This window comes from Silene latifolia, chromosome 4 (assembly GCF_048544455.1).
Source record: "Silene latifolia isolate original U9 population chromosome 4, ASM4854445v1, whole genome shotgun sequence".
Lineage (NCBI taxonomy): Eukaryota > Viridiplantae > Streptophyta > Magnoliopsida > Caryophyllales > Caryophyllaceae > Silene > Silene latifolia.
The window spans coordinates 1,009,866-1,079,771 of NC_133529.1; the positions used below are offsets into that span (position 1 = coordinate 1,009,866).

Here is a 69,906-nt window from a genome sequence, read left to right on the forward strand (position 1 = left end):
CTATTCGATTTCAGCCTCGGATAACGAGTGTTAATACATTTTTCACGATTATACGAGGTTCGACGAATGCTGGTTTATGGCATAACGACGCCCCCAAATGTCTTCCGTTGCTACTCAAATTTTGCGTGGCCGCTTTATCTGACCTGAGGAACTTTCTGCGCGATTTCCGGAGAATTTTGTTCCGGTACCCTGGAATTCCGAAAAACCGTGTATTATACACTTGAATTTGAGCCGTTCGGGAGGTCGTAACGGACCCTGTTTCTTTTTTCTCTTTTTTTTTTTTTTTTTTTTATCACGCGTCCGAGGACATTTAAGGAGTTAAACTATTCGATTTCAGCCTCGGATAACGAGTACTAATACATTTTTCACGATTATCCGAGGTTCGACGAATGCTAGTTTATGGCATACCGGCACCCCCCAAATATCTTCCGTTGCTACTCAAATTTTGCGTGGCGGCTTTATCTGACCCGTGAAACTTTCTTCGCGATTTCCGGAGAATTTTGTTCCGGTACCCTGGAATCTCGATAAACCATGTATTATACACTTCAATTTGAGCCGTTCGGGAGGTCGTCAGGACCCCGTTTCTTTTTCTCCCGGTTTTTTTATCACGTGTCCGAGGTCATTTCGAAGTTAACCAAATCGATTTCAGCCTCGGATAACGAGTATTAATACATTTTTCACGATTATCAAAGGTTCCACGAATCTTTGGTTTATGGCATAACGGCAACCCAAATGTCTTCCTTTGCTACTCAAATTTTGCGTGGCCGCTTTATCTGACCCGGGGAACTTTTTGCGCTATTTATGGAGAATTTTGTTCCGGTACCCTAGAATCCCGAAAAACCGTGTATTATACACTTCAATTTGAGCCGTTCGGGAGGTCATACCGGACCCGTTTATTTTTCTCCGGTTTTTTTATCACGCGTCCGAGGTCATTTCAGGAGTTAACCTATTCGATTTCATCCTCGGATAACGAGTATTAATACATTTTTTTACGATTATCCGAGGTTCCACGAATCTTTGGTTTATGGCATAGAGGCACCCCTAAATGTCTTCCGTTGCTACTCAAATTTTGTGTGGCCGCTTTATCTGACCCGAGGAACTTTCTGCGCGATTTCCGGAGAATTTTGTTCCGGTACCCTGTAATCCCGAAAAACCGTGTATTATACACTTCAATTTGAGCCGTTTGGGAGGTCGTACCGGACCCTGTTTCTTTTTCTCCTTGTTTTTTTATCACGCGTCCGAGGCCATTTCAAGAGTTAACCTATTCGATTTCAGCCTCGGATAACGAGTATTAATACATTTTTTACGATTATCTAATGTTCCACGAATGCTGGTTTATGGCATACCGGCACTCTCAAATGTCTTCCGTTGCTACTCAAATTTTGCGTGGCCGCTTATATCGACTCCGAGGAACTTTTTTGCGCAATTTAGGAGAATTTTGTTCCGGTACTCGGAATCCCGAAAAACCGTGTATTATACACTTCAATTTGAGCCGTTCGGGAGGTCTTATCGGACCCTGTTCTTTTTCTCCCGGTTTTTCAATCACGCGTCCGAGGTCATTTTAGGAGTTAACCTATTCGATTTCAGCCTCGGATAACGAGTATTAATACATTTTTCACGATTATCCGAGGTTCGACGAATGCTGGTTTATGGCATACCGGCACCCCCAAATGTCTTCTGTTACTACTCAAATTTTGCGTGGCCGCTTTATCTGACCTGAGGAACTTTCTGCGTGATTTCCGGAGAATTTTGTTCCGGTACCCTGGAATCCCGAAAAACCATGTATTATACACTTCAATTTGAGCCGTTCGGGAGGTCGTACCGGACCCTGTTTCTTTTTCTCCCGGTTTTTTTTATCACGCGTCCGAGGTCATTTCAGGAGTTAACCTATTCGATTTCAGCCTCGGATAACGAGTGTTAATACATTTTTCACGATTATACGAGGTTCGACGAATGCTGGTTTATGGCATAACGACGCCCCCAAATGTCTTCCGTTGCTACTCAAATTTTGCGTGGCCGCTTTATCCGACCGAGGAACTTTCGCGCGATTTCGGAGAATTTTGTTCGGTACCACTGAATTCGAAAAACCGTGTATTATACACTTGAATTTGAGCCGTTCGGGAGGTCGTACCGGACCCTGTTTTTTTTTCTCCCTGTTTTTTTTTATCACGCGTCCGAGGTCATTTCAGGAGTTAACCTATTCGATTTCAGCCTTGGATAACGAGTACTAATACATTTTTCACGATTATCCGAGGTTCGACGAATGCTGGTTTATGGCATACCGGCACCCCCAAATGTCTTCCGTTGCTACTCAAATTTTGCCTGGCCGCTTTATCTTACCCGAGGAACTTTCTGCGCTATTTCCGGAGAATTTTGTTCCGGTACCCTCAAATCGCGAAAAACCGTATATTATACCCTCAAGAAGTCATGTCAGTTTTACTCGTACACTTGTTGCAAATTCGAATCCTCTATATGATTTACCTCTAATAAAAAGAATGACGAACTATCATACGTAATACGTAATTTATAGAATCCAAACACAATGATTCAATCGCTTTAGTATAGAAGTTACCTGGCCAGTGAGTCGAGAATACTGATTCAGATTCAATCGCTTTAGTATAGAAGTTACCCGGCCAGCGAGTCGAGAATACTGATTCAGTGTAACATTGTCACCAAGAGCAACCCGGAAACGAGAAATTTTTGGGAGTATTCCAGAGCCTTCAGTCATCTGACACCGATTTGGGAGTAAAGACTCCCAAAGATGTCAAGATAGAGGGAATCTGGTATGCACAAAACTTTAGAAATCTCATCCCTGAAACATGAATCCAAAAATCATACAGTATAATTCAAGAAAGGCGACAAAGTTTGAAGACAATATATATGCAATCGTGCAGAAACTACAATTTGCAGAACATTTATCAGTAAACTAGAATACTAGATTGTCTACAAAAGGCAAATAAATATTCAGCCTGTAAACCACAGTTGAAAATGTTCTTAAAGATATGATACAAAACTTTAGAAATCTCGTCCTTGGAAATGGGTTATGCAGTTGTCTATTTTCTCTTCCTCCTTTTTCTACGCTTATCTTCATCACTATCGCTCTCATCAGAACTGCTGTCGGATTCTGATTCAGAGCTTGACGAGTCGGAACTTGAAGAGCTTGAGCCAGAATCAGATTCATCCTCTGATTCTGGTTTTTGTTGTTGCATTATCATTCTTGGCATGTTCTTGAGGTATTCTCTCAAATTCTCTGTTAATCCACCGAGCCCAATGGACGTGAAGAAGTTGATAGCAAAGCGTGTGTTCCGCGGGTTATCTTTAGGGAAAATTGACTCAAATGTATCATTCATCGATGGATCATTTAGCCGTTCATTGAGTAAACGGATACCCAGGTGCTCAGACAATTCCTGCATTAAGAGTTCGAACAATCAATGAACAACGAAAAAAATTACAAACATATGGTACTCCGTGGTTAATAGACATAAACTGCTACGCAAGTTAGAAGTCTCCCAAGTAATCACCGCAAACTAAGAAAAAAAAAACTTGAAAGAAAGAATATAACTGACGCTCTCCAAATACCTGGAAAAGGATCTTGATGAAGATACGGGATGAGGAAGTCGTATCCTCCTCAGTCAGCCGGATGTACGATAAGACATGCCATGGGAGAGCATTAGTGCCCAACAAATGCGCAAAGAATTTGGCCACATTACGTAACTTATTCGTCTCAAGGCGATGGATCATGGAGTACTGCTGGACAAAACATGTCTCAAAATTCTCCTGGTGCACTTTATTTATCATACAGAATCTTTGACCCAAAAGGCCATAATACCTAAGATATGTCCTTTCTTGGCTGCAACATTCCAACAACATTATACACAGCTCCATCTGCATAGACATACAAAAACACATCACAAGTCTGATATAGGAATATCTTGTAACCCAGATAAAAAATTAAAGCAGGCAACGGTTCACACATCCCGAAAACCACTTGAAACACTCAAACAAGTTTGATCAGGGCAAATCAAGCACAATAAAATTCTGCAACCATCTTCCCCGAACCAGGAGAAAATAACTTGCATAAACAAAAAGGGGTACAGAGAAACATATGCAAAGGTAGCTGTGCAATTCTATTTAGATCGTAACTTTTGGCAGAAGATACTAAACAATTCTAGTCTAGGAGTGAGAAGGAATTTGCTATTCCAGAGAAGGAATTTGCTATTTCAGAGAATTACATTTTGGTCCACTAGATAAAATGTAGACACACTGACATCAAAATTATAAGCCGTAAAACTGCAGATCCCCAGAAAATATAGACTAAAGAGTGATACTTAGCCCTCAGTTAGAATAACAAAATAGAAATTATTCACTTATCAGGGCTTATGGTAACTTTCTCAGACTATACCTTGGAACACATTATTAGGTTTCAATGCCTTCAAATACCACAAAGACAGACTATATAAATACACCAGTCGCAAAAACATACCAAAGTAAGAGGCTATAATAATGTGCCATATAGTCCCACCTTTGAAGTACGTCCTAACCAATTCACGATTCGCGCTTATAGAATGTGTGTTATATGTATTTTCACTAAGCAACATGATAGAATTCGCTTTTAACAATTAGCGATTCGTAGGGTACCGAGCGAATTCGGTAACCATGGGCCATATAGTCCCACCTTTGAAGTTATGGAAAACATCATGCATAGCGAAGATTAAGTCATAAGTGAAGTACACAGCCTAAATTGTCTCCATTAACCAAGGTCAAGCAAGACAAAGTCAGGATGGTGTGCAACAAGGCCAACTGTAAAGAGAAAATTAAAGGACAGAGTAGTAACCTCTTGTCCAGGCTCAAGCTTGATTTTTAGTAACTTATGGCCAGCTTCTTCGAAATCAACACTGGACATAATTGTCAAATATATTGTTCTGCGAAGATTAACAAGATTAGTCTCTGTAGCATCTTTTATCTGCATTTGCTCCTCGTCATCCTCCTCATCTTCATCATCATCATCCTCCTCATCAGAGCCAGAATCAGCGTCTTCCTCGTCCTCTGACTCATCTCCTAATATGGACTTCTTCACCTCTTCATACTTCCTCTCATTTTCCACAAAATTAGGATCCTGCTTGAAAACATCTGCAAATAATGTACAAGTGACCAAGAATGAGTCAATTAAATCAAGGCATGGAAGCTCAGTGCACGTGTCAGACTCGGTAGATCATGGTAGAGAAGTAGATTGCATTTTTGCCGTGGTAATAGGGTCGCACTTAGTTAATGCTCACCAAAATCCACGCATGCAAGCAAAATTCAGGAAAAAACAAATAAAAAGAAACACGGAGGGACCCCCGCAATCCAATACCTATAGAAGTCTCAGGATCTATCACATCATCTTCTAGTGATATCTCGTGAGTCAGCTGATCTTCCGGCTCGACAAGATCCAGTTCAGGCCGAACAGCAGGATGCCCCTGTAAATGCAAATGGTCATAATTTTAAGTATTCAGGCACTAAGAAAATTAAGTTAGTCTACAAATACAATATTACAAGATCTCAAACCTGAAATTTGGCTTTTCTGATGGCAAATAGGCCTTCAATCAAAAACTGAACTCTCTTGTCGATTTCTCCTTCATGCAGGATTCCACGAAAGCGCTCAAAGATACCTGCAAAGTTCATCAAATCAAAGATGCAATGAGTATCCAGACTTAAATAAAATTGCAAGTGAATTTCTCAAAAAGTCCCGAGTTCAAAACATCAAAATCATATGTGATAAAACGGCTAAAAAGGAGAAGCATTTCACTAGCTCAATAATTACAAAAGCCGCCTTCATCCTACAAAGAAGTATACCACGAGAAATTATCACAATATACTAGTAATCACATGTTCAACATTTCTTATGTTGTTATCCGTAGTTACGGTTCAACAATTCCCTAGTGCCTACAACCTCCAAAGAACTAAACTCATATGGGAAAACTGGGAAAGTACATCATGGTAACCCGAAGCTATTGATCAAATCACATAAGGGGTCAAAACCTGTGTCAGAACTCACAAATTCTAAGTGAGCATGTATGCTTGAATTCAGCATGTTGGCAGACCGTACACCAATTTAAGGGGACGGCACATAAAAAGGAAATAAGGTGCTACGACATGGCCGCCACATCAATAAAATAACTAAAGGAGCCTAAGGAGGTATACTTGTAAGAGTGTAAGATGCTCATATTTCGAATTCTCAGCTACTTGAGTTATATTTGTCAAATTTGGTTAGAAGCACCCATACAGCATAGAATGTCTAACTACTGAATATGAAGAACCATCATGCCTTAACTTCAAATGGCTTCCTTTAAGAGTCATACCCAATTACCCATACACTTGTGTTTAACACAGGTATACCAACAGAGAGATGCAATAGCATTGTAGTTAGTATATGAGTATATGACTAGCAAAATCTGAGATATGACTAACAAACAAAGGATGCATTGCGATAGTAGACTCACCATGAAGACCCTTAGGACAAAGGTCTTGAAGAATGCAACCACATTCCTTGATGAAATCAACAGCGACTTCAACACTATCATCAGTAGGGTTAGCTAACAGAATGGTAGCCAGCTCCAACGCAACGATTTCATGAGCAACTTGCTGGTTCACCAGATGCGCAATGAACTTAACAGCAGCTAACAATTGAGGCTGACAATAAAATAAACCAATGAATAATTGACCCCAACAATTTTTTTTCAAAAAAAAAAGAAAGAAAAAAAGAGAGAATTAGACACGAAAGAACACATAAACACACCTTATCATTGCGCTTGAAAGATCTCTTAAGCTGCAAGACAATCCTACGCAAAAGAAGATCCCCAATTTCAGGAAACTTGGTATTGACAACAGCAACCAAAGCAGCAAAAACATCGGTGAAACCAGGGGAAGCCATTTGAGATTTCATACAAGACCGGCAAAACAAACCCCTTCCCCTAATGAGATTCTCACTAAACAGCTCCGGGATAATGTTCTTGATATTAGTTGCATTAACTTTGTTAACTAAACCATTAATACTCTTCCTGAGAGCATCCCAAGTCAAGCGTTGGTATTCGGCACTAGCTTTATCCTCAATCTCCTTCATCATCCTCGCCAACTTGAAAGGCGGAATATAAACCCCTCCTGTCCTCCCAAGTGTAGCAAGAGGACCACCCGGATTCTCATTCGGGTCCACAGCCTTTTTGGGCTCTACCTTGACATCATCTCTATCATTTTTCTTCACCTCATCGCGTTTATCTTCCCTAGTGTTCTCCCTCCTCTCCGATTTCCTTGCCCTATCCCGTCTTTCTCTCTGCCTGGTATCGCCATCAGAACTGTCGGAATCTTGACGTCTCCCATTCCTTCTACTACGATCATCCTTATCCTCCAATCTCTTATTACGATAATCCTTATCCCGTCTTTCTCTCTGCCTGGTGTCGTCATCAGAACCGTCTTTCCTTGGCCTATCCCGTCTTTCTCTCTGCCTGGTGTCGCCATCAGAACCGTCTTTCCTTGGCCCACCCCGTCTTTCTCTCTGCCTGGTATCGCCATCAGAACTGTCTTTCCTAGGCCTATCCCGTCTTTCGGAGTCTCGCTCCCGTTTCTCCCCTCTCTTCCTAACCCTATCTGCATCAGAACTATCCGAACCACTTTCCTTACCAATGCTTCGCTCACTGTACCGCTCTCGTTCTCGCTCTCGGTTTCGCTCGCGTCTCGCGCCTCTCTTCGTAACCCTATCATCATCGGAACTCTCCGAATCATCACTCCGACGACGATGTTCTCTCCGTTTAACATCATCATCCCTTCCTCTCCGACTACTCTCCTTAACTTCATACCTATCTTCCGCCATAACTGGCATCTCCAACTTCGAAAACTAATCAATACAAAAACAACTTTCCAAATCTAAAATTTATAAAAATAATTAAATGAAAAGCACCTGATTGAAATTGAAATTCGTTGCGTATCGACAGGTAGAATTGAATTGAATTTGCAGTGTGTTGGTGATCTACTGGTTTGAATCTCCGATTGATGAGTTTAGGTTTAGGTAAATTAGGGTTTTGGTGAATTGGGGGATCTCTGGATAGAGAGAGACGGGAGAAAGAAAGCGGGAGGATTGACAGAATTAGGAACGCTTATTATTTAGAGGTGGTAATGGTAAATTGGTAATTAGGTAAGTCGAGTCGGACTCGAGTCGAGTTGTTTCAGGTTCGGGTTATTGTCGGATTAATTCGAGCCATATATACGTTTGTGGGTTGGAGATGATGGGCCGTTCATGGATCCCAATTTTGATGTACATTAATTTGCATAGTAATACGGGCTACGGAATTATACTAAATACAAATGGGCCTGCACTCAAATGTCAAAATTCCATTTTTTTTTATATTTTCTTGGTTCAAATGAAAGCAAACCCCAAAAATAAAGGCTATGTTTGGCAAACGATAGAAGCAGATTAATGATAACAGATAGCGTTAGCAGAATACGGTTAGCAGATTTTAGTAGCAGGTTTGACCATCATATGAAATTAGCATAATTTAGAAAGCGTGTTTGGTAACTAGCAGATTATATGACAAATCTATTATTTCCATGTATAAACTCAATATGATATTACAATATGCTGCTATTAGCAGCATATTCAAAAATAGTAGATTTCGACCAATATGCTGTCTGAATATGCTATTAACCAAACACGTAAAATTAGTAGATTGATTGGTTAAACTATTATTTAAGCCGGAATCTACTAATTTTACCTAATATGCTGTTTACCAAACAGGGCCAAAATAGAACTTAACTAGCTATGATATGAGGAATTGTCACCCTAAGAATATCTTCGCAGAGGATGGAACGAAGTTCCAAATGAGGAATGTCTAGAAGAGTGGGAGTTGTATCAGAGTTTACTCCTCGATTAGCGAGCCAATCTACACCTTAATTATTAACCTGACGATAATTATGTTCAAGAATGATCTATCCATTGCCTTTTTGTATAATATCCTTGCATCTTTTAACAATTGCCTCCAGGCCGTTACTTATTAATTGTTTGTCCTTGATTATTTGTAGATTATTTGTATGTAAGCTTTATTATCCATATGGATTATGAGCTTGTTAAAATGGAGTTAAGTACCTCTTTTCAAACCGGTTAATAGAGCAAGGAGCTCAACACGCATTTAAGAACAATAGCCCGAGAAAAAGAAATAAGTTGAAACTTGAAATGAAATTACCCATCTCTTCCTTGAAGATACCACCACTACATGTGAGCCCTTAATTATCCTTTGACGCGCCATCCGTATATGGGCCGACATTAAATATTTTATCAAGAATTCATGTTAGTTGTACTCTTACACTTGATTGTAGTTCAAATCATCTACCTTACTACAAAGCATATCATTAACTCGAATTAAAAAACAATAAACTAATAAACGTACTTTATAAGTTATCACGAACATTTGTGACATTGATTAAGCTAGAGGTCATTTTTAACTTGGATTGAAACATCAATCTCATCAAGAATAATTCGACCCGACCAAATGGATAATTACGACTCATGATAGAAAGTAACTCCACCGTACCCTTGCTTTGCTTTCTCATAATTTCTTCCAAGTTAGCAAGCCAAAACTGAGAAGAGGTAGTTAGTGTTGGGTAGATGAAAGTGACATGAGTGTACATTATTCACTCAAGTGTTAATTTAGCTCATGAGCTATATATGTGATTCATCTACATTGTATTTGTACCCGACTTCCTATCAATATCAATGTGCGTGGGCAGTTGGGGCCTATTTAACATAAACTTCCTTAGTTTCCCCTATTATGGGAACTCTACGTTATCACCCACTTGGAGCTCGTAAACAAGGGTTCATCTATGACGTAGCCACTAACATTTACGGAGTAATATAAAAGGTAACAAATAAACGTGACTGGCGAGTAATTGTTTTTTGTAAGACGTAACCCCTTATTATTGTAATTGTAAAATAATCTAGTATGAATATATATATATATATATATATATATATATATATATATATATATATATATATTTGGTTTAAACCGGGGTGTTCACCGTCGACAACAGTGTATAATCTCCTCGTCGCGCGTGCTCTCACGAAGAGGTAAACGGCTGGCCAAAGCATTTGCTCCATTCTCATTGGCAGGGATCGAACCCCTGACCTCATGGTTAAGGGATGAGGTGAGCAACCACCACACCAAATACATTTGGTTAGTATGAATATATATAGTGTTACTGAAACCCAATATGACCACCCAATATTAATCGTACCCGTCACTAAAAATACTAAGAATGAAAATATCTAAACATCTACTTCACTTATTTTCAGGGGCGGCCATGAACCTGTCCATTCGGCTCGCCGCACCGGGGCCCAAGCCCACTAGGGCCTCCTCTTGACCAAGGCAAAGAATAAGAGATGATTGATGCGCTGAATATGCATTAAATCTTACCCTGATTTATTCGAGGAGGAGGAAGTTAAGCTTTTACAAAAATAGTTGGAAGTGTCGGGTTCGAATCCCTTGCTTGACATTTCTTTTTCTCTCTCTTTAGTAGCAACCACTATTTTAAACAGTTTAGCATTATAGGTGATTTATTGATTTAGCTTAACAATTTTCATATATTTATTTTCCATGAAACATATCATTTCGAAAACAACACTTGTTATAAATATTTTATTATTAAGTAAGTTACATTACTCCATTTTTTTCATTTTATCTTATTTATCAATTATTATTTCGTAAAAAAAATGATAATAGCCGAGCTAAATGAACTAACAGACGAAAAATATGATTTGTTTATATATCCTAAATGCATTATGATGATCGTAGACACGTGGTATACTGTTTATGGGTTTTACCTGATTCAAGACACCTAATAGATTTAATACTTGGTATTTGATAATTTAAAGGTATCAAATTGTACGCATTTGTAAGACTTGGTGATAGAGTCAAGAAGTGTCGAGTCACTAGGGCCTTCTTAGGCCAAGTATGCTTTTAATTAAGGGTCTTTTTTGTCGGAATCAAGAGTTAATCTTCCCGCCCCGATGGTTGTCATAACTAATGCGTTTTGATTCATGTGTGGAGCTTCATATGAGGATAGAACCCGGAATCCCATGAGCGAGCCTCTAGCCACACTAGTAGACAAGCAATCACGCGGAGACGACCTTACATGAACCAGTTACGGAGCCGACATTCCTTGCTAGGAAGCATGAAGGCTAAGTAGTGAAGAACTCATGTTGAGGAAGTGAAGAAGTAATTCGTTTCAGGCAATTTGGCAGACTGCCACCTTCCACAGCAGTCTGCCACGGCAGTCTGCCATTCATCCGGCAGTCTGCCACGGCAGTCTGCCATTCATCCGGCAGTCTGCCGTTGTGCTGTGCTCGTGACTTTTATTAAGCCCGTTGGCTTAAATTTAAGCCCAAATCCCGTATTACCCTAGAATTTCGTGCAGCCTTATAAATACCCCTCATGTTTGAAGACCTAGTGAGCACTTAAGCATTGAATAATCTCTAGAAATTTGTAGTATCAAGAACAATTTATTTTGGGATTCAAGTTGTAATCTTTCTTTGTTTTTGGGTTTTATGAAGACTATGGAAGGCTAATCCTTCCCTACTTGGTGTAATCCATTGCAAGCTTTCATCTTTATCATTGTATTGACTCCTTAATCTCTACTCTTTCATTTATTTCAATTTCTAAGTTTTAATGACATGATGAATGTTTTGTTGTGAGAAGTAATTACCCTTGCCTCTTTTTCATTCATCTATTGCTTGTTGTTGCAAAGTTGCTTGCTTTTGTAATAACTTGTTGAAGCATCTCATGATTGTTGTTATCTTAGTTTAAAGTATCAACCTTTGTGAGTAGAAATTGATTGTATCATAGGATTTGTTGGTTTAAACATTTCTTTGTGATATCCCATTTACTTTCCTCTTGGTTTTGTTCTTCATGCTCTTGGTTACAATTCTTACATGGTTTAATGTTAGAATTTGTAGTTGAAGTAGGATTATCATTGTTGGCTTAGATAGTGGTAATCACTTGCTTGAGGATTGTTGTTGGGTAAATGAAAACTAGAGAGAAAAGAGTCTTGCTTTGAGAAAAGTTGGAACTTGTAGGATTGCACCAAGTCCTCCTAATTATTGAACCATCTTGCTCATCAAGTGCTTGTGTTATTGCTTGTTAGAATAGAATTGCAAATTTCACTTTGTCTCATGTCACAAATCAACTCCAAAACCCCCCTTTTTATGTCTCTCTATTGTTTGCCATTGTGAATAGTCATTGTTTGTCTATAGCTTTGTCTTTAATAGTCAATAGTTTACATTTCAAGTTTTTAGCTTAAAAGACCTTCTCTTGGGTTCGACCCTTACTTGCACTATATTACTTTATCATTTAGAGTAGTCTAGAGTATAGTTTGGTTTTATAAATTGTTAATTTGTTAGGGTAATTCTAGCTTTTTACGACACCTAGTTTTGCGTTACCACTTGGAAATTATGAGATGATTATAACAAGGGTCTTCATATAATACATACTGTAAAAAATTACTTTTGTATATAACTTGAAAAATATGAGACGATTATGACAGGGGCCTTTATATAACATTTTGAACAGGGCTTCGAAATTCTAATGGCCGCCCCTGCTTATTTTATATTAAGAATGAAAATATCTTAAACCAATTTATAAACATCTATTTCACTTATTTTGTACGTCGTGGGGCTTACAATTGGGACATGTTAGTTGCGTGTTTAAAATATTATTCCAATTTATTATTGAATGTAATTTAGTATATGGGGGTCGGAATAAATTAATTTAGTTAATACTAATATGAAATGAGTAATAATAACTTATATTTAAAATGAGTATATTCGTTTTAAATTTAAAACAAGATTAGATATGACTAGTAAAAAGTCTATCCCATATAATTGAAATAGGATATTTTTGAACCTGTTTTAATCCTAAAATAGATATATCCGTCTAAAAAGAGACTAAACATACGAATAAATGAACTATCGAAATATCTAGAATGCTAATAGTAACCTAGTTGTTGGCCTCATACAAGTCAAGAAAAAACTGATCATGACTTCCCTTGAAAACATTTACTTACTTGAAAATGGACAACTAATACTCCACTTCTCTTTGTATCCTCCTCTATTTAAACCCAAAATACTTCATTTACCCCATAAAATTATAACACTAAGAACTTAATTATTAATTGGAATATAATTTAGATAATTAAAAATGGAGATGGAGAAGAGTAATAGAGGAAGGAAAATAGTAGTGGCAGTAGATGAGAGTGAAGAAAGTATGCATGCTTTATCATGGTGTATAGACAATATTGTTGTTTCTGAACAAACCTCCGACTATTCTACTACTCTTGTTCTTCTCTATGTCAAGCCCCCTCCTCCTCCTTTCTCACCTTTCGATGTCGCTGGTATGCTTCTTATCCAACCACATCCATTTATATCTATATCTATATCTATATCTGTATCTGTACATCCGAGACTCCTTTAATCCAACCTTTATGGTAATTCTATGTAGTATCAGACCTACCCTTGCTAGTAGGGTGGGACCGTCTCTTACTAATATAGAAATTATTTTGTTTCAGTTTAAATTTTACCTCTTCTGTTTCAAGTTCGCTACTTATTAGATGGACAATATATAACTCGAAACCTTAATACGAAGAGTTTACGTAAAAAAATGGGACTTTTCATGGAAGAAATACGAGTACTAATTTGATAAATTTGTTATGTGACAGATTATTTGTTAGGTAATGATGTAGTAGCATCCATGGAAGAGTACTCAAGAAAGCTTGTTGAATCAGTGATGTCTAGAGCACAAGCAATTTGTACTATGAAGTACTCCAATAACATCAATGTACACATCATTTAGCCATATTCTATATATATATATTAGTTTCTTAGTATAGTCGTAATTTAATACTCCATCTGTCTCAATCATTTGTTTAACTGACAAGTCTTTTTCATTGATATTATAGATTAAGGTGGAGAAGAAAGTAGGAAGTGGAGATGCTAAACAAGTGATATGTGGAACAGTTGATAAACTAGGAGCTGATATGTTGGTCATGGGAAGCCATGACTACGGATTCTTGAAGAGGTAATATATTAAAATATTATTATTTTCTCGATTTTACTATCAAGTTTTGATCTAAACATGTACGGAGTAATATTTATTTAATCATATATATGTATTTTAAGCTAAACTTAAAATAATCCAGGAGAATATTAGATATGAATTGTTTTATTTATGTCCGTCTTATATAAGGCTCGCTATTATTAACCGTCGATCGTAATGTGTTTATGTAATTAATGTAATGACAGGGCTCTTCTAGGAAGCGTAAGCTATGATTGTGCAAAGAGAGTTAAGTGTCCTGTGGTAGTCGTCAAGCATCAAGAAACCAATTGAAGATCCGATAGATTTCTCTTCATAAATTTTGTATAAATCATGATGTTTATTTTAAGTAATGTTAATGTTATTAAGTTTAATCGTCATTTGCTTTTTCGTTAATTAGTCGCTCTGTTTACTAATTATGTATGGCACAATATGTGCATGTAAACCACCGATATCAAGTCATATAGGTTGTAAATTATATTCCGTAGTTGTTGAGAACTAGAAAATGAGTTGAAATTTATTTTTCCTTTATAAGAGCTCAACAAATTGAAAAATGAATTGACTATACTAACGATATTAATTTTATTACTTCGTAGTGCGTATTTAAAAGATGAAATTATATATTTATTGTTAACCAATAGTGGCATATTATCAAAGGGCCTTAAGAAAACCATTTTAACCAAAAACTAATTTAATGGCAGTACTTATCGCAGTAGTACTTGTAATTTATTAAACTCAACATCATAAGATGACACCCTATGACGACAATATTCAGGACGTGTCGTTTTATCATTGGTTCAATAATGAAAGTTCAGTACACTCTTCTAGTCTTTAGCAATACCAAATTGTCATAGTGCAATGTTTTGGACTTTGGTAGCTTAATTTTCTTGTTGATAGAGACCTCTTTAGAATTTAGCATGACTAGCAAATTGATTGCAATTGATGTGCAACATAACTATATAGGCAAATTACCAGTAGTACACGGATGTAGTGTTGGCATTGGGCCGTGCTGGGCCGGCCCGTGTGCCTTCCCCAAAAAATGGCCCGACTCAGGCACGGATATTGGCTGGCCGTGCCGTGCCTGACCCACTCACCCAAACCCCTGCCACGGCCCGCTCCTGGCACGCACAATTTCGTGCTCGGGCCGTGCCTGGCCCATGGGCTAATCGTGCCTGAAACGTGGGCCGGCCCAATAGCCTTAGTATTTTTTTCTAAATACTTTTTTATTTATATAAATGATGAATATTAATGATTTAAATATATATTTTATTAAATATTAATGTACTCTATATCTTGGTTAGTTGATTACTTGTATTTTTAATATACTAGATTTAATTTAATTAAATAACTAAAAAACGATATTAAAAAAAGGAGTTTAATTAAATAATTAAGAAACGGGTCAAATCTCGGGTCGTGCCGTGCCAGGCCCGTTGTGCCTGGTTCGTGTCGGACCCTCCGTGCTTGGGCCGTGTCGTGCCTGGGCACGAGAATTCCCAAAAAACGCAGCCGCGGCCCGCCTCCAACCCGTTCGTGTCGTGTCCGTGCCGTCAGTACTATTCATCCGTGCCGTGTCGTGCCCGTGCCGGACTCGTGCTGTACCCGTGCGGCCGTGCCGCCCGCCTTAACCCGGCCCGGATTGCTATCTCTACACGGATGTATTCGTTAATTAATTATGTATATTTTTTATTTTTGGCAATAAGAAGTGGGATTAACTCAAAGTAACAACAAGACGGAAGAACAAACTAGAAAGCAAATGAAGAACAACCAATCACGGAAGAAGAACATAGACTTTTAACAAACGTACAATACTCCCTCCTATTCAAAAATAACCTTCCCCTTTCAAAATGGCACGCAAATTAAGGGTGGAATTATTTTATTGTAAAGTATTGTGGTGGTGTAAGGTAATTGGAGAGAGGGAAGATATTATTGTGGGGTAAGATGATTAAAATAAGTATTGTTGTGGGGTAAGGTGATTAAAATAAGATAAAGTATGAGTATTGTGGGGTATTGTTGTGGGGTAAGGTGATTAAAATAAGTATAAAACTTTACTAAATAAGGAAAGGGGGAAAGTTATATGAATAGATGAAAAAGGAAAGGGAGAAGGTTAAAATCAATAGGAGGGAGTAGCTTTTTGTATAATTAATTATCCATTATAAGTTTCCTAAGAAAAAATTACGGAGTATGTATTAAGATTTTTACGTGTTAAATATTGCTTCACTTAGATAGAAATGACTTCGCAAATGGAAAAAATGGGTCGCATTCAGGTGGAGTCCATTTTTTGGACATTTAGGACGACTTTAGCAGGTTAAATACTGCTTCACTTGGATAAAAAAAAAATGTAGGTCGAATCGGATTGGGTCGAGTCATTTCAGGTTCAAGTTATTTTCGAGTGAGTATCAAGTTATTCGGGAATATAATCAGTGTGCAATAAGCCAATAATAAACCTTCAGAAAGAGTTGAATATAATCGTTGAATATAATCGGATCAATTCAAACGTGTAAAGATTCAGATCCTCTTATCAGAGATACACGTAGAATTCAATCGGGTTATTTGGCCAAGTCATTCGAATCCGGTTAATTTTATCGGCTCTAGATATAACTAACTTTTTACCCACATCTTTACACACTCGTTTTCTCATCTATCATAAATTTCTAGTTAACTCTTCAATTGACAGTTAAACAAAAATCTGTGTTAAAAGGAATTTTACCCTTCAATTGACAGTCAATATACATCACTGTCAATCCCATGATCTCATACTCATCAAGTGAATCTACCCTTACCTGGCTTACCTCACCTGCATATTCTTATTTTCATCGAATTTTCAGATCATCAATCTAATTAATCATCATCAATCACTCAAATTGAATCATCATCATCATCATCATCATCATCAAATGTTTCTTTTTGATTGGTTTTATGGGATCTTAGCATCTCTTGGGCTATGGCAGAAGGAAGCAAAGATCTTGTTTTTAGGCCTTGACAATGCTGGCAAAACTACCCTTCTTCATATGCTCAAAGATGAGGTCTTTCTCCTTCTTCCTTTTTTTAATTTATCTTATTATACTCAATGTTGGTGGACTCGTATATTTTATCCGTCTCAATCATTTGCTTACTTTTTTTTCTTATTGTTGTTAGCCGTATTTTAATTTAAGGTAAAAATTGATGATCATTTGTTAACTTTTTGATTGTCTGTGAGCGGCATTTTAATTAAAGGTAAAAATAATGATCATTTGTTAACTTTTTGATTGTCTGTGAGCGGTATTTTAATTAAAGGTAAAAATAATGATTGGGACGAAGGGAGTATTGGGATTGACAAGAAAGATTGAATTTTGGGAATGCCCTTTTCATGTTTAATGGTTTTTGAGATTAGTATGCATGCTTTTTTGATTGGTATCTCACAAATTATACTAGAAGATTGTCATATGGTACGATCACTTAAAAAGTGACAATTTTGAAAGGGATATTTGAAAGAAAGATTGAATTTTTGGAATGCCCATTTCATGTTTATTGGTTTTTGTGATTAGTATGCATGTTTTTTTTTTGTTAGGGGAATGTTAATGCCAAATGGTAAATTGTTTGTCACTTGCTTTGTGAGAGTATTAATTAATCGGTTTATCTAATTCAAGCATGAAAAGGAGTGGCATGGTATGTTAAAAAAGTGTTTGAATTGAGTTTTAAAGTTTGATGAGATGATAGGAATGGTTTCTAAGAAGTGACTTAGTGTTGTGGATATTCATAATCAAGCTTGTTTTGATTGTTGTTATGGTGTTAATTTGTGAGTGTAGAGGTTAGTTCAACATCAACCGACACAACATCCAACATCCGAAGAATTGAGCATTGGGAAGATCAAGTTTAAGGCTTTCGATTTGGGAGGTCATCAGATTGCTAGGAGAGTTTGGAAGGATTACTATGCCAAGGTACATTTCATTTTGGGTGCCGATCAGCTGTTGTGCATTTTTGAAATTGTTTGCTACTTTTATTAATCTAAGCTCGTTTAGCTTTATCTGAGCTGCCTTCTTTTGTTCAATACGTATTTTTGTGTCAAGGTATCTTTGCCAAAGATGATGTTCAAGTAGCTTAGTGTCTTTCATTTGTGCCATTGCTTTTGTTTTGCTTTCTTGTGAAGAATGCATAGCATCAACATCTGAAAGTGTGGATAGTCTGCAGCTTAAACAGGAACCATCCGTGGATGATAATATAAACACTCTGTATATAGTATGGACTATGGAGTGCGGAGTACTATTCAAGGTTGATGACGAAACTGATGTATAACACATAGCACAGATAATGCCATTACAAGGATGTAAGCAAAGCGTTTACTTGTTACTACATAAGATTACAGAACAAAAAAATGATCAAATAAGCGAAACCTTACATGGTATTAGTTGGATACATTATTGTGCAACAATTTGGTGGTGAGGTTAGAGACTTTTAGTCACAACTCTTCCACAATGATTGAGGTGTAGTAAGCCTAGTAGCCGACTAGCCGCAGTACTCGTGACTAGAGCCCGAAACCAATTAACTTCAAAATTGCGCTTGTGACTCCTTGACCAAAAAACAATCATGGTTTTTGGTGTACAATGATTGTGTTTTGTAGTACTCTTATTTAGTTTGTTTTACTTGTTGGCAACTTGAATTCTGCTTCTTCCAATACCTATAAAATTCTGATTGATGCTATGCCAGACACTCCACTGATTCCCTGATGCATATCAACTTAATAGGAATTTATTATTCTCTAAAACAGTGGCTGGCGTTGTTCATGTGTAGTTATTTTGAGCCTTCTCTTTCGATAACCTTCTCGTGCCGGCCATTGTTTACGGCCCTTGTGTTGCTAGTGAAGCACAAGTTACAATTCCTCAGCAAGGCTGGTCAAAGTTGTCGAGGACTTGGGGAAATTTGTGATTCTTTTGTTATGTCACCTAGTTGACCGCATTTAGCTTTAGAGGGACTTTTATAAATAATTGGACGAATTAACTCTTCACTCGTCATGGAAACCCTTTTTGTGTTTAGTTTATAGCTTTATTGGGGGTTTTGCGGGGAGCTGAAGAGCGGTAGAATGAGGGATCCATTTTCCCTAATATAGAATAGAGGTATTACCTCAGGAAGATTTGTTTTCCCTCCCTCTTTCTCCCTTTATTAGAAGTGTCATATGATCCTTATCCTAACAAAATTTGGATATCTTTGGAGTGATACTCAGTGGTGGACCTAGAAAGTTTTGTTTCCGGTTATAATACTCCATCCTTATCCTATTCATCCTATACTTCCCCTTTCATTATAATACTCCTCACACATATTAGAGAAAGGGGAACTATAGGCTGAATACGATTGAGTAGATTCCAAGCTTATGTAGCAGAAAAAAAAAATTAGACAACTTGAACAAGAACATTATTAATGGCGTGTTTGGCTGGGGATTTGCGAAGAAAGGGAGGGAAGAGATTTGGAATTATTTTTTCTTTGTTTGGTTAGCAAAATTGAGGTAGATAGATTTGGAGGGAAGGACACCTATAGATTAATTCCCTCCAACAATGGAGAGATTTGAAGGGAAATTTCACTCAGTTGAACTACTACTTGAATCCTCCTCTCCTCCCTTTCTCTTCCCTTCTTCCTTCTCCTCTCTCTTTTCCTCTCTTTTTTGTATCCAAACACACCCTAAGGCGATGTTTGGATTGAGCAAGTTTGAGGGGGAGGGAAGGGTACAAAATCCATTGTTTGATAAGCAAATAGGGTCAGAGTTAAATGGAGGGGGATTTGGAGAGTTTTAGAGGGAAACACTCAAACCCTTTGCCCTTCCTTTTCCTCCTATTTTTGTTTCAGCTTACCTGTGTGCGGGATCCCGAGTCTCTGTATGTAGATCCAGCAGTGTAGATAATACAAGGCTATTCTTTATCTCTCCCTTTCCTTATCCTTTCTCCCTCCAAAGTCCAAACTTGTTATTGTATTGAACCTAAACCCGTTGTATACTTCTAAAAGGAAATGTCCTAGAAGGTTTGTAGCCGAGCTCTTCCAGCTACTTTGCAGTTTCACCTATATGAGCTAGAGTAGGAAATGGTCACAAACTCTGCAATATGAAGTATGTGTAAACCTTTGGAGTTTTGGTTCCTGTATACTTCATCGAAAGTTGCGTCCTTATTAAATACTCGCCTTTTCATTCCTCTCATATGATTGTTTAATTTGCAAACCTTATTTCTGCTGGCAACTCATATTGCCGTCTTCAGAACATTTCAGATCACTAGCACATTTGCAGTGCACCTGTTTTATTCCTGATGGGTTCTTTTAGCCATGGGCTGAACCAGGAGTTTACGGTGGTATCTCTTTTGATGATCCATACATTATGTTAGGGGTTCAAACCTCATTGAGTAATCTCTTTGTTTTACAGTTATGCCCCCTCCCACCCATAAAATTTACAGTTCTGCATATACGCATGTCTTATATAGTTATATGCTTATCGATTCAGGTCGACGCCGTGGTGTACCTCGTTGATGCATATGACAAAGAGAGATTTACCGAATCAAGGAACGAACTAGATGCCCTCCTATCAGATGAAGCCTTAGCCAATGTTCCATTTCTTATCCTTGGCAACAAAATTGACATTCCATATGCTGCTTCTGAAGACGAGCTTCGGTACCATCTCGGCCTGACAAGCTGCACCACCGGCAAAGGCAAAGTCAATCTCGCGGACTCTAATGTCCGCCCCCTTGAGATTTTTATGTGCAGCATAGTCCGAAAAATGGGCTATGGTGAAGGGTTTAAGTGGGTGTCCCAGTATATTTAGTAGACGGGTTCAATGAAACCGAATTCCCGTCGAACCAAACCTTTGTCAATGGGACATGTATTGCAAATTGGATGATGGATTAAAAAGATTAATAAATGGCTAATGAAGTACTGTAGCTGGGATAGAAAAATTACTGTGTTGTATGAATTTGCATGGAATGATAAGTTTTCTATGCAAGATTTGGTATCATCATCTATTGTATCACATAATTATCCTTCTAAAAAGCGGTTACCGTCTTACCGAATCAATTTATATTTCTATTTGGCGAAATAATATTTTTTTTAAACCGCCTCATAAGAGACCCTCCGATTTCTTCGAGACAACCCTCAATTACAGGAAGTTTGGATGATGTATACGTCCAATCCTCTTACCTTAACCCATAATTTAACCCTAACACGATTTAGTGATCGTATATTCGTATGTATACTCCTATGAGTCACGAATAGCCCTATATATTTCTCCGTATCACGAATAGCAACTACTTTTACTGACCGAAATTCTATTTACTGACTGAATTTATCCTTTAACGACCACTTTTATCGAACAATATGTTGTATTGTTCTTGAAAACAATCCCATCAAACCCGATTATCGGATTTACTACTAAACCATCCTCCAAATTTGAAAATGAAGAAGAATAGGTCTAAAACGAGTTAACAAATTAATCAAAATTCTTAAGTCAATTATCAAGAAATGATGAAAATTCCACTCATAGACTCATAGTCAGTCTAATCTAATACCGACGTAAAACAACCACCTCTTAATAGGAATAGTGTGTGACTAAATTGGAGTATACGATAATGGAATGTTGGTCCAAAACTACGTTTGCACCTTGTAATTTTCCTCGCATGCACTCCCCCTTACGACTTACGTAATTCAAGCAGTTATTGTGTGCGACCGTTGTATAATGCAACTGATAACAAATAATCAAAAGTACAGTGAATATTTTATGTTAAAAAGTGATCATTTCTAACAATTACTTATTTTATAATAATGGAAAATAGTCATTTTTTTAATATAAAATGATTATTTTTTAAGTGGTTGTATTATACAACGGTCTTATATTATAATTTGTGTGCGCACGCTTTTCCAACACTCAAAAATCACACGTCTTTCCCTACTAATCACAATCCAACAAATAATAATGCAACTTTGACTTTGACATTTTGACCTTATTCATTACCACATAAATTTCTTTTTAAGACCATATATATTGTAATCTCACTCACATAAACTATAACATCTCAATTCTTAAAACACATCAACACTAACAACTTTACTTGAGAGTTTCTCATAATTCATTCATTTACGATTCAAAACTCGTTTTTATCGGTGATTTTGAAATATACGGTATTTATTTCATTAACACTAACAACTTTTTCTTGTAAAGTTGTTTATAATCTTTTAAGCTTGTCTCTTCAAGAGTCCGAGTGATCACAAAAAGGTCGAGGGTTCAAAACTCGTCAGTATCATCCCGACTCCAAAAAATGGGGAACTATAGCTCATGCTTTAAAGCTCAAAGCAAAAACTCAAAGGTGGCAAAGTTAGTAGACTCACAAGGTCAAGTTAAACTAGTTAATCTTCCAACAACAGTTGTGGAGATAATGTTGGACAATCCCGGGTTCGCCCTTTCTCCGGTAGACGAACTTCAGCGAACCAAACGTATTCCGGTGATGAAGGCTGATGACATATTACTAGGCCGGAAAGTTTACCTGCTAGTGCCGGTTGACAAAGTCAACTCTAGACTGTCTGACTTACAACTTGCTGCTATTGACTCTTTAGTTTGTTCATGTAATGAAAACGTACGGAAACAGACACGGACACAGACACGAGGCGGTTCCAAAGTTTCTCCTGTTGTTGAGACCGGTGTAAGTGGTGAAAATTTAGAGGAGTTGGCTAAGAGTTTGACTGAGAAGTCTACCGGTTTAGCCGGTCAAAGGAATAATGGCTTTGGTAAAGCTTGGGCACCTGTTCTTGAGCCCATCTTGGAAGTTTGCTGACATAGTAACATTGTAAATTCCGCTGTTCCATCTGATTGTATACGTTTTTCAAAATCGTTCCCACATGTTTTTAAAAAACATGTAGATTAGAAAATACTTTGCTTATGAGCCTTATGCCTAGTTGATTTCGTAAACTATGTAACCGTTCTTACAATGCCTAGTTGCGTAGATTCAACCATTTTCCGTCATGATAGACCGAGTCAAGAGCAATAGGACATAGTTTTTTTTTTAGTTGTCAAAATGAAAAATTGCTTTAGTTGTCAAAATGAAAGTTTGCTAACTTTATACTACATCTTTCGCTATAGCATGAACAATCCTTAGTTCTTAATAGTTAAGATCCCGTGCTTAAGCACGGCATTTGTGAGAGACATTAAAAAGTTTAACAATTATTTAATTATATTTAACTTATTTTAACTCCATTTGAAATTTTAGTATAGAAAAACTTAATATTAGTAATATTTTGTATTAAGAGATAGAAAAAAAGAAGGTTCAACACTGTTACTCTATATAAAATTGCTGAAACTATTTTGTGTGTATGTGTTGTAATAAATATACTTATGTATATATTAAATAAAAAAAATAAAATTAACCAAAATTTAAATGCTCGCATTGTATAAAGTAGAAATAGATATTATTTTATAGTGTGAGAAAAATATATATTATTGGCAATTTTTTTGGTTTTAGAAGTAAAAAGAATATATGAATGCTCTTATTTTGTAGTAGGTTAGTTATTGTACGTAATTAATCAATATTGGCCCAGTTGTAGCCTGTAGGTATATAAATGTGTAAATGAAATAGAATTATATGGAATTAAGCAGTTTGACCCAATTATAAATAGAATATAATGAAACCCAAATATAGAATATTCATTTAGGCGGGAAAATATTAGAGCTTTCTTATTCTTTTAGTTTAGTAGGGATTAGACAATGACTAAGAGAAAAACAATGCACCGATGAAACTAAAGAAATCAAAAAAGCGTAAAATTGGAGTAGCATCTTGATTGAAATCACCGCAACCATACAAATCTCAACCTGAACATAAACATAGACCCAATCCGATTAGATCCATTGCTTTGAAATGAAAACAATGGTGAATCACAGAAAATTAGTACAAGTACTAATTAATCTAGCTTTAAATTCCGTCAACAGCAAAACCACCCTTGAAACACCCCTCACCGACCAAGAAACACCACTGTCTTAAAGAAAACAGGGGAAAGGACAGAACTACAAGACATACAATCTTAGGATCTTACTGCAACCATATATCCCTAATCCCGCCGTCTTGATCATCTAGGATGCCTTGAGAACAAAAAGGCGAAACACGCTTTTTTTGACATCAGTTAGTTCGAAAAGAAACACATCTCCGATCTCCAGGTTCATCTCCTGCGCCATATCACTCCAACCGTGACATAAGATGCATCTTGACCTGTTTCTATAACACTGAATAGACCATTGTCTTCCATCATCTACCTTCACTCTGACGAAACTCCCTGACCGACATCTAAGATGCGCTCGAGCAAAAGAACACGGTATAGCCTGCATCATTAGAGCACTAGCATTAAATCTTTGAAGCTATTTTAGTCTTCCTACAACTGATAGCCTACACGTCAAGGCGACTTAAACACTAGTAACTCGGAAATAGACAAACTTTGGGATTTACCATGAAATGGTTACTTTTTATTACAAAATGACTATACTTTTTCCGTCTTAATTTCAGACAGAAAAGGCCCGTATGAAATGAGCACCCAATTTTCTTTATTACTCCGTAAATCTATACCAATCTATTAATATGATTTTACAATGACCGACATGAATATGATTTTACAATGACCGACATGAATATATAGTGAAATGTCTTCAACAGAAGAGTATGACAATGACCGACATGAATATGATTTACAATACTTACCATGCTGCATCTATCAAAATTGCACTTTTGAATCGAAGTGACAAAGAAAGGATTATTAGGCACGGGAATTCTCGCATCAGCGAGAGCTCTCACTTTATCCCCACACTGGTTCAACCAAGGATATATGCCTGCAATGGTGGTTACAACTATGTTAATAAGGGCGGAGGAACAGTAACTTAAGAAATCGGTGAATTTTCACAGACAAATATCGAAAGAATCAAGAAATTTGTCTTTCAACCCTGCCTGGTAGCTGTATGGAAAAGCGTATGGAAAAGCGAATGGAGTATAAGTAAAACGAGGGAGTACTTGAATAAGTAGTCTTACTGTATGGAAAAGCATTGAACCTCACAATTATGCTACCATTACTAGACTCACTCCCACTTTCGCTATCAAGCATTTCATCCTGCAGTTCCGAGCCTGGTGAGCTGACACCGACATCAGTTTCACTCCCGAGTACTTCACAAGAAGCTTCAAGGCTTGAATCATCATGGCTTCGCTCATAAAATATCTCACAAGCAGTCAGATCATAAATATGAACTCGGAAATTTGAATCTCCTTGATAAATGAACACCAAGAAGTAACCATATTTTATAGAAAACGCGTCCATAAATTTTTCAATACCATTACCAAACCATAGTTCATCATCTTCTGCAGCCAATTCTACTCGATGGGTTACGCCTGTGGGAACCTCAAGGTAGAAATATTCACCAAATTCTTTGTAGTATTTGCTTGCAAAGACCTTCGGAATCATCTACCAAAATTTAAACCAGACAAAACAGAAAAACATCATATTTCTTCCGGAGCAAATAATTAAACTTGGTATAGATTTTACGACTACCCCCTATTAGGACAACAACATTCATGGGACAGAGAACTTCTCGTATCAAACTGCGCTGAGAATTGAATTGTTCGAGTACTGCTACTTGATATAAATACGGAATCTAAACTTAAACTTACTACTACATATGTTAAAACTCGTCCTGCAACCAAAAAAAAAAGCGTCCCTAGGATACACTCAATCTAACCCAACAATCGTCATTTAACATGCTTTGTTCTTTCAATCACAGATGAACAAGATCACATAAAAGCCGTGCCATAACCAAAATACACTTCACACTTAACAGCCACTAACTCGGACCACCCTACAAGCCAGTATCAGCCTGACCTAATAGTATCATTTGCAGCTAGACTTGTTCATTAACTGACCCATCCATTGGACTCGGCCTCTTACTCTGATTTCTCAGACCTGTTAAATAAGCTCGGCAAACTTACTCATCCAAAACACGCTAGCCTACTTATACGAATCCACAAAATCCATATTAGTTCCAGCCTCTATATAACCTAAATGTGTCTTTAATCGCCTTAAGCATTGTAATCAACTACTACAACACACCACCGAGTCACTGACCACGCCCATAAAAAGAAGATAGATCCCATTTCACAAGTCCAAAAACGTTTCACTTTAAAACCAATTGGTGACAGATTGATAGGAGTAGTAACTCCCTTCTCATTTTGTCAATATAGGACGCTCACATAGTTACATGTCGATAGCTATAATAAGGAGCTGATTCTCGACAGATCATGGATAGTAATATAAACTCTTAGACCACGATGACTACAACAACAAAAAATATCAGAGCCTTAATCCCAAAATGATTGGGGGTCGGCTAACATGAATCATCCTTTAGAAACGTCCAAACGTGAACGCAACCACGATGACTACTTCAACAATTTATTTTTACCAAGGAAAAAACACGAATTCTCATATGAGATGCCACGACAATGACGACACTCGTCACATAACAAGTACAGAGTAGTTACTTTTTTAGTCCATTTTCCTATATGTTATTCCTTACCCGCCCAGTTATTTGTTTACCTATTTCATTTATGGGTGTCTCAGTCATTTGTTTACCATTCTATATCGGGAATATTTTTAAAAGGTAATTTGATTATCCACGTAACCTATTGTCCACTTGTCATACAACAACACCCGCTCTCAAATTGTCTCCTTCCCTCTCCTTGTGGTCTTTAATCTTTATGAAGAAATAATTGAGGTGAAACCAGGCAAAGAAGTGGAAGATTAATGGGATTCTTATTGAATAATAATCAAACGTATACAACCTATGTTAATATATACTAGGAGAAAAATATCTACTTGCCTTAGGTTAAGCCTATAATTAAGGCTACAAAATATACACTCAACTAATTATGGTTATCATATATTTACATAATATTCCAATACTCCCCCTCAAGTTGGAGCACTTGGCAAACTAATGCCCAACTTGGAACATAGGTAATGAAAAGCTTCTCCGCCTAACGCCTTGGTAAAAATATCCGCTAACTGATCTTTACTCCGTAGGTAAGCAGTGGAAATAGTTTTATTCAAAATGTGATGCCGAACAAAATGGCAATCTACCTCAATGTGCTTGGTCCGATCATGAAATACAGGATTTTTAGCAATATGAAGGGCTGCCGTATTGTCACAAAATATCTTAATGGGAGTATCATGTACAATACCAAGTGAGTTTAGAAAAGACTTCAGCCAAATAACTTCACTTGTCACGGCTCCCATCGCTCGGTATTCGGCTTCTGCACTTGACTTGGCCACGGTTGTTTGCTTTTTAGCTTTCCACGAAATGGGCGAATGTCCCAATGTAACAAAATAGCCGGTTAATGATCTCCTCGTTAACGGACATCTCGCATAGTCGTAATCCGAATAACCACGCAATAACAAGTCATTGTCTCGGCCTATTACTATACCCTTACCCGGACTTCCTTTAATATATCGAATAGCCTTCAAAGCCGCATCCATATGTTCTCTCCTTGGGGCATGGACAAATTGACTTAGGATGTGAACCGCGTACACCAAATCCGGTCTAGTAATCGTCAAATATATGAGTCGGCCCACCAAACGTCGATACACCATAGGATCACGAAGTAACTCTCCTTCGGCCAAAGCCAAAGCATGATTCGGCTGCATAGGTAAGTCGGTATTTGGTTTGGCACCTTCTAAACTCGCTTCTTTGATAATTTCAAGAGCATATTTCCTTTGGCTAAGAAAAAGACCCTTTGAACTACTTGCAACTTCAATTCCAAGGAAGAATTTTAATCGGCCAAGGTCTTTGATACCGAAACTCTTATCAAGAAAAGCCTTAAGACGCGTACTTGCTTCTTCATTATCACTCACAATTATCATATCATCGACGTAAACCAAAATTCCAATGAAAATGCCGTCTTTATTGTAAGTAAATAACGAATAATCCGCTAAAGATTGAATGAACCCATACCTTGTCAATGAATTAGTCAATTTGGCAAACCAATTCCTTGATGCTTGTTTGAGCCCGTACAAAGACTTCCTTAACTTGCAAACTTTAGTGGATCCTCCTTTCTCGAAACCCGGTGGCAACCTCATGTAAACTTCCTCCTCCAAATCTCCATGAAGAAAAGCGTTATTCACATCTAATTGCGTGATTGACCACCCCTTCGAAACTGCAACAGCAAGTAAGCAACGTACACTTGTCATCTTCGCAACGGGTGCAAAAGTTTCATGGTAATCGATGCCCTCAACCTGCGTGTATCCTTGTGCAACGAGCCTGGCTTTGTATCTTTCAATGGAACCGTCTGCCTTGAGCTTTATTTTGTAAACCCATCGGCATCCGATTGGTTTCTTACCCTTTGGAAGATCAACTACTTGCCACGTTCCATTGGCTTCAAGGGCATCAAATTCCTTTCCCATGGCATCTTGCCATTCTTTAACTTTAGACGCCTCATTATAATTTCGCGGTTCTTTTATTGCGTCCACTTTTGCTAAAAAATTCCTGTAATTAACAGAAAAACAATTGGTAGTAACATAATTAACCAAAGGATAACGAGTACCTTTCTTTGTGGATGTCGATTGAGATGAATGAGCAGCGACAGTTGGGTCTATTATGCGTGTGGATTTACAGTAGTAATCTTTCTTCCAATACGGTTCAATCCTTTGGCGCACACCTCTTCCCTCTGTCACGGACACAGTACCAGGAACATTAACTGAAGGCCCCGTTTCGGTAGCATTATCAGTACCCCCTGCAACAACAAAGTCCGTCGTGTCTGTTGCATTCTCTGTTTCTGTTTCTGGTCTTTGCGCAGTACCAGTATCATCAGCATTGTGTTCAGTCTCGGCTCGTGTTTCGTGCTGAATGTTACTGTCAGCAGGTGTTTCTTCAATTAATTCATCCACAAAGGCAGGAGATTCATGTATAGCACTATCATTTGATTCTTTCGATGCAGAATATTCATGTACAGCACTATCATTTGATTCTTTGGTTTCCTCCCCAGTTGCAAAATGGAAAATGTGTTCATAAAAAATAACATCCCTTGACTCGAAAATTTGCCTTTTCTTCAAGTCGTATACTCTCCATCCTTTTTTGCTACTAGGGTATCCGACGAAAATACACCTTTTACCTCTCTCATTAAATTTGTCCTTTGGCCTATCTTTATTATGGACATAGCAAATACTTCCAAAAACCCGAATATTATCAAAACATGGTCGTTTCCCATACAAAACTTCAAAAGGAGTTAACCCATCAAGAATGCGAGTAGGTGTTCTATTTATTAAATACGCAGCGGTTAAAATACACTCACCCCAAAATTTAATGGGCAAATTCCCTTGAAATCGGAGAGCTCTTGCTTTTTCTAAGATGTGCCTATGCTTGCGTTCCACCCTACCATTTTGTTGCGGGGTGTCAACTTGACTAGTTTGTAAGAGAATACCATGTTCATTATAAAAGGCTTTCATAGTATTTGATAAAAATTCCGTCCCATTGTCACTTTGTACTACCTTAACCTCTTTACTAAATTGTGTCTTGGTCATTTTGCAAAAACTTATCAAGAGATTATTAGCTTCTCCCTTGTCATGCATCAATTTCACCCAAACAAACCTACTTTTATCATCAACAATAGTAAGAAAGTACTGTGCTCCCGATAAACTTTTGGTATGGTACGGTCCCCAAATGTCACAATGTATAAGAGCAAATAAATCCGTACTTCTTTTATTATTCAATTTAAAAGTTGAACGAGTTTGTTTGGCCCGACAACACGGATCACAAATATTGCTAGAATTCCAAGACAAATTAAAACCAACTAAATCGGAGAAAAGAGGTGAAATACTACTAGATGGGTGTCCAAGACGCTTGTGCCACAAGTTCGAATCTGCACTGCTAAAACTTGCTTGTGCCGCCACATTTCTTTTCTCGCCTTTGAAATAATAGACCCCATCACTGTGCTCACCCCTCCCAATCTTCATCCTCGTAGATTGGTCCTGTATAACACAATGGTCATTATAAAAGGTTACAACGCAATTATTTTCTGTAATTAACTGTTGAATCGATATTAAATCACAAGTTAAGCTTGGCACATAAAGGACGTCTTTTAAAATGAAATTGGCACTCAATTTGACAGTCCCATGTTCTTCTGTCACAATCTGTGAACCATTAGGAAGGCTAACGTTCGACTTCATACCACGCCAAATACCGTCAAGCAAATCGCGTCTACCTGTCATATGGTGCGAGCACCCACTATCGAGTAACCAAAAACCATGACTATCGTTACTCATACCTGACTTTGACGAAGTACCTTCGCTCTTACCGCCTAGAAGTGACCGCAATTGAGCCATTTCCTCTGGTGTGAACAACTGTTTCCCATCTTCACTGGTCGTGGTTGCAGCGTGGGCCTTCTGATTCGAACCACTTCTGCCTGTCATCTTGAAAGAAATCGTGGTTTTTGTTTTAAAAAAAAATCAGGATCGAAAAAAAAAACCTTACTCTGATGCCATGAAGAAATAATTGAGGTGAAACCAGGCAAAGAAGTGGAAGATTAATGGGATTCTTATTGAATAATAATCAAACGTATACAACCTATGTTAATATATACTAGGAGAAAAATATCTACTTGCCTTAGGTTAAGCCTATAATTAAGGCTACAAAATATACACTCAACTAATTATGGTTATCATATATTTACATAATATTCCAATACTTTATGCCAAAATCAAAGGTAAACAAATGACCGGAATGGAGGGAGTAGCTTCTAACACAAAATCCCATTGAAGACGGCGATATCCGTCACAAAGTTGTGACAGATACCATTTACTCTCACAAAATACCCATGAGAGGTGAGTTGAGAAGCACATGAGGGGTGCCCCCACCTTAGCCCGTCACAAGCAAGATGCTTCGACCTTCTAATACATTCTTATGTTTTTTCATTCAATTACTTTATGTAAAACCGTCTCTCAAAAAACTTAAAAGGCAGATCTACTACTCGTGTGTCTAAATCATTTGTTTACTTTTCATATAATTTTTATGAGGAGTATGTTAATTAAAGGTAAACAAATGATTCGGAAGAGAGCGTACATTAAAAGAATTGCATGAAAACAAGTAAAATAGAGAGGAAAGAAGTATACCAGCTTGTTAGAGCTGAAGGTAGGAGTGACCATCAGCCTGAAGAATTTTCTTTCAGGAGAGCTGCCCATTGCTGATATTTGAGCTGTAAATTTTGCCTAAAATTATAAGTAATGACTAATGACCCATAAACAACATACTTATGCAAAAATTTCCGATCTCGTTTCAAGTCATTTTCATACGTTTGTTTAAAAACATAAAAATTAAATAATTACTCGGGAATGATAATTCATATTAACCGAGCCCAAATCATTTTGGTGTTGAAAAACCAAAGAATGTAGTTGGAAATTTACCTGGATTTTGTAGTGGTAAAATATAGAAGGTTCTTGAATCAGTTGATCATGATTTTTAGTGAAAAAATAAAATGAAGAAAATTGGGAATTTTTTACTTGAAGACAAAATATATTTAAAATATTCTTACAAAGTACACACCAGATTTTATGGAAGGCATGCAAGAAAAATTTATTGTGGCTACTGGCTAGTATTGGTGTCTAGTTGAGCGGGAAATTAATTCGGGTCGGTCTGGATTATACGGGCCAACAAAATCGGGTTATTTAAGGTTTTACAAAAATTTGGATTGAGCCAGACAATTTTTTCGGTGGGCTGTTATCAAGTTACTAGAGGATAAGCGTGAGATTATCAGTAAGATCCTCTCAAGTTTTAAAACTCTGCCACATCAGCTTTCACTAACTTTTATTATTTCTTTATTATTCAGACTCATTTCAGACTCACCTCAGACTTTATACATTATCCGTCAGACTCACCTCAAACTCTACTTTTTCACCCCCACTTTATTTTTTTAACAAAAAGAAAGGACACATGTTGTTCACCCATTGGATAATTTTTCTTTAAGGTGGGGTCAAGACTCACCCAAATTTTAAAGTTGAGTCTTGCATTTCTAAGACTCAACTTAAGACTTTGTAAAGATTAAGGTAGATTATTGGTAGTCTTGAGTGAGTCTTGTCTCAAGACTTACCAAAATCTTGTCTCAAGACTACCAATAATCTTACGAGAAAAAAGATTACGCATCTGAGGTAGTACTTCAGACCTTGTAGTTTTTGAGCATATACACAATTTTTTCTGAGCATATTACCATTTATAAATATAGTTTTTGAGCAATATTATATTTTTTTAGTGTAATGTTTTAGTAAATGTGCTCAAAAACTTTATACTAAAGCAGAACTCAAAAAGTTTAAAATAAAACTCAGAAAATAAACAATAAGAGGTACTACCTCAGATGTATAGTCTATGAACTCATAATCTTACCCTAATGGTCAATATGCAGTAATAAACATTGGGGTTGGCTTTAATGGAGTCAAATTAATTCGGATTTTTATTCCTCTGGTTCGAGTCGGATTATTCGACTCACAAAAAAAATGGGCAACTATTTAAAGTTTAAAGCACAAATTCAAAGGTGGCAAAGTTAGTAGACTCACAAGGTTAAGTGAGACTAGTTAAGCTTCCAACAACAGTTGTGGAGATAATGTTGGACAATCCTGGGTTCGCCCTTTCTCCGGTAGACGATTTTTCTAAACAACCCGATAACATTTTTCGAACTTTTGACAAATAATTTGCTAACTTCAGTTTTTGCAATAAGAGTTCTTTAAGTAATATGCTCAAATCTCAATGGAGTTGAGATGTAACATCAGAAACAATGTTTCGGTGTAAATACTCCGTATGTATAAGCGTAAGTTGCGTAGATCTTCAACCAATTTCCGTCAAGATAGACCGAGTCAAGAGCAACAGGACATAGCTACTTAGCTACTTAGTTCCCATAATCTAATTAAGACAATACCAATTACCAAGAGACAATAATGTTAGCGATCCGAGTTTTAGGTGGTAAATGACTACAAATTAGTACGAGTACTAATTAATCTAGATTTAAATCCCGTCAACAGCAAAACCACCCTAGAAAGTCCCCTTTGTCTTAATCATCTAGGATGCCTTGAGAACAAAAAGGTGAAACACGCTTTTTTTGACATCAGTTAGCTCGAAAAGACAAATATCTCCGACCTCCAGATGCATTTCCTGCAGCAGACCATTCCAACCGTAACATAAAATGCATCTTGACCTGTTTCTATAACATTGAATAGACCATTGTCTTCCATCATCTACCTTCACTTTGACGAAACCCCCTGACCTACATCTAAGATGCGCTCGAGCAAAAGACAACGGTATAGTCTGCATCATTACAGAACTAGCATTAAAAACAAATACTCCCTAATTTAACAGAAGAGTATGACAATTACCGACATGAATATGATTTTACGATACATACCAGGGAGCATCCATCCAAATTGTAGTTTCTAATCGGAATGACAAAGAAAGGATTGTTAGGCACGGGAATTCTAGCATTACCGAGAACTTTCACTGCATCCCTAAACAGGACCAACCAACGATATTTGCCTGCAATGGTGGTTAGAAAAATGTTAATAGGAGCCGAGGGACAGTAAATTAAGAAACCGGTGAATTTTCACAGACAAATATCAAAATATCAAAATACTCAACGATATAAGTAAAACGAGTGAGTACTTCAATAAGTTATCTTACTGTACTGAAAAGTGTTGAACGTCTGAATCATGCTACCATTACTAGACTCACTTCCGCTTTCGCTACTAAGCATTTCGTCTTGCAGGTCCGAGCCTGATGAGCTGATACTGACATCAATTTCACTTTCAGAATCTTCACAAGATCCAAGGCTTGGACTGTCATGGCGCCGCGTATAAGATATCTCACAACTAGTCAGATCATATATGTGGACTAAGAAATTTGAATCCCCTTGATAAATGAAAAGCATGAAGTAACCAAATCTTATAGAAAACGCATCGATAAATTCTTCCAAACCATTACCAAACCATAGTTCATCATCCTCTTCATCCAATTCTACTCGATGAGTTACACCTGTGGGAACCTCAAGGTAGCAATATGCATCAAATTCTTCGTAGTATTCGCTTGCAAAGTCCTTCGGGATCCTCTACCGAAATTTTAACCAAACAAGAGAAGAAACCATCATATTTCTTATAGAACAAATAACTAAACTTGGTTTAGATTTTACGACTACTCCCCATTAGGACAACAACATTCACGGGGCAGAGAAACTGTTTATAGAGAAGAAATCGTATCAAACTGCGTTGAGAATTGAATTGTTCGACCACAGGTTGTTTAATGGAAGATTGCTTACATTCCTCTATCAAGATAGCTCATGTTTTTTTACTCCATTAGCATATTTTAAGCCAAACAATGTTAAAAACTCATCCAGTCATCCTGCAACCTAAAACAAGTCGTTCCTAGGAGACGATCAATCTAACCCAAAAATCGTCATTTAACATAATAACATGCTTTGTTGTTTCTATCACGGTTGAGTGGTTTTAGATTTTAGGGTGTGACTTACAAGTTACAAAGTTACAGATGAACAAGATCAGTAAAAACCCTGTCATAAATAACCAAAATACGCCTCCTTGTCTATAAATAGATCATACCGCCATCAGACCAAAATACGCCTCACGACCTAACAGACAGCCACTAACTCGGACAACCCCACAAGCCACTATCAGCCTCACCTAATAGTATCATTTGTAGCTAGACTTGTTCATTGACTGACTAGTCTCATCCATTGGACTCGGCCTCTTACTCTCTCACTTATACGTGACCACAAAATCCGTGTTAAGTCCGGCCTGTATATAACCTAAATGCGTCTTTAATCGCCCAAATCATTTATAATCAAATACTCCTAAGATTACATAAATGGATCATGATACTTCAACAACAATATTTTACCTAGAAAAAACACTAATTCTCATATGACATTTCACGACATTGAGAAGGTCTCTTGTAAGACGGTTTTACAATATACTATTGCAAAACTGCATTCTATTTACAGCCACAATTTGTAAAACAACAACTGGCTTAACACACATTTACTTTATGTAAAACCGTCTCTCAAAAGATAAAATCGGTCAGATCTTACAACTTCAGTAGGAGTACTAGTTACTACTCCCTCCGTCCCTGTCATTTGTTTACCTTTGGTTTTGGCAGAAAGACCAAGGAAAGGGGAGAGGACCATTTATGGTGGTTAGGGGATTACAACTAACGAGGGGACCTTAATGGATGTGTATAACCAAATTAACCATGAAAAACCTTCCTAAAATAGAAAGGTAAACAAATGGATAAAACACCGTTAGAGGAGAGAAGAGAAGTATACCAGCTTGTTAAAGCGTAAGGTAGGAGTTAGCATCAATTGGAAGAAGCTTCCTTCAGGAGAGCTGCTCATGCTGATATTTGAGCAGTAAATTAAATCAAAAATTATAAGTAAAATTTCCGGCTACTCGTTTCAAGTCATTTTCATACGTCTGTTCAAAGTTTCTCGCAGTTAAATTGAAACAGTAAATTAAACATACCAAAATCACAATTACTCAATTGAACAAACACAAATAAAATAACTATCAAAAATATCATCAGAGATGGTCATTGGTAATTTACCTGAATGCTGTAAAAAATTAAGATTAAATTTTGACTGATGGAATATGGAAGGTTCTTGAATCAGATGATCATGATTTTTACTGTGTCTTTTAATGAAAAAAAGGGATTTTTCCGACAAGTACACTAGACTTTTTTTTTTTTTTTTTTTTTTTGACAATGATTAAGTACACTAGACTTTATGGAAGGTGTGCAAGAAAAATTTAGTTGAGTGGGAGATTAATCATATGGGCCGATTTTGAGTCGGGTCGGTTTAGATCGGGTTATTTCAATGGGTACTAGTTGATGCATGTTGGTAAAGTGGGCCAATTGTGCCAGTCGGTCCGGCCAATTTTGCCTCTCGGAGTGTCATAAAGGCCCGACTAGCCCGCTCACGACCCAATGTGACCCACCTAATCTTTTAGGTCGGTTCAGAGTCGAAAATCTCTAGTCCGGCCAGCCACTTGACTCGATAAAAAGCAAAAAAAAAAAAAAAAAGAATTAATAATTGGACCATAATTGTTAGCCTTAGGCCCTTCCCAACCCCAGGACTGGTTCAAGATTGACCAGGCCGAACCCAATTCAACTCCCGACTCCTGAGTGGCCTCGCCCATGGCCAACTCTACATGTTAAAGTGAATAGTTTAACATTAGTAAAATAATACGGAGTAAAAACTTATCCGAGTTTTAAGGCTATGTCGTGGTGTCGATCACACTTAAAATTTATTTTGGGCACAATTAAGGGGGCAATCGCAATCGTGAGTACTCCCTCAAGGCATTTAATATATGTAGTCTTACCCACCCGTGAAGTACTAAAAAATGTTATTTTCAAAAGATCCACAACGAAAATTGCATTCAATATTTTATTGAACCCTCACAACTTAAGTTCGAATCCCGTCAACAACGTATTGCACTCATTTGAATATTGTATTTCTCAACCCCCTCGTCAATTTCCCAAACCAAACAATTATACGACTTAAAAAACACTTATTAAAACCACACAGAAACGAGCTCAAAAGAAGATAAGAAACGTCTAATATAATACAAATTCTCATTTAATACAAAAGTATCCGTCTTAAGCTAGCTTTTAAGACGGATCTAAGTAATATAAAGCCAATGACAATCAACAATAACTACAACTCAAACTATTCAACTGATTAATGTCAATTAACAATGCTGTTTAGATGTTCTTAGTTGTAAAATCAGCATCATTTTTCATTAATCATGCTATTATCTTATGAACCCTAATCCTTTTTTTGTCAATAAGTTCGAAAATTAATTCACCCCCCACTTCTAATTTGTTGGCGAACACAAAATTTCGCCATCCTGAAGAAAGACAGTATGTTCCAGTATTCATTGTAGCCTTCACCTCCCATGCTTCTCCCTTCGTGTTCTCGATCTCGATTATTACGCTTTCAGATGATGAAATCTTTGTCGAAAATTCCTTTGGAAGCCTCTGAAAGAATCGCAACATTACATTGTGTCGAAAACAAACAAGTGTTGTTTTCGCGTCTTAAATTACTCATCTCAGATTGTTTCATTTGTTTATGGTTCACATCAAATGGTTAAGTTCGAACCCAAACTGATTCCCACTCTAGACGACCTATACTCGAACTTACCCAGTAAAAAAAAAATTGGGTAAGTTCGAGTATGGGCCGTCTAGACTAGAATCAGTCTGTTCTATAAAAAAAATAGAGTAGAATCAGTCTGGGTGGTTCATATCAATTATTATCAAATGGTTAAGTTCGAAACCAAACTGATCCCTACTCTAGACGACCCATACTCGAACTAAACCGGTAAAAAAAAAATTGGGTAAGTTCGAGTATGTGTCGTCTACATTAGAATCAGTCCGTTCCATCAAAAAAATAGAGTAGAATGGTGGTTCATATCAAATGGTTAAGTTTGAAACCAAACTGATTCCTAATCTAGACGAGTCATACTCGAACATACCCAGTAAAAAAAATTGGGTAAATTCGAGTATGGGTCGTCTAGAGTAAAATCCGTCTGTTCCATCACAAAAAAATAGAGTAGAATCAGTCTGGGTGGTTCATATCAAATGGTTAAATTCGAAACCAAACTGATTCATACTCTAGACGACCCATACTCGAACTTACCCAGTAAAAAATAATTGGGTAAGTTTGAGTATGGGCCGTCTACAGTCGAATCAGTCTGTTCCATAAAAAAAAATAGAGTAGAATCCGTCAAGGTGGTTCATATCAAATGGTTAAGTTCGAAACTAAACTGATTCCTACTCTAGACGACCCATACTCGAACAGTCGAACTTACCCAGTAAAAAAAATTTGGGCAAGTTCGAGTATGGGTCGTCTACAGTAGAATCAGTCTGTTCCTTAAAAAAATAGAGTAGAATCAGTCTGGGTGGTTCATATCAAATGGTTTAAGTTCGAAACGAAACTGATTCCTACTCTAGACTACCCATACTCGAACTTACCCAGTAAAAAAATATTGGGTAAGTTCAAGTATGGGTCGTCTACATCAGTCTGTTCCATTAAAAAAATAGAGTAGAATCAGTCTGGGTTCGAGTCTAGTTCTCTGTTGTACCTTTTGGGTTCGGGTCTTATCAACTTAGCCACGTTTAATTAAAATACCCTTACAAAGAATAAACCAGGTAAATAAATAATTTCGACGGAAGGAGAAAGGATACTTACGAGTGTAAAAGATTTAATCACATTACTTTCTGTCAAACACTTCCTGAAATGAGGATTTTCAAAGTTGAAAGTATAATCCCCTTGAGCAACATTAATTTCCTCATAAACACATTCTTCCTTAGGAATACCGGAGATAATAGTCGACGGGTAAATCCTTTCGCAACCAGTCTTCTCAAAGATTTGCAAATTGAAACACATATTTCCGTCATACCGGAAAACTAAAAACTCCATGTCTCCTAAGGAATTGTCTTCCATAATTTTTGGCCAGCCTTCTTCTATATATGTGTATGTACTAGTTTTCCTAAGCTTGACTGGCCAAATACCAACATCACTTTTGATTGTTGCATTTGTTGTTTCTTCCTCACACAAGTCCTTGGATAAATGCTTCATAAATAGTGGTGGAATTTTCTAAATAAAAAATGTGAATTAGAATTAGAAATTTAAGGTCTATGTGACTATGTTGGATCAAAAATTGTGATAAATCATCTGCTAATTATTATGTAAGACCGTCTTACTTGTGATATGGTTCTTTTATATATAAATTTCAGCGTAAGGTACAATAGATTGCATGAGATCCGTTTGAGGGGTATATTATAAAATCGTACTCCGTTCGTCTTAATTGTTTGTTTATCTTTAATTAAAATACTCTTCAGGATTAGATTAGATTTCAACCTTCAATTAAGAAAAATAACAAAATGATTTCATAATAATTCCTCAAATGGTAAATTTCTAAATTTTTACAGTCATAGCCAAGATGTGAAAAAAAAAAAAAAAAAAAAAAAAAAAAATGCAAGATGCAAAACAAGTAAACATACAAATATACCCAAGACCTCTTAAACTAGTGGATAAAACAGAGGTATCGTGATAATAAATTACGGGTTCATCCCGCATCCCATGTATTGTACATATTTGTTTATTTTTTTTTTCTATATTATTAAGGGCTATATAGATCGAAATCAATCGTTGGTTGGCGCAGTGGTAGCATGAGGCTGCGCTTGGTAGGGAGGTCTGCGGATCGATCCCCCACAACTGCGATTGGGAGGGATTTAAATACCGTAATCCTTGGACACGCCCCGAAATTCGGCTTAGTCGGCCCAATGTAGTTCGGATAACCGGATGGTATAGACAAAAAAAAGGCTATATAGATCGAAGGTATGCAAATAATTGGGACGGAGGGAGTAGAATAAAAAGTTATTGCTAAAAGTAAAAGTGAAAGGTTTTTACCACTCTGTTTGCAAGATAATCAGCAATGACAATCTGGTGGAAGTAAGGTGGCTTGTTGTTCTCCATTTTCTCAATTTTTACTATTGAAATTCAAAAACAGTAATTAATTGGTGATTTTAATAATTTTGCTTTGGATTTTATGTTCAAGTGTTCTTTATTGAAACTTTAATGAAAGTGATCTATTTATGGATGTTCTTACACTTGCTAGAATTGAGAGCTGAGTATATTTCATTAATTTGGTGTAAATTTTGGGTTGAAAACAGCTCACAATCTCAAATACAAATCGTGTAGGGAGTATTGATTAATGACTATATGAAGTACTAATGAGGAAGTTTAAATTGACAACATTTTCTATATTGTTTCTATATATGACAAGTAGAATCCAAATAGGATCATTTAGGACGAAACTCGAATGGCCCGATCCGATAAAGTTGTTTCAAGATCTTAAAAGTGAAGCGAAAGTGTAACCATAACTTGACTCGATAGATGACTATAAAGAGTCTTAGCCCTTAGGCCTAAAAGTGACCCGACAACACAGATTTGAGATCGCAAAGTAACCCGACCCATAAGTGACCTGATAAGGCACATCTGAGACTGTAGAGTAACCAAACTCGAAATGACACGATAACACCAGTTTGACACCCTGAAGTGACCCGACGTAAAATGACATGATAAAATTGATCTGACACCCTAAAATGACTCGACAAAAATGTCGCGACTCAAAATGACATGACCCGGCCTTTGATGGACCATGTTTACTTCCAATTATCCAATGGTTAAAATGTGATCTGAACTTGACCCGGTGATAGACCCGAAAGTGTCGGACCTGAAAGTGATCCAACTCAAAATAACACGACGATAACGTAGATCTGACATCTTAATATTACCCGACTCGAAATGACCCGACCGAAACTTTGATGGATCATGGACCATGAGTCCATAACCACCATGTTTACTTCCAAAATTATCCAATGGTTGACAAAGGATGACACGTCACCACTTGCTCAAAAAGCAAAAATAAATAAAAAAATAAATAAATTAGGAAACAGATAAACTCATCAAGATTTCTTATCCTTTCATTTGAACAACTAACATGATAACCTTCAATGTACCCTGCCATTACACTGTTCGATTCTCAACAATACAACAATCCAACAATTCACAAAATGTATACATAACTTCCTCTTTTAATGCTAAATCAGTGGAAATCACGCAAAGTCGAAAAAGCCGAAGAACGGTGTTAATATCAACTGTATTATTTCCAATTACATTTTTCACGTCCTCTGCTCCAAGTCATGGACTAGTTACTGAATTCTACGATCTTCCTCATTCGGGTGGTGTTAAGGCGTTAGATCTTCGCCTTGGCGATGGAACCACGCCTGTTGACGGCGATCAAGTAACTTAATTGTTTGCGCTTCTTTCTTACATTGTCGTATAATATCCTAGACCTGATAACATTTACGTAACACAAATTCTTGTGACAAACCGGTTATTAAGAGACCATTTTTTCCATAACCCTTTTTATTATGCAACATTGCAAATTGAAAAATTAATACGGAGTAGTCGGTTTTTCTGTAGTATGCCCTACCCACATTTTAATATTATTCTAACTAGAGAAAGATTTGCACGAGTATGTCATATTATGAGAAATTAATTAACAAACTCATTTTACCATAATTAATTAATAAAATAATCTTGCAATTGTTTTCATAATTAGTTTCTTATTGTGTGACCTAAGGGCATACGTTAGGATAACTGATTAATAAGTTTGGAGACTAAGGTAATATTACCTTATTATTTGAAAGGTAGCAATACATTACTATGGAAGGTTGGCGGCAAAACAAGGTTGGCGTTTCGACTCGACTTATGATCATAAAGATTCTACCGGTGAATCGATCCCTTTTACCTTCATTCTTGGATCCAATAATTCAGTAAGTTTGCATTTAAAATAAAGTTTTACAAGTTTGTGACGTATAATGTCCATGTTATATATGAAATGTATATGAATAGGTGATTTCAGGAATTGAATCAACCGTAAGATCAATGAGAGTAGGTGGAATTAGAAGAGTAATTATTCCACCTTCACAAGGATATCAAAATACTAATCAAGAGCCAATTCCACCCAATGTGTGTTGTAATTTGTACTCGCTCGTATTTTTAATGTATAACGTTTTTGTTTTTCGAGATGCTGACTAACTTTAAATTAAGTGAGTGTCTCAATTGTACGACTAATGATCACTTTGGTTTCTATGCCAGTTCTTTGACAGACAAAGGTTGTTCACTACGATCTTCAATCCAACACGGCTTGCTAACGGAGAAGGTTCGACATTACGAACTCTGATTTTCGATATTGAACTAGTCAATGTCAAGCACTAGTAGAAATCGGTATAGAGAAGTTGAAGTTATTTAATTTTATGATACGAAATACGGAATAGTAAAGAGCGTTAATCGCTAGTATTTCTTGTTGACGTTATTATAGATAGATAGTACATTTTTAGTAACGGTTGTTCTTGCTTGTGACGAAAATTAATTAGTGACATCTCGCAAGCAGCTCCCTTTTTTAACATTATTTTAACCGGATGTGAGACGTGACAGGCTTATAATCCGTCACAAACGAGAATTTGTGTTTTAATAAATAATCAAAGCTGCCAAAATTAGAAGCTCTAAAGTTTTTGTTCTAAAAAAAAGCGCCGGAGTTCGAAACACTGATCAGTTGCATTGCAAAAGACTTGACTTTTTTGGTGGGCTCGATAAAGTAAAAGCTTTTTACAAATGTAGATCTCAAGAAAGGCCCATTTTATTATAAGTAGGCCCATTTCACTGGCCTGCTTTAGTTTTTCACTTCTCCATGGATCGATTTTCCAATTGTATATAAAGCACTTGTATAAAGAATTTTCGGAAAATTCACGTGGTATCCCTAAACTTTACCACTTTGCGCATGGTACCCAATATTTTAAGTTTGTGTACATAATACCCTCCATGTTTGATTTTCATGCCCATCATGCCATTTTTGTCGCTATAAAAACATTCAATTGAGCATAACTCGTAGATCGGAATTCAGATTCGGCAAAATCTTTTTTCTAAAACAATTATCTTGCCATAATATACGATTTGAGAAAAAAAAATTGTCGACCGACATTTTGTACGTTTTTTTTTTTATCGAAAATCTCAAATCAACCATATCTTCGATTTTAAATTTTCGAATGACCATTTTCGTTTTATCAATCTGTAGATCTCGAAGAGGTTATCAATTTGGAAAAAAAAATTAGTCAATTCCGATTTCTGGTTTATGATTTATGCTCAATTGAAAATTTTAAGAACGATAAAAAGGGCACGTTGTGCATGAAAATCAAATCTCAAGGATATCACGTGCACAAACTTAAAAAGTTGGGTATTACGTGAAAACTGACAAAGTTCGAGGGTACCACGTGAATTTTCCGAAGAATTTTTTTAATCTCAAAGTTACATCAACATCTTACGTTAGTCATTTTTACAAAATAATAATAATAATAATAATAATAATAATAATAATAATAATAATAATAATAATAATACAGGAAAAAACTTGACGTTAGTAAATAAAACTGACTTTACTTTGTTCCGGTCCAAACTTTTGGCCCATATTTCTTTTTTTTTTTGTTTTCTTTTTTTAGTAAAACATAATTTACTGTCCTTCCAATCACAGTTCACTATACCCCTTAGACCCTTTTATATCTCGCACCCTTCAAAGTCCGACCTCCCAATGTTCTATATGAAGCTTTTACGTGATTGGTGACATAAAATGTATAATGTATGCTAAATCAAGCCTGATAACAGAGATAAATAAAACAATCAATTGAACAATCCGATAAAATTTGTGATTAAGGAGGAAAGCACAACTTAGGAGAACAAGTTTGTAATTTTGTTCAATTGAAAATTTGTCTACTTAGTTACTACCAAGTAAACCATACTCTCTAAGATAACTACGAGGACATATTTTCATCGTAAGAGTTAAATAATCCTCTAAAATTAGAACAAACTCGCTACCTAAAATATGTTTATAGATCCTAAAGCCTTAATATGAAAGCATGCAATAAACATCTTGAGTATAAAGTACAACATTCATTATACATTGAATTTCATTAGTCAAAGGGACAAATAAGTTGGCATTCATATAGCTTAGCTAGCTTGCAAGTTAGAGGTCAATTGACGAAGACTACAAGGACATGTATGTATAGTTAGTTGTATACAAACATAGAACTCATATGATTCAAATCTGAGTTAAACCAATCAAAATGTCATAACCACTAACCAACTTATATAATGTCATGCATAATAACTTTCAAACACCACAACTTGCACACTTCATATTATTTTATTACTACTATTTTAAAGTACTATATTTATTCTCCATTAATCAATGATAGTATTAATTCTCTCAACACCTTAGATCAACCAATCACAATTCCATATAGGCTGGCTATCTCTTTGCCATCTTTGAGGCTCTAAAATGCAACTACACATGAGACATCTTCTTTATTTATACCAAAATTGTTGCGCGTAAAATGCATGTAAAATCGAAGAGTAATTTTTACTTTGATTAAATAATTATTTATATTTCAAGTAAAATACTCTCCCATGAAAACATTAAAGACATAAGAGTACATGTTAAATCGGAGTTTAGTTTAGAGTTAACAAAGTATAATTTACTTTGTACTTTGTATACGGAGTATAATCTGTGATTACGCAATTTTATTTTATCTCATTCTTGTATATGTACAAACAAGCTAATAATTCAATTATTAAGTGCAATGTGTATAACTTAAAACAGTGTGTCTTGCTCCAGACCATTACTTTTGGTCTGAAATAAGACGGACAATATGTTATCATTTGACAGTAAAATATTTGTATTTTTCTGATAACATGTTACCATTATTTTTCCCACTATTTTTAGGGTAAAAAGTGACACATCAAATGATAATATTTTGTAGATTCACTGCTTTTATTTTCTTAAAAAATAACAATATTTTATCGGTCTTATTTCAGAAGGAAAAACTATCCATCTGAAATAAGATTTTTCGAACTTAAAATAAGTCTATTATCCATATGCACCGGTTTTATTTGAGTTACCGATAACTCTCGTAGCACATGACATCTGACCCCACGTCACTTGTGAAGTTGTGATCCGCTGGACACGTGAGAGCTGAACTGGTTTTTGATTAATCACCCAATTTTGTTACGAGCATATTCCGCAGCTTTTGGAGTGCAACGTAAAATTAGTGCGAGATAACAAATCCCAATTCATTTGTTAATCATCACATAATCAGACCATTAATTATAGGTTATCCCAATCCATAGATTTTAACATTTTCTTTTTTACCAATTTCATTAATAATAATAATAATATGTCATACAAGAATTGCAACAAAAATTAAAAATAATTGAATACAAATTTGTAAAACACAAGTAAGACAAACCTTTCCTAAAACTAAGATTGTTATTAGATAAAAGCGTTTCTGCACACCACCCTCTAAAATACCGCTGTTTCTTCATACAGCCAACTGCGAGGGGATCCATAGATCTGATAATAAAGTTTTGAAAGAGATGAATCTTGTCCGATCTCACAAATCGTAAGCAAAATTGCAGCACCATATGACTACAGATAAGACCATTGATCTTCCACATAATTCTTGAACCTCTCAAATAGAGGGATGAATCTCACACAAGATGAGGATCAAACTCACACAAAGGCGAGGACAAATCTCCAATAAAGGAGAGGCAAGAGTTATTTGCATATAATTAATAATTAATACTCCCTCCCATCCATCCTTTTTTTCCCCTTTGAGGTGGGCACGGAAATTAAGGATGGAGAGTATAATATTGATAAATATATGAGTGGGGTTTGGTAATTGGAGAGAGATATGAATAATTATAATTAAATATTAATAAAGGAGATGGGTGGGGTTTGGTTATTGGAGAGAGGTAGGAATAATTAGAATTAAATATTAATAAAGTATATAGTGGGGTTTGATGAGTGGAAAGAGGTAAGAGTATAATATTAATAAAAACTTTCTCAAAAAGGAAAGGGGAAGAAAATCTGAATAATCCGTTTTAGGAAATAGGGAAGAAAAGAGTGGATAGGAGGGAGTAGATAGTTAGTAAGAAAAACGGAAAATTTGGGGCTTACCTCCACCAAAATTGGTAGACGGTAGCCCCTAATTGATGAACTTGAAGATTAGGGTTAGGTTTTTAGAGGTTTTTAGAGAGAGTTCTAATCAAATACTACTTTATATAACTCGATATAATCATAGATTTTAACATTAAGAAGCTTAATTATCCTCTAATGATCTTATCCAAATATGGTTATTTACTTATTTGTATTATACTATTATGTAATACTAATAGCAATTGGTCTCCCTTGTGACGGGTTACCATTTGTGACGGATATTTTGTGAGATAAAATGGTAACAAAATGGGTTAGTGGAGAAAGGGGACCACATGAATAGTGTTGCAGAGAGAGAAAAAGTGGGTACATTGTGAGGTAAAATGATATCCGTCTTCAACTTGTGACGGATATGTCATGTCTTCAATGAAAATTTGTGTACTAATAGAGTATCCTAACTAGTACTTCACCATTAATGCACATATACCATTGATAATAGAGTGTCTTAACTAGTACTTCACCTTTAGACCATCCCCAAGCAGTGGTCGCGCTAACTAGGTCGCGGCCCGATTTTACTCTTAATCCTAACTTATTAACCTTGACCCATTTTCACCCTCCCAAGCAGAAGGTCGCGACCTAGGTCATCAACCCAATCATTATCCACTTTACAACATTCTCAATCATTGTTTTTTATTGTTTTATAATTGTCCAACCAATAAGAAATTGACACGTAGAAGGTCAATAAGACCCCTCTTTTGATCAACCTTGGTCACAAATTGACCAACCTTGGTCACAAATTGACCATTTCTTATTTTTGGTCACAAATTAACCACCCTTGGTCACACATTAACAATACTAATTACTTGATTAATCGTGACCAAGCAAGGTCACGACCAAGCAATTGACCTTGCTTGGGAATGGTCTTAGTGTTACTCGGTGGTGGACCGAGGGAGGGTTAGTAGGGTGTCCGTTTCTGCTAAAATTTGAAAAATCAAAGGTTTTCTGGAATTTATCGCTCGGTCCCTTTGAAATTTTCACTCCCATAATGGGAAGTCCTGACTCTGTCACTAGTGTTACTTCGCGCTTTTCTTGGTCACGAGTTCCAAACTCGATAAAAAAAATTCCTACCGTACTACCAGGAAAGATGATCGATTTAAAAAAAAACCATCACTTTCTAAACTCGTAAACACGATATTTTAAAGTTTTTTAGATCAAATAATTGGATATTTCGTGCAAAATTTTCTGTTTTTTAGATGTGTAGTCGGTAAACAACAACGTCAGAGGATGATTCTTATCCGCCAACCTCATCATATCATTTTAAGATTAAGATTATGATATTGTTGTACATAACTATGTCGTTTCTCTTAGTAGCTGAGCTAGGGTAGTGATGTGATAACATGGAACAATAGATAGACAATAATGCATGAAACAAGGTAGAAAACACGACGCATCATTTTATTTCCCTAAATGTGACATAGGACAATGCATTTGTTAGCACATATATGACGTGTGCTTCATGTATGTAAAAGATTCCCATGCACGTACGTACGGTACCATGCATGAAGATGTATACATGTACGATAACAAAATTGAAAGAACAATATATAGTACCCCGTTATAACCAATGAATTGAATCTGAACACATAAAGTTATTTAATCAATCTATATGTTTGGAAGTTTTTGAATTGAAGCTAAAGAGCTAGGGACCTAAAACTACGTATGTACTGTATTATACATATCGATTAAGGTAATGTTTTTTACTAGGGTCGAACAAGTTTAGGTCTGAACCGGAAGAACATAGAGTACCTGTAATAACCAATGAATCCAACCGCAAAAAGAAATTTAATCACTCTATATATTATGCAAAATATTAATAACCATACAAGTGATACAACCATATATGTATTTAGTTAACTCGATATAATAATTAATTACTCGTATATTTTTACTTACCATTTTATAAGTGTCACGTATAACAAAAATTATCTTTACATTTTCTTTCTTTGTTGAACATAAATGTGTATATTCTACTCCATTTGTTCAAGTGAATAGTTTAAATTTATTTTATTTTGTGAAGGAAAACTAATTAAAGCAAATGTAAACTATTGTCTGGTACCGATAGAGTACATATATCGTACATGGATGATGCACCAATACATGTTCGTTCATAAAGTTAACTCACTTTACATTAGTCTGAACTAAAAATATATTAAAAGTAAGAATAAAAACAATAAATTAGCAAATGACAGCAGATTACATCGAACCAAAAAATGAAAAGGTAAAGTTATACGTCCAATGCCAATTAAAAAGGGCTTTTTTCTTTGATGTTTTATTCCTTTATTCTCTCTTTTTTACCATTTTATTTATATTTTCTTTAATTAAAACTTTAAATACTCGTAATAAATTACTGGCAGGATGATAAAAGCACAAGGAAGGAATACAACCATGTGATTTTGAAAAAAACTCAATTCCTTAAGCAATCTTGTAAGTATGGAGTAGAATAACTTTGCCAAAGGCTGATCATTGTTCATGGAGATTTTGTTGTTTCCATACGATTTTATGCTCCGAAAATGTTTTTTTTTTTTTTTTTTGAGGTAAGAGGTAAAACCGTTTGCTATTTTACAAAACTATCCATTGAAAAATGTTTAATAAATGTCAAATTTTTATCTTTCCTTAATTATTTTACCTTATTTTCGTGTAAAACTATATTACCTTAAATATATTCTCCGAAGTATTCCGTAATAAGTAATCACATAAGCTAATAGCACAAACCATTATGTCTTTTATAGCCTAAGGTGATCAGGAGCTCAAATTATTGTAAAATTGTTTGAATACTATCAAATTTTTTTAGGAACATGCATGATCTATATATTAGTCGTTGGCGATAGTCCTAGTTAAGCAGTAAATCAAAACTTTCTAGGACTATCACTGACGTCTAATAATATATCATCATACTTGTACGTACTTTTTTTTTTCATAAAAAGGGTGTTGTGACGAAAGCGAAACGTAAAAAAAAATTATGGAAAGGAATGTAATTTACATTTTTTGGTTCAGGACACATTCATATATAGATAATTAACGAATAAAATCAGAATAGAACAATTATTAAATGTGGCAGAGTAGTATTCCGTTAGTCATTGACCTCTATTATTTTTCAGAATTCAAAAGAATATAATACAACGGCTTTCTTGTAATTTGCAGAGAATTTTGCTGACATTTAACCCATTTTCTTAAATCATTGCTTATTATTATTAAGATAAGATTATATATGCACTGAATATGATTCAAATTCAGCAGGGAAGCATGTGATCGATCTGCCCATGTTGCATCTTGCGTACCATCAGCCAAAAATACCGTTTTTTTCGAAATATTGTCATATTGATAATCGATTTATGGTGTATAACGACCTTATTATGTATACTTGTTATACATCGTCTCATTTAGTGGTAAGAATGGTTGTTCCGGGTGTAATTCCAGAGCAAGTATCGTTACCACCCGTGGCTCGTAGAATAATGTCTTGAGTTGGATTCCTCGCGTCTCTATCGTTCCTCCCTGTTCCGGGTGTAATTCCAGAGCAAGTATCGTTACCACCCGTGGCTCGTAGAATAATGTCTTGAGTTGGATTCCTCGCGTCTCTATCGTTCCTCCCGGCCTCTCCTGCAACAATGAACGAACTGAGGGCTTGACTTTTTGCCAAGCGTACTCACTCCGACGCTCAAGTCAGTAAACTCAAAGGATTAAGCTGTGTTACTTGGCTAGATATGTTGTAGAGAGATAGGGGAGATTTTACCAGATAAATAGTGTATTTTGGTTTAATTGTTCGATCCTTTCCTCAATGAAGGTTGAGGAGTATTTATAGGCTTTCACCTTTTGTCACGTAGTGGCCAAGTGGCCAAGTGGCTAGCAGGTGGAAAGACTGATCTACCCCTCGGCCGAGTGACCTATGGCAGGCCGGCGGGCCATGTTGTTGACTCACCGCCGAGGGGTCTTGGATATGAGTACGCGGATATGTGTCCCGGCGACTAGTTGTCACGCCGAGACCCAGGCTAACGGGCTGCATCGGCTAGGCTGTATAAGTCGTTGACTTGTTGTGGACATCTTTGACCTTGCTCAGTATGTTGACTTGGTCAGCGGTGCAGAATATGCCCCATCAATTTGCCCCCAGCGTAGTCTATGCCGTGGTATAGGCTCCGATGTATGTTGAGCATATATTCTCGCATATTTTAAAATTTTTTCAGATCGGCTCTTCTTCTTCGCATCGGCGTGGCTCTTGGTAGGCCGTACCGTATACCATATATCCCCCCTCCACATGGATGCGTAAAGGGCATCCGATGTGGAAAAGAACATGATTTTGGCCGAGACCAAAGCCGAGAGTCTTAGGTTGATTTTGATTGCCCCCTGCCGTGCTTCCTGGCTTGGATGATCGGGTGGCGGTGGTGACCGGATACCTAGGAATTTGTTGAGGAAGATGAATAGTCGAAGAGATGTGAATGGGCGTGTTGAAGACGCTTGGTCACTGTTGCATTGATTGACGTTTAAGCGCTGCGACGATCGACATTTCGTGGTTGCATGCTCGACACGTGTCCGCTCGCCGATTATTTTGTCGCTTCATGGGTGCGCTACGATTGGTCCTTCTTTATGGGCTTTTTCCTATAAATAGGCGCAGTTTTTCGTGATTTTTGCCTCCATTTTTGTTTTCTCAAATTTTCTCCAAAATCTTCATCTTTCTAAACTTTCAAGGGCTTCCTTTTTCTTCCAACCTTCGAAGTCTTTGATCCGGCGAGCACTTTTTCCTTTTAAGGTAAACAAACGAATTTTTCTTTTATCTTGCTAGTAATTTGTTGTGAACATGTCTTCTGCTGATGCTGGACCTAGTGAGCCTGTGTCGGAGGGTCATAGGTCTCCTTCCCCTGAAGTTGATCCTCAAATTCTGGAGGAATGGGAGGATGAAGATTCTTGTGGTGATTTTGGTGATGATTTTGGTGAGGAGGAGGAAATATCTCGTCCTAGTGAGGGGAGACAGTACGTCATGGATCACGGCTATGTCTGTAAGATCTGTCTTGACCGTGCTTGGTCCCATAAGTTTGCCAGTTGTTCCGGCGAGAAACTTTTCGAGGGCCATTTTTTCTTTGGTAGGGGGTATAAAATTGTTATCCCTGGGGAGGGTCAGTCCGTCTGTTGTCCTCCACCGGGCCACACCGGCGTATACATGCGGCATTTGGAGTACGGGCTCCGGTTTCCGTTGAACGGGTATGTTATGGCCATAATTAGGGCTATGAACGTTGCCGTTGCCCAACTGCACCCGTTGGCCATGAGAACCATAATCGGTTTCGTCTGGCTTTGTCTCTTTAAGGGAGAGGCTCCGACGGTGAATTTATTCCGCCGACTACATCATCTTAAACCATCAATCTCTGGCCGCGTCGGATGGTATAGTGTGCAAACGGAGCAGGGTTATGTCTCTGTTGACAAACTCTCTTCTTGCAAGGACTGGCAGGGTCGGTGGGTGTACGTTAAAGTGCCGGACGACTATCCGCTACCCCGCTCCTTCCAACACCAGGTTAATTTGCGGTGTGAGACTAGGGCGGAGCATGACAGATGGGTCACCCGGAAGCATCTGAAAATGGATGCCAGCAACGTCCATCTGAAGGAGGACGAGAGGCTGGCGATGAGGCTCTTTGAGGTGGACAAGAGTGGGATGCCGAAAAGATGGATTCCCCCGACGCAGATCATTTTTCAGGATGAGCCGCTTTGCTATGTCGGCCTCATACCGGCCCTGGCACGGGGTGAGTGGGGTCGGTGTGAGGCCCATCACCGCTCTCGATGTTCTTGTTTTCTCGGACCTTGACTTATTTATACTAAACTCTTGCCTTGTTTCTTTTGCAGACCACTTTGGACCGGACCTTTCTGAGGATATCCTCCGGAGAATGGGGCTGCACAAAGATAAAACCGTTGCTAACTTGCATCCCAAGGCTCTAGCCCACGACCGCAGGATGTCGCCGAATGATCTTATGGAACAGCGGCTGAAGGGTTTGAGCAAGGAGGAGGCGCAGGCGAGGGTTGTTAGCGGCGTAGTGCGTCGGACGCGGAAAACGGCGTCGACACCGGTTCCAACTCCCGTCCCCTCCCCTAAGAAGGTGGAGATTGTTGATATTCTCGATGAGGGGGATTCTGACGCGGAGGGATCTCCCCTTGTCCGTAAGAGGAGAGGGACAGTTTCTACCGCTGGCAAGGAAGTGCCTCCTCCGGCCAAGAAGGCCAAACACGGTACCTATCTAGCTTGTGGCTTAAATTTAGCCGTGCCATTAGGTGTTTCTGGTAAGTCAATGTTGATACTGATGTTTTAATTGAATTTTGCGAGACCGGCCCGCGATCGGTTGTTGCTCACGTCGGCGGCCGGCGGTGGGGTCCCTCGCGAGGTTGGTGATCAAGGCGCCACCGTCAACCCTCCATCCCAGAAGGCTTTCGTCTCCCAGCCGCGGGCTAGTGGTCAAATTGTGACCACCGTCCCTTCATCCCAGAAGGCTTCCGTCTCCGAGCTTATAGAGGAGGGCACGAAGCTAATTAGGGAGCTGGCGAGGTGGAACGTGGCTACCGGTGCTCGTCTCATGGAGCAAGAGAAGGCCGTGGCTCGGGCTGTTCATGAGCGTAACGCCACTAAGCAGGTGGCTGCGTCGGCGAAGCTTGAGCTCCTCAATGAGCGAGAGGCTTAGGGAGAAGCCGAGAAGGCGCTCTGGCCGAGAGAAAACTTAGGGAGGACGCTGAAAAGGAGGTCCTTGCTGAGAGGGCTAAGGCAGAGTCTGCGGCGGCCGAAGCTGCGAAGCTGCTGAGGAAATGTGACCTTGTTCAGGGGCGTGTCGACCTCTATCTCCAGCAGAGGGATGAGCTCAGGGGCCTTTTTAAGGCTCAGGCGGAGGTGGTTCGGGGCAAAGAGGCCATCATTAAGCAAAAAGAGGTGGACATCGAGATGCTCCAAACCGTCATGCTCCCCAAATGTGCGCCCGATTCCGGGATTTGGCCGAAGATCTTTGCTAGGGAAGTTATCGGGGAGCTCTTCCCTCTTGATGGTTCCTTCCCGTGGGGCGGGTTCGACGTCTTTGCTTGATGATAGGCTCGAGGCTAAGGAGAAAGCCGCGGTGGAGAAGGCCAAGGAGGCGGTGAAGGCGAAGATGGAGAGGGAGGTGGCGCGCGAGAAGGCGCTCTTCTTGCCGAGAAGGCCGGGGTGGCTAAGGAAGAAGCCGAAAGGATGAGGGCATTTGAGGCCGCCGAGGCCAGGCCGAGGCCGCTAGAAAAGCTATTTGGGTTGCCCTCTTGAAGAAGCCCCCTACCGAATCGATGGCGGGCAAAGAGGCTTAGGAGAGCAAGTTTACAGCAGATCTGTTTCAGCTCCTCACATGCTACCATGTGCTGCTTGATGAGAACAAGTTTACAGCAGATCTGCTTCAGCTGTTCGGGGGCCAATTACTCAGCCCTTCCTCCCCGCTATCTCTTGGTACCTGAACATAATTGTAGCTTTTGCTTTTTCTTTTTTTTTGTACACCTTTGGTAGGTTGTGTTTCGGCTCATCCTGTGGACGGCCGTCGTCGTATTCTTTCACTTGTAATCTTGTAACTTATCTAATAATAGTTCGTTTCTTTCGCCTTCGGCCTGGCCGAGGTCTTTATCTCATCTTCCTTTCCCTTGTGCTAATAGTTGAGCATCTCAATCTGTACTTAGCGTTTTTTTTTTATTATTATTATTATTATATTTTTTTTTTTTTTTGCCTCTGTTTCCGCCTCGGCTTGGCCGAGGCGGTTTTAGAGTGTGTTCCTCAACTGTGCGACGCTTCTAAGGCGTTTTGATCACTTCGCGAGTATCGACTGCGCTGGTAGAGACCGTCGAGGTATTTATTTCTTGAGGATGATTGCCATTCTTGTCGGTGTGACGGTATCAGCCGGCGAGTGCTCTTCGTTATTGACTGCCGCTCTTGTCGGTATGACAGTGTGAGCTGGCGTCGGTTTCTTGATAGCGTGTTACGTGGCGTCTACCACTTGGAGTGACTGCGACGGAGTCTACCTCTTGGGTTGACTGCCGTGGCGTCTACTACTTGGGGTGACTGCGACGGCAATGTTGTATTTCTTCGCAACGATCGCCGCTCTTGTCGGTATGACAGTGTGAGCGGCGTCGGTTTCTTGATAGCGTGTTACGTGGCGTCTACCACTTGGAGTGACTGCGACGGAGTCTACCTCTTGGGGTGACTGCCGTGGCGTCTACTACTTGGGGTGACTGCGGCGATGCGCATTGTATTTCTTTCGCAACGATCGCCGCTCTTGTCGGTATGACGGTGTGAGCAAAGTGTGAGCGTCGGTTTCTTGATAGATAAATCGATGTGAAAATTTTGCTTTGATGGAAGGCTTGGATGGTTTTTCATTAGGTAAAAACATGCGTTGGGGTGTCCACTGACTATTTTGGGCACCTCATGCCTACATAAATTTCTACGAGATTATCAATGCCCTAATGGCTCATCACAGTACCCCTCCCCGATCGACCACTAGTTGCATCCATGAGGTCGCCTTCTGCTTTGTAAGGACGGGCTTTTTCCTTTTCGGACTTCCTCGCCTCTTTGAGGGATTGCATGTTGCATCCTCGGGCAGCTATCTGGATGTTGATCACCTCATCCTTCTCGTCTTTGGAGACGAGCTTATGCGCTTCCCCCCCGGTCCGAGACGTACGGCGGTGTTAGGGCCCGGATGGACATCACTTTGCGTCGGCCTCGCTCGGGGTGACTCGGCCTATGAGAACTTTGTAGGCGGACGAGCCGTCAATGACCACGAACTCGGCTAGGACGTTTTTAGCCGCGTTCTTTTCGCCGAACGTCACCGGAGTCGATTGATCCCGGTACCGGCCGGCCCCGGAGAAGTTTGTATAGGGGTTGGTGCAGGGGCTCAAGTCCTTGATCTTCAGGCCGAGGCCGAGAAAGCACTCTCTAAACATGATGTTCGTGTATGCGCCTGTGTCAATCAGGCACCTCTTGACCAGGTGGTTGGATATGTCCAGATTGACTACAAGCGGGTCGCTGTGAGGGGCGATGACCCCTTCGTAGTCCTTTCTTCCGATAGTCATATCGGGGATGTTTGCGGAGGGGATCCCTGAGTTGGGCACAAAGTTGATGGCCTGGTATAGCTCGTTCAGGTGTCGTTTGTGCCCATGAGCGGACCCTCCGTTCTCGTTGCCACCGATGACAACATGAATCACTCCTATCCGCTCGAAGACGGACTTCTTGTCTGAACTGCCGGCGTCAGTCTTTTGGCCTTTTGCAACGTACTTGCCGAGGCTTCCCTTTCGGATCAGTTCCTCTATGGCATTCTTCGGATGGCGGCAGTCGTTGGTTAAATGGCCGGTGTGGCCGTGGTACTCGCAGTACTGGCTCGTGTCACCGTCACTTTTTGGCTTGGGGGGTCTCTCCCACTTCTGGCCCTCGTTTTTGCTCAGGGAGAAGACCTCGGCGGCTGATACGACGAGAGGGGTTTTCTCACTATACCGCCTCTGGTGGTACGTTCCTGAGTTCCATCCGGCGCCCGCCGAGTCTTGCCTCCGGTCGGATCTGTCCGACCGTGATCTGTTATTCTCACGGCGTCTTCCATCGGACCGCGAACCGTTGTTGTCGTGGCGTCCTTCGTCCTGACTGTCCTGCCTGTGACTCTTCTTTGCTGAGTGCTCGGCTTCGCTGGGATCTACCCAGGTCTGGTGATAGTCTTCCACCTTGATGGCTTGGTCGGCCAACTTCCTGGCGGCGTCCAAGCCCAGGCCTCCGCTCTTGATGAGCTCGTTTTTTAAGGCTCCCCTTGGGAGGCCCTTCATCAGCGCGAAGGCCGCCAGCTCGGGATTAATTTCTCGAATCTGCTGGACCTTTCCATCAAACCTCTTCACATAGCTCCGGAGAGACTCGCCCCCCTCCTGTCTGATAGTCAGGAGGTCAGATGTCTCTACGGCTCTTCTCTTGTTGCAAGAGTACTGGGCTAGGAAGGCGTCCTTTAGGTCGGCGTAATAGTACACCGAGCCGTCGGGAAGCCCTTTGTACCAGCTCTGAGCCATCCCATGCAAAGTTGTTGGGAAAATTCGGCACCAGACCTCATCGGGCTGCTCCCATACCGACATGTAAGACTCGAAAGCCTCAGCGTGGTCGGCTGGATCATTATCTCCCTTGTATGACAGAGGTGGCAACTTGAGCTTATGCGGCACCGGGACTTCCAGGACGTAGGCGTTGAGGGGCTGCCTAACCACGTGTCGAACGACACACGGCGATCGGCTCCTTGCATCCCTAACCTGGCTCCTCCCCCCGTAGCGGGAGGGGCTCCTTCTTCGACTCGGACTTCTTCTCCAACTCTGCTGGGTCGGACTCCTCTGGCTCCTTTGGAGTAAGCCTCGTTCGTGCGGCGGGGACGCTGTCCTCCCACGAGTGCGGGAAGGACTTAGGTCTACCGCGCCCACTTTGGGCTCCCCCGGCGTCTTGGCTGGGTCGGCTTCTCCTAGTGCCCCGTTCAAATTTCTCGGAGTCACATTTTGGGCCCTAGCCTCTGGGACATTTCCGCCGCTCTTGTCGGCGTGTGATGTGAGCGGGCGACATGCGATTAGGTCCGGGGAGCATCTTGACTTTGCTACGTTTTTGTCCCATGATGGTGACCTGGTTGGTGGCACCGGTGTGTCGGGTATTATTGGCATCCCGAATTCTGGTTGGATTACTCCGCCGGTGGAGGGTTGCACGACTCTCATTTGTGGACGGCATCATCGTGGTAAAATTCGGTTTCGTCCGTCACGAATACCTCTTGTTGTTTCGACATTTTCTTAGCTTTTTGGGTGGGTTTTTGTTGATTTGTTTTTTTTTTGTTTGGGAATGAATGTGACTAGCTTCTAGTGTCCCTTCCCACAGACGGCGCCAATTGTTCCGGGTGTAATTCCAGAGCAAGTATCGTTACCACCCGTGGCTCGTAGAATAATGTCTTGAGTTGGATTCCTCGCGTCTCTATCGTTCCTCCCTGTTCCGGGTGTAATTCCAGAGCAAGTATCGTTACCACCCGTGGCTCGTAGAATAATGTCTTGAGTTGGATTCCTCGCGTCTCTATCGTTCCTCCCGGCCTCTCCTGCAACAATGAACGAACTGAGGGCTTGGCTTTTTGCCAAGCGTACTCACTCCGACGCTCAAGTCAGTAAACTCAAAGGATTAAGTTGTGTTACTTGGCTAGATATGTTGTAGAGAGATAGGGGAGATTTTACCAGATAAATAGTGTATTTTGGTTTAATTGTTCGATCCTTTCCTCAATGAAGGTTGACGAGTATTTATAGGCTTTCACCTTTTGTCACGTAGTGGCCAAGTGGCCAAGTGGCTAGCAGGTGGAAAGACTGATCTACCCCTCGGCCGAGTGACCTATGGCAGGCCGGTGGGCCATGTTGTTGACTCACCGCCGAGGGGTCTTGGATATGAGTACGCGGATATGTGTCCCGGCGACTAGTTGTCACGCCGAGACCAGGCTAATGAGCCGATGGGACGATCATCGGCTAGGCTGTATAAGTCGTTGACTTGTTGTGGACATCTTTGACCTTGCTCAGTATGTTGACTTGGTCAGCGGTGCAGAATATGCCCCATCAATGGTAATTGCTTGTGTAGCATACATACAACCGTCTTATCTAAAACTAACTTGTCGATTTCACGATCACCCATTATGAACAATAAGTCAATAATCGTTCTCTTCATATAATTTACAACATTTTTATGAACAAGGCCGATTCAGATTCTTAAAAAAATTTGATATTTTTAGAGACTATTTGTAATAAGATCATGTAACACATGAATTGTGATAAAACTATCATTAGAAATAGAAATTATCCCGAATAATATTAAATCTAAATACGATAAATTTGGACTATATTATTATTACAATAGCCATTAAGTAGTTCGCATTAGTTGATCTAGATAATATATTTGATTTCGATGTAATAGAAAAATCATTTATTCAAAAGAAATGAATCATTTTCAGATAAAATGACCGTCTTTCAATGTGAGACCGTATTACCGTATAGTAATTTGTAAAATAAAATACAAATAGACAACACTTTGGTAATAATAAGGGCACGATTGGTGTTATCTATCCAAGCAACGTTTATTAATTTTTAGAAACGAATCTTCAGAAATTCGTCACTTTCTGCCTCCTTGGAGTTAGACATACCTTGATGATGGGAGCCTATCTATATAATCTCTTTATATTATTCCTCATTTTACTCTTTTTTTTTAATCTTGCTTTTCCTTTACCCTTAAAAAAAGTTAATTAAGTGATTATTACTGAACTAAAGTTAATTAGTTGAGTGATGAGAATTCTCGTCTTTTAAACAAGTGTTCAGAAATGAAAAATCAAACTCTGGGTGATTGACATCAGAGCGTTAATCCCAAATAATTTAGGATCGGCTAATATAAATCATCTTTAATACTATCCCTGGTAATCGCACACTTCAAAATGTGAAAATATAGAAAAAACAAAAAGTTTAAATTTCTTTTATAAAAGTTTAGATTTAAATCTACGCTAAAAATTAAAACGATTTTCAGTATTTTGAAAAGAATTGCCCTAATGGTCAGTAGTTGATACTCTTAGTTAGCACCCCAAAAAAGTGATTATTACCGCCAAATAGATAAAAACAAGAGTTTTCATAGGATGCTGATCTTCCTTTATAAAGGGGTTATTTTCTTAATCACAAGTAGCTAGGTTGGTGCCATTTAGTGGATGTTTAATTTGGTATATTAATTTTATATACTTAATTATATTAAATCGTAACACCCAAATTAATCATGGTCAATACATGGGACCGTTGTAATACAGCTCAAACCTGCCAATTTTCAGAGAAATGTTGAGTTTTTAAGTACAAAGAAACAATTTTAGTTGTTACTAATGTTTTAATTTGATTGTGATTTGGAATATATATTAGTGAATTACTTCGTATTAAGTAATACGGAGTACATGCGTGAAGTAGGAAAAAAGTAAGAATTCGAACTCAACTTGTTATAAGATATTCGAATGCAATCAATTTCGAAAATATTCTTTATTATACTTACATAGATATTCTAAGATATTATATACGCGTATTTTGTAATAATCACTTAACCATCGAAGTTTAGGAAGGCATTAGATTTTAGAAATAACACAACACAAATGTTACATGTTATAGTAATAAAATTTATCATTTTCATTCTGTATGTATTTTGACATGTACAAATAACTTTCAGGACCAGTTTGTGGTGATTTAATTAAAATATGTCATAGATTTGACTATTTATTGCGATTAAAATTTAATACTATTTTTTTTCTGGTGTCAAATGAGTAACAAAAACATTATAATATACAAGGTGGGAAATTATAACCGATAACCTAATATTCACTATACTGTCACCTCAATAAACAGGTTAAGACATCGTTGATAAATGATAAGTAGGTTACGACATCGTCAATCACTACTAGGAAACATGGGATTTGTAATATTTAAAAGAGATGAAAATGCAAAATTAATATTGAACTACTAGGTGTACAAGTAGAATATGAAATATATAGATGATTATGTTGTTGGTCTAGGTTGGGTCATCAAAAGGAATTCCGGAGAATTAATTCTGCAGGGTAGCCGTTGCTTAGCTACACAAAGTGCAGAATAAGCTGAAGCTCTGGCTATTCGGAAAGGATTAACTGATGCGTTGAGGTCTAATTTTATTCATATATCTCTCTCTTCTCTGATTGTTTGCAGGTGCTATCCCAAGTTCTAAAAATTAATCGACTTCATCATGGAACGAAGATTATTATTGAAGACATTTTTAACTTGGTTGCTCATAGATTAGCTAAACGAGCAACTCGTTTGTAAGTTTTACTCGCTTTCCAATTGTCAAAAAAAAAGAAAAAAAAAAAGTAGAATATGAACTACGATAATGGTCGTTCTAGGGCAACAGAAACGGTTAGATACATACATATATAAGTTGATACATGTAGGATTAGTATTGGATACATGAAACTCCCATAACTAATTAAAAACTCAAATGATTACCAATAATAACCAAAACTTCAATGAGTTTCGGTTTTATTTGAATGATGATTGATTTAGGTATAGCAAAAACAAGTATTAATAATTAACCAAACTATCATGGCCAATAACATGGGAATGACAGCAAAACAATGAGAAAAAAATGAAACCATCCAAAATCAAGCTCGCAATAACGCATTATCGATTGATCGGTAACTATATATGATAGTGACATAGTACAATCATATAAAGCATAATCCAACTTTTGTTTGGATGACGAGAAAATCCGTTGTCACCCAAGTTTTAACTACTAAATTCCACTCTTGCAGGTAGCATAATTCAACTTATGCGTGCTTAGAAATGAACGGAAAATAAATCGATGTAATATAACAAGCAATTGGTCTCCCTTGTGACGGGTTACCATTTGTGGCGGATATTTTGTGAGATAAAATGGTAATAAAATGGGTTAGTGGAGAAAGGGGACCACATGAATAGTGTTGCAGAGAGAGAAAAAATGGGTATTTTGTGAGGTAAAATGGTATCCGTCACTCAAAAATGACGGATATGTGCCGTCACAAACAAGAATTTGTGTATAACAAGAATGTATAATTCAATTTACTACGTATAAATAGTTTATGTATTTAAAATTTAAGAGAAAGTTGTGTCATCGTCTTCAATCTTCATGCTTTTATCCGGTGGTCAGTAATAATGGAGCTAGGATATACATCTAAAGGGGAAAAGTCGCAGTCACCCCAAGTAGTAGACGCCACGGCAGTCACCCGAAGAGGTAGACGCCGTCGCAGTCACTCCAAGTGGTAGACGCCACGTAACACGCTATCAAGAAATGTACGCCGCCACACTGTCATACCGACAAGAGCGGCAGTCTCCATCAAGAAATTAGCGCCGTCGCAGTCACCCCAGTAGTAGACGCCACTAGCCACCCGAAGAGGTAGACGCCGTCGCAGCTACCCAAGTGGTAGACGCCACGTAACACGCTATCAAGAAACAGATGCCGGCTCACACTGTCATACCGACAAGAGCGGTAATCTCTATCAAGAAACCGACGCCGGCTCACACTGTCATACCGACAAGAGCGGCAGTCTCCATCAAGAAATTAGCGCCGTCGCAGTCACCCCAAGTAGTAGACGCCACTAGCGATCACCCGAAGAGGTAGACGCCGTCGCAATCACTCCAAGTGGTAGACGCCACGTAACACGCTATCAAGAAATGATGCCGCTCACACGTCATACCGACAAGAGCGGCAATCTCTATCAAGAAACCGACGCTGGCTCACACTGTCATACCGACAAGAGCGGCAGTCGTTGTGAAGAAAACTGGCGCCGTCGCAGACCACCCCAAGTAGTAGACGCCACGGCGATCATCACAAGAGGTAGACGCCGTCATGATCACTCCAAGCGGTAGACGCCACGTAACACGCTATCAAGAAAACGACGCCGGCTCACACTGTCATACCGACAAGAGCGGCAGTCAATAACGAGGAGCACTCGCCGGCTGATACCGTCACACCGACAAGAACGACAATCATCCTCAAGAAATAAATACCTCGACGGTCTCTACCAGCGCAGTCGATACTCGCAAAGTGATCAAAACGCCTTAGAAGCGTCGCACAGTTGAGGAACACACTCTAAGACCGCCTCGGCCAAGCCAAGGCGGAAACAGAGGCAAAAAAAAAAAAAAAAAAAATGTATAATAAAACAAAAAACGCTAAGTACAGATTGAGATGCTCAACTATTAGCACAAGGGAAAGGAAGATGAGATAAAGACCTCGGCCAGGCCGAAGGCGAAAGAAACGAACTATTATTAGAAGATAAGTTACAAGTAAGATTACAAGTGAAAAGAATACAGACGACGGCCGTCCCCACAGGGATGAGCCGAAACACAACCTACCAAAGTTGTACAAAAAAAGCAAAAGCTACAATTATGTTCATGTACCAAGAGATAGCGGGGAGGAAGGGCTGAGTAATTGGCCCCGAACAGTGAAGATCCTTGTAAACTTGTTCTCATCAAGCAAAGACATGGTAGTATGTGAGGAGTCAAACAGTCTGTTGTAAACTTGCTCTCCTAAGCTTCTTCGCGCCCGCCATCGATATCGTTAGCCGCATCTTCTTCAGTAGGCAACCCAGAAGCTTTTCTAGCAGCCTCAGCCTTGGCCTCGGCAGCCTCAGCTGTCCTCATCCTTTCGGCTTCTTCCTTAGCCACCCTAGCCTTCTCAAAGAAGAGTCGCTTTCTCCGCGCCGCCTCCTCTCCATCTTCGCCTTCACCGCCTCCTTGGCCTTCTCCACCGCGGCTTTCTCTTTAGCCTCGAGCTTGTCATCAAGCAAAGACGTCGAACCCGCCCACGGGAAAGAACCATCAAGAGGGAAAAGCTCCCCGATAACTTCCCTAGCGGCATCTTGCCAAATCCGAACTCGGCGCACGGTTTGGGGAGCATGGCGGTTTGGAGCATCTCGATGTCCACCTCCTTTTGCTTGATGATGGCCTCTTTGCCCCGAACCACCTCCGCCTGAGCCTTAAACAGGCCCCTGGACTCGTTCCTCTGCTGGAGATAGAGGTCGGCACGCCCCTGAACAAGGTCACATTTCCTCAGCAGCTTCGCAGCTTCGGCCGCCGCAGCCTCGGCCTTAGCCCTCTCAAAGAAGGACCTCCTTTTCGGCGTCCTCCCTAAGTTTTCTCTCGCCAAGAGCGCCTTCTCGGCTTCTCCCTAAGCCCTCGCTCATTGAGGAGATCCGGCTTCGCCGACGCAGCCCACCGCTTAGTGGCGTTACGCTCATGAACGGCCGAGCCACGGCCTTCTCTTGCTCCATGAGACGAGCACCGGTAACCACGTTCCACCTCGCCAGCTCCCTAATTAGCTTCGTGCCTTCCTCTATAAGCTCGGAGACGGAAGCCTTCTGGGGTGAAGGGACGGTGGTGACAATTTGACCACTAGCCCGCGGCTGGGAGACGAAAGCCTTCTGGGATGAAGGGTTGACGGTGGCGCCTTGGTCACTAACCTGCGCAGAGGACCCCACCGCCTGCTGCCCAACGTGAGCAATAGCCGACTGCGGCTGGTCTGCAGAAATTCAATTAAAACATCAGTATCAACATTGACTTATCGGAAACACCTAATGGCACGGCTAAATTTAAGCCACAAGCTAGATAGGTACCATGTTTGGCCTTTTTGACCGGAGGAGGCACTTCCTTGCCAGCGGTAGAAGCTGTCCCTTTCCTCTTACGGATAAGGGGAGATCCCTCTACGTCAGAGTCCCCCTCATCGGGAATATCAACAATCTCCACCTTCTTAGGGGAGGGGATGGGAGTTGGAACCGGTGTCGACACCGTTGCCACTGAAAGCTTTGTTTTCCGCGTCCGACGCACTACGCCGCTAACAACCCTCGCCTGCGCCTCCTCCTTGCTCAAGACCTTCAGCCGTTGTTCCATAAGATCATTCGGCGACGTCCTGCGGTCATGGGCTAGAGCTTTGGGATGCAAGTTAGCAACGGTTTTATCTTTGTGCAGCCCCATTCTCCGAAGGATATCCTCAGATAGGTCCGGTCCAAAGTGATCTGCAAAAGAAACAAAGAGTCAAGTAGAGGAAATAAATCGAGGTTCGAAAAGCAGGAACATTGAGAGCGGTGATGGGCCTCACACCGACCCCACTCACCCCGTGCTAGGGCCGGTATGAGGCCGACATAGCAAAGCGGCTCATCCTGAAGAATGATCTGCGTCGGGGGAATCCATCTCTTCGGCATCCCACTCTTGTCCACCTCAAAGAGCCTCATTGCCAGCCTCTCATCCTCCTTAAGATGGACCTTGCTGGCATCCATTTTCAGATGCTTCCGGGTGACCCATCTGTCATGCTCCGCCCTAGTCTCACACCGCAAATTAACTTGGTGCTGGAAGGAGCGGGGCAGCGGATAGTCATCCGGCACTTTAACGTACACCCACCGACCTTGCCAGTCCTTGCAAGAAGAAAGTTTGTCAACGAGAGACATAACCTCGCTCTGTTTGCACACCGTACCATCCGACGCGCCGAGATCGATGGTTTAAGATGATGAAGTCGGCGGAATAAATTCACCGTCGGAGCCTCTCCCTTAAAGAGACAAAGCCAGACAAAACCGATTATGGTTCTCATAGCGGGTGCGGTTGGGCAACGGCAACGTTCATGGCTCTAATTATGGCCATAACGTACCCATTCAGCGGAAACCGGAGCCCGTACTCCAAATGCCGCATGTATACGCGGTGTGTGCCCGGTGGAGGACAACAGACGGATCGACCCTCCCAGGGATAACAATTTCGTATCCCCTACCAAAGAAAAAATGGCCCTCGAAAAATTTCTCGCCGGAACAACTGGCAAGCTTATGGGACCAAGCACGATCAAGGCGAACCTTACAGGCATCGCCGTGATCCATGACGTACTGTCTCCCCTCACTAGGACGAGACCTTTCCTCCTCCTCACCGAAATCATCACCAAAATCACCATAAGAATCATCATCCTCCCATTCCTCCAGAATTTGAGGATCAACTTCAGGAGAAGGAGACCTAGGGCCCCCCGACGCAGTTTAATAGCTCCAAAGATCGTTGAAGACATGATTCACAACAAATCACTAGCAAGAAAAATAAAAAGTTTGCTTGTTTACCTTAGAGAAAAAACACTCGCCGGATCAAATACTCCGAAGATTAAGAAGACGAAGACAACCCTTGAAAGTTTGGAAAGATGAAGATTTTGGAGAAAATTTTCGAAAATAAAATGGAGGCCAAAATCACGGAATAACTGCCCTATTTATAGAGAAAAGCCCACGAAGAAGGACCAATCGGGGCACGACCCATGAAGCGTCAACCAATCGGCGAACATACACGTGTCAAACATGCAACCGCTGGATGTCAATCGTTAACAAATCGAATGTCAATCAATGCAACGGTGACCAAGCGTCTTCAACACGCCTATTCACATCTTTTCGACTGTTCATCTCCCTCAACAAATTCCTAGGTATCTAGTCTCCGCCGACCACCCGATCAACCAAGCTAGGAAGCACTACGGGGGCAATCAAAATCAACCAAGACTCTCGGCCCTGGTCTCGCCGGCGTCATGTCCTTTTCCACATCGGATACCCTTTACGCATCCATGTGGAGGGGGGATATGGTATATGATACGGCCTAACAAGAGCCACGCCGATGCACAAGAAGAAGCCGATCTGAGAAAATTTGTGAAAATTACTTGCACGAGAATATACGCTCAAAAGTACATCGGAGCCCATACCACGGCATAGACTACGCTGGGGGCAAATTGATGGGGCATATTTCGCACCGCCGCCGACCAAGTCAACACACCGAGCAAGGTCAAAGATATCCACAGCAAGTCAACGACTTAGATGACCCTAACCGATGCATCCCATCGGCCCATCACGGGTCTCGGCCCGACAACCCGGTAGGGACACATATCCGCGTACTCACATCCAAGACCCTCGGCCGGCCCGCCATAGGTCCATCGGCCGAGGGTAGAATCAGATCTTTCCACACGATAGCCACTTGGCCACTTGGCCACTACGTGACAAAAGGTGAAAGCCTATAAATACTCCTCAACCTTCTTTGAGGAAAGGATCCAGAACTTAACCTAAATACACTATTCATCTGGTAATATCTCCCTTATCTCTCTACAATCTATATCTAGCCAAGTAACACAGCTTAATCCTTTAAGTTTACTGACTTGAGCGTCGGAGTGAGTACGCTTGGCACAAAGCCAAGCCCTCAGTTCGTTCATTGTTGCAGGGGAGGCCGAGAGGGACGATAGAAGCAAGAAGGGTTCAACTCAAGACATTATTCTACAAGCCACGGGTGGTAACGATACTTGCTCCGAAATTACACCCGGAACAGAATTAAAACATTTGGATATCCGATCTGATCCGAAACTATAGTTTTCTAGTATAATTTCGAGAAAATAAAATTTTATTTGATATAACAACTTAATTAATGTTTAAAATATTAGAGAAATATCTAGGTGGTACTTAAATTTTATGTCGAGAACATTGGAATAAGAATACTAAAGAAAATCATCATGTAAGACTATATGAATATAATCGTGTTTCAAACTTAATTTTAAAGTAAAGGGTTTTTTGATAACTACTACCTTTGTATTACCCTGTTTTAAGAACTACTACCAAAATAATTTTCGCTTAAAAACTACTACCAATAAGTTTGAATTTTTTAAAAAACACTACCAAATTTCATCCAAACTCAATAAAACACAATCTCAGCCATTTATTTTTGAATTTCCATCCTAAATTGTTATTTTTATACCTTAAACTAGTTAATTTGATGACGTTTAAGCAACTTTTTTACCTTAATTACGTTAGATAGGTGAATTAGATGAAACTAATTTAAAGTAAATTTGCCCCAAAATGATTGGCAAACAGTAGTATTAGTAGTGCTAAAGGGGTAAAGTTTACAACTTAAGATGAAAATTCAAAAATAAATGGTTAAAATTGTGTTTTATTGGGTTTAGATGAGATTTGGTAGTGTTTTTAAAAAAAATCAAACTTACAGGTAGTAGTTTTTAAACGAAAATTATTTTGGTAGTAGTTCTCAAAACCGTGTAATACAAATGTAGTAGTTATCAAAAAACCCTAAAGTAAATTCAAAAGTATGGATATCCGATGGATATCCGCATCCGATCCGATTATTTTGGATACCCGAACATTGGATATCCGAAACATTTGGTTTGGATATTGGATATCTAATTTCAGGATTTTTAATATGGATATCCGATCCGAACTAGCACTTTGGATCAAATACCCGATCCGTACTCTGCCCTATACTCTATAGTAACATCAAAACTACAACAATGATTTCATCTTTCAATATTTAAGAATTTCAGTTATTTTGGGTTAATCATCGAAAGATACTGGTTAAGCTAACAAAGCATCTTGCTTGTGACGAGCTAATTAGTTGGTAACCCTAAACATTAGTTTGATTATTCCGTATAATTAAGATTGAATTAGTTTAGTTCATAAAATAATTGGCTATTAAAATTACTCCGTATCCTCTTTAGGCTTGATTTTCATAAATCAAATTTAATGTGTCATTAATAGGATCACCTCGATCAATGTTTTAGTTGAGATGATTTATATCTATCATGGTATTAGAGACATGTGACATTTGTCACGGGTTCAAATCGTAGCAGCCATCAATATCTCACAAAGTGGAATTACAACACATAGTACGGGAAGCCTATATACTAACTAACCATCATACAAGCTTTAATGGGCATTCGAGTGAGGAAGCATAATAATATACAAACTCGACCATCATTTTAGGGTTTTGGTTAAAATGGTTCAACTATCAGTCTATCAATCCTGATTTTGGTTAATATGGTTCATCTATCCGTCCTGAGTAATGACAACAATTATTTCACCTTTCAATATATCAGTTATTTTCGGTCGATCATCGAAAGATGTTGGTTAAATTAGTTGCTAACCCTAAACTTCAATTGGATTATTCCGTATAATGTAAGATTGAATTAATTTAATTAACAAATTGAACTTAGTTAGCATAAGCATGGCGCCATCCAACAATGCTCCCACCAAGCAGACATATCTAGTAAGCGGGAGCCTATCATAAACTATGTTTTTCCTACACTACTTCTTTTCCACATAATTTACAACCTAATACGATAATACTACTTACAACTATAATACGGAGTAATATTTAAATAAAACAATTATACATACAGTTAGTGATGATTTGTGTTAAACACGAATCCTTCTTTATAAAACATGCTCCAGAAATTTGATTGGCAAAACGGTTTGACTCGAAACCATATACTCCGTATCAAATTATGGCTAGAGTAGAATTGGAGATATAAAAAGTTACTCTAACTATTAGAAAGAAGTAGAGATATGGTATATTAGAATATAGCATATGTCTTACCGTATAAGTTATAATTATATTATATGAATCTTTCAGAATAAGTTAATACAATATATTCTAGATCTAGGTTAAGGTTTGAGCCAGTACTATAAATACGGGTCTTATGTATTCGTATCATATCACAAACATATTATCAATAATAAAGTCGTATTGCTCTGTCGTATCTTACTCCTTCCTAATATTAACGACAAATTTTCTATTTTTCAATGTGAGACTTGGATTGCTAGTTGCTACCCATTAATCCTCCCCTAAAATCAAGGACCACATCATCGTCCTTCTCTCCAACGATATTATATGTCCATCTTGCACTGGAATTATCATCCAACACTGAGGGCTCATATCCCGCCCATTGACAAAGGCACTGGAGTTATCAAATGGAAGCTCCACGAAAATTTGAAATTGGAAATGGCAACGTAAAAATGTGTCTAAAAATACAAAACATAGATTTACAAATATCTTCAACTAACAGGAAAACAAAGCATATCGTATACTACACCCCGTATATAATGTTACAAGAAGAAGAAGACATTTCACTTGTCTCACTTTATTTGCAGCAATGTAATCCAACTGTGATCATTAAAGTGAGGTCCTACAAATGTAAGTGTGGTTACGTGTCCATGGACCAAGGACAGTTATCTTTGTGCCCTTATTATTTTTGCTAGAGTACAACTTAAGGAGCTTTTGCTTGTGTTTCTAACATGTTGGTTCATGCCTGTGTGCCATATGTAAGGGATGGTAGGACATTAAGTTCTGGTTTGTTCGGATTGAAATTGTCTGAACTCACTTATCGAAATAATTTAATTAAATTTATAAAATGTAAATTAAATTTTACTAGAGTTGGTGTTCAAAAGTGTAGGACCAAAATCATCAAGGATTTTCTTCCGGTCTAACTAAAGTCATCCATTGATCAATAATAATGAATGTCGACTGATTGATTAGATAACATTTTTTTATTGATCTTGAGATAAATATATTACATACATAATACTCGTAATACAACTAGATTATGACCTAGAGAGTTTATATAATACCGGTTAAACAGATAAAAAGAACAAAGTACTATAAACAGGTGCAAAACATATTCTGAAACAGTTAAATAGTAATGAGTCGATCGAAAGTGGACTTATTAACCGATTCAGAGTAAATTTTACATTATTGATCAAGAGTGTCCTACGTTGTATTACAAGGATAAAAGCTAGAGCTTATGTTTGTAAGATAATGTTAGGTGTATGACAGTGTTAAGGACAGTGCCCTACAATATAAGGGAGTAATGTGTTGATAAGTGTTGATTGGTAGGGAATATGAAAAGGAAGTGAAATGAAAACTTTAAGGCAAACCAATCTGGCAATGTATCCTTATTCATGTGCGTTCGATAAAACAACACAAAATGTGGGTGTGAATTTAAAGCCAAAGCAACCCCATCTTAAGCTTAGGTAGCCTTTCAAAGGGAAAAAAAGCTCATGATTCTTGTTTCTTACGAGTCATTAACTTTGTTTTCTTCCTTTTTTCTTACTTCATGTTTAGTTTCTTATAGAGATTTCTTGAATTTATCTATGTGGTATAGGACTAATAGGAGTTCATCAATTTATGTTCACAAATTTGCATTACATTATTGCATATGTACCATGCCACTCTGAGTAATATATTGGATCAATGCCTTTACATATTGTCGCATTTTCAATCAAAGTTAGCCGGTGTGAGTGATAAGAGTTCTCATCTCTTAAATAAGTGGTCAGAGGTTCGATTCTTGACTCTTGTAAGTAAGAAAACCAAATTTGGGAGTGGTCAACCAATTAAACTGCTTTCGGATTCTTGACTCTTGTAAATAAGAAAACCAAATTTGGGAGTGGTCAACCCATTAAACTGCTTTCGCTATCCCGAAGGAGATTTCCCCAACTGTCGATAGGTAATACTCTTGATCAACACAAAAATAAAATAAAAATATTGTCGCCTTTTCAAATACTCACAATGATGAAATAAACTGTGATAAAGGGATACTCTTGGTCAGCATCAAAAAAAATTTATCACCTTTTCAAATATTCACAACGATGAAATATACTTTCGTCTAGTTAATAAGTTATACGGAGTAGTCAAACTTAGGCTCCGTTTGGCACGACACTTCAGGTAGTTTATTTGACCAAAGTAGCTTATTTGACCAAAATTTCAGTTACCTGATTTTTTTGCAAGTGTTTGGCAAATAGCTTATTTGGTCAAATAAGGTACCTGAAATGAAATGTTA

General features: G+C 38.7%; 8 protein-coding genes across 10 annotated transcripts; 4 read left to right on the forward strand and 4 right to left on the reverse strand.

Moving 5' to 3' along the window:
- Nucleotides 1-2,816: 2,816 nt before the first annotated feature.
- On the reverse strand, nucleotides 2,817-8,211 carry LOC141652465 (uncharacterized). The gene is made up of 7 exons (XM_074459937.1): nucleotides 6,779-8,211; nucleotides 6,483-6,672; nucleotides 5,548-5,651; nucleotides 5,354-5,459; nucleotides 4,835-5,130; nucleotides 3,580-3,885; nucleotides 2,817-3,407 (listed from the first exon to the last, which is right to left on the reverse strand). Exons 1-7 carry the CDS (start codon nucleotides 7,853-7,855, stop codon nucleotides 3,054-3,056), a joined length of 2,433 nt encoding a protein of 810 aa, XP_074316038.1. The 5' UTR covers nucleotides 7,856-8,211; the 3' UTR covers nucleotides 2,817-3,053.
- Nucleotides 8,212-13,113: 4,902 nt separating this feature from the next.
- Nucleotides 13,114-14,491, forward strand: LOC141651964 (universal stress protein A-like protein). The gene is made up of 4 exons (XM_074459650.1): nucleotides 13,114-13,413; nucleotides 13,738-13,856; nucleotides 13,978-14,096; nucleotides 14,321-14,491. The coding sequence occupies exons 1-4, from the start codon at nucleotides 13,221-13,223 to the stop codon at nucleotides 14,403-14,405; spliced, it is 516 nt and encodes a 171-aa protein (XP_074315751.1). The 5' UTR covers nucleotides 13,114-13,220; the 3' UTR covers nucleotides 14,406-14,491.
- A 2,240-nt stretch (nucleotides 14,492-16,731) lies between these two features.
- LOC141652468 (small COPII coat GTPase SAR1A-like) lies at nucleotides 16,732-21,107 on the forward strand. Its single transcript, XM_074459966.1, has 3 exons — nucleotides 16,732-17,134; nucleotides 17,897-18,028; nucleotides 20,566-21,107. The coding sequence occupies exons 1-3, from the start codon at nucleotides 17,006-17,008 to the stop codon at nucleotides 20,881-20,883; spliced, it is 579 nt and encodes a 192-aa protein (XP_074316067.1). The 5' UTR covers nucleotides 16,732-17,005; the 3' UTR covers nucleotides 20,884-21,107.
- Nucleotides 21,108-22,369: 1,262 nt separating this feature from the next.
- Nucleotides 22,370-22,882, forward strand: LOC141653872 (uncharacterized). The gene has a single exon (XM_074461738.1). It carries the CDS (start codon nucleotides 22,370-22,372, stop codon nucleotides 22,880-22,882), a length of 513 nt encoding a protein of 170 aa, XP_074317839.1.
- A 931-nt stretch (nucleotides 22,883-23,813) lies between these two features.
- Nucleotides 23,814-31,687, reverse strand: LOC141652469 (B3 domain-containing transcription factor VRN1-like). Its single transcript, XM_074459967.1, has 5 exons — nucleotides 31,521-31,687; nucleotides 31,230-31,312; nucleotides 25,115-25,541; nucleotides 24,791-24,918; nucleotides 23,814-24,417 (listed from the first exon to the last, which is right to left on the reverse strand). Exons 2-5 carry the CDS (start codon nucleotides 31,296-31,298, stop codon nucleotides 24,172-24,174), a joined length of 870 nt encoding a protein of 289 aa, XP_074316068.1. The 5' UTR covers nucleotides 31,299-31,312; nucleotides 31,521-31,687; the 3' UTR covers nucleotides 23,814-24,171.
- Nucleotides 31,688-33,007: 1,320 nt separating this feature from the next.
- On the reverse strand, nucleotides 33,008-35,820 carry LOC141652470 (B3 domain-containing transcription factor VRN1-like). 2 transcript variants are annotated; one of them, XM_074459969.1, is made up of 5 exons: nucleotides 35,707-35,820; nucleotides 35,429-35,498; nucleotides 33,778-34,201; nucleotides 33,506-33,633; nucleotides 33,008-33,408 (listed from the first exon to the last, which is right to left on the reverse strand). In XM_074459969.1, the coding sequence occupies exons 2-5, from the start codon at nucleotides 35,495-35,497 to the stop codon at nucleotides 33,163-33,165; spliced, it is 867 nt and encodes a 288-aa protein (XP_074316070.1). In that variant the 5' UTR covers nucleotide 35,498; nucleotides 35,707-35,820; the 3' UTR covers nucleotides 33,008-33,162. The 2 variants fall into 2 exon arrangements, with proteins under 2 accessions (XP_074316070.1, XP_074316069.1); XM_074459968.1 differs by having other exon boundaries at nucleotides 35,429-35,576; nucleotides 35,707-35,784.
- An 879-nt stretch (nucleotides 35,821-36,699) lies between these two features.
- On the reverse strand, nucleotides 36,700-39,760 carry LOC141652471 (B3 domain-containing protein REM9-like). The gene is made up of 3 exons (XM_074459970.1): nucleotides 39,572-39,760; nucleotides 38,348-38,755; nucleotides 36,700-37,137 (listed from the first exon to the last, which is right to left on the reverse strand). The coding sequence occupies exons 1-3, from the start codon at nucleotides 39,635-39,637 to the stop codon at nucleotides 36,904-36,906; spliced, it is 708 nt and encodes a 235-aa protein (XP_074316071.1). The 5' UTR covers nucleotides 39,638-39,760; the 3' UTR covers nucleotides 36,700-36,903.
- Nucleotides 39,761-40,591: 831 nt separating this feature from the next.
- On the forward strand, nucleotides 40,592-42,140 carry LOC141651965 (peptidyl-prolyl cis-trans isomerase FKBP17-1, chloroplastic). Of its 2 annotated transcripts, XM_074459651.1 has the most exons (4): nucleotides 40,592-40,967; nucleotides 41,377-41,502; nucleotides 41,582-41,698; nucleotides 41,828-42,140. In XM_074459651.1, the coding sequence occupies exons 1-4, from the start codon at nucleotides 40,665-40,667 to the stop codon at nucleotides 41,945-41,947; spliced, it is 666 nt and encodes a 221-aa protein (XP_074315752.1). In that variant the 5' UTR covers nucleotides 40,592-40,664; the 3' UTR covers nucleotides 41,948-42,140. The 2 variants fall into 2 exon arrangements, with proteins under 2 accessions (XP_074315752.1, XP_074315753.1); XM_074459652.1 differs by lacking the exon at nucleotides 41,582-41,698.
- The last annotated feature ends 27,766 nt before the right edge of the window (nucleotides 42,141-69,906 follow it).

Excerpts from the sequence above, each read along its gene's own strand:
- LOC141652470 (XM_074459969.1), bottom strand. The coding sequence starts at position 35,497 with ATGAGCAGCTCTCCTGAAGGAAGCTTCTTCCAATTGATGCTAACTCCT. Across the intron at positions 34,202-35,428 it reads CCTTACGCTTTAACAAGCTG|AGGATCCCGAAGGACTTTGC; the intron begins GTATACTTCTCT and ends AAATTTCGGTAG. Across the intron at positions 33,634-33,777 it reads GTTCAACACTTTTCAGTACA|GCAAATATCGTTGGTTGGTC; the intron begins GTAAGATAACTT and ends CCACCATTGCAG.
- LOC141652471 (XM_074459970.1), bottom strand. The coding sequence starts at position 39,637 with ATGGAGAACAACAAGCCACCTTACTTCCACCAGATTGTCATTGCTGAT. Across the intron at positions 38,756-39,571 it reads ATTATCTTGCAAACAGAGTG|AAAATTCCACCACTATTTAT; the intron begins GTAAAAACCTTT and ends TTTTTTATTTAG. Across the intron at positions 37,138-38,347 it reads TGATTAAATCTTTTACACTC|AGGCTTCCAAAGGAATTTTC; the intron begins GTAAGTATCCTT and ends CGATTCTTTCAG.
- LOC141653872 (XM_074461738.1), top strand. The coding sequence starts at position 22,370 with ATGGGGAACTATAGCTCATGCTTTAAAGCTCAAAGCAAAAACTCAAAG.
- LOC141652469 (XM_074459967.1), bottom strand. The coding sequence starts at position 31,298 with ATGGGCAGCTCTCCTGAAAGAAAATTCTTCAGGCTGATGGTCACTCCT. Across the intron at positions 24,919-25,114 it reads GTTCAATGCTTTTCCATACA|GCATATATCCTTGGTTGAAC; the intron begins GTAAGACTACTT and ends CCACCATTGCAG. Across the intron at positions 24,418-24,790 it reads ATTTTGATAGATGCAGCATG|GCTATACCGTGTTCTTTTGC; the intron begins GTAAGTATTGTA and ends CTAATGATGCAG.
- LOC141652465 (XM_074459937.1), bottom strand. The coding sequence starts at position 7,855 with ATGCCAGTTATGGCGGAAGATAGGTATGAAGTTAAGGAGAGTAGTCGG. Across the intron at positions 6,673-6,778 it reads CTTTCAAGCGCAATGATAAG|CCTCAATTGTTAGCTGCTGT; the intron begins GTGTGTTTATGT and ends TTTTATTGTCAG. Across the intron at positions 3,886-4,834 it reads AGCTTGAGCCTGGACAAGAG|ATGGAGCTGTGTATAATGTT; the intron begins GTTACTACTCTG and ends ATGTCTATGCAG.
- LOC141651965 (XM_074459651.1), top strand. The coding sequence starts at position 40,665 with ATGATAACCTTCAATGTACCCTGCCATTACACTGTTCGATTCTCAACA. Across the intron at positions 40,968-41,376 it reads CGCCTGTTGACGGCGATCAA|GTAGCAATACATTACTATGG; the intron begins GTAACTTAATTG and ends ATTATTTGAAAG. Across the intron at positions 41,503-41,581 it reads TTCTTGGATCCAATAATTCA|GTGATTTCAGGAATTGAATC; the intron begins GTAAGTTTGCAT and ends GTATATGAATAG.
- LOC141652468 (XM_074459966.1), top strand. The coding sequence starts at position 17,006 with ATGTTTCTTTTTGATTGGTTTTATGGGATCTTAGCATCTCTTGGGCTA. Across the intron at positions 17,135-17,896 it reads TTCATATGCTCAAAGATGAG|AGGTTAGTTCAACATCAACC; the intron begins GTCTTTCTCCTT and ends TTGTGAGTGTAG. Across the intron at positions 18,029-20,565 it reads GGAAGGATTACTATGCCAAG|GTCGACGCCGTGGTGTACCT; the intron begins GTACATTTCATT and ends TTATCGATTCAG.
- LOC141651964 (XM_074459650.1), top strand. The coding sequence starts at position 13,221 with ATGGAGATGGAGAAGAGTAATAGAGGAAGGAAAATAGTAGTGGCAGTA. Across the intron at positions 13,857-13,977 it reads AGTACTCCAATAACATCAAT|ATTAAGGTGGAGAAGAAAGT; the intron begins GTACACATCATT and ends TTGATATTATAG. Across the intron at positions 14,097-14,320 it reads GACTACGGATTCTTGAAGAG|GGCTCTTCTAGGAAGCGTAA; the intron begins GTAATATATTAA and ends ATGTAATGACAG.